Source organism: Muscardinus avellanarius (assembly GCF_963383645.1).
Source record: "Muscardinus avellanarius genome assembly, chromosome: 3".
In the NCBI taxonomy this organism is placed as follows: Eukaryota; Metazoa; Chordata; class Mammalia; order Rodentia; family Gliridae; genus Muscardinus; species Muscardinus avellanarius.
In genome coordinates this window covers 1350755-1411702 of record NC_137788.1, presented here as the reverse complement: position 1 = coordinate 1411702, position 60948 = coordinate 1350755, and the positions used below count along the sequence as shown (strand labels likewise).

Below are 60948 nucleotides of genomic sequence, written 5' to 3'. Positions count from 1 at the left end.
CCCAGGGCTCCCCCCACATTCCAGACCTGCTGGGACACCTTCAAGGCCAAAGGGTGGTCACCTGGCCCACACCACACCCAGGAGCCATCTCTGTCCTGGGGTGGGGCAAGAGCTGCAGGTGACCTGTGGGTCCCTGCCAGATCTGAGAGGTAACCAGAGTGGGGCGGGCAGGATCCGAAGCCCTCCTCTGCCCTCACCCAGCCCCTGCCAGCTGAGGCCAGGCCTGGAGCAGACCTCTTGGCACTGAACTTATCATAGTAGCTAATTAATAAAGTGGGTACTTGTTGCTCTGCTGGGCCGGGCACCCCAAGCTCAAGGCCCCGGGATCCCAGAGCTGGCTGGGCCTCCAATTCCCTCCCTGCACTCGTCGAAGCCTGGTCCCAGGAGCCCCCACTGTGGCTACACGGAGTGGCCGGGCCATGGGTGTGGGTCTTCGCTACGGGCCACTGCCAAGCATCTCTCTGATGTGGCCCTTACGCTGGGCCGGAAAGCCCCTGCCCCCTAAAACCTGCCTGTGACTATCAGCGATAAGGCGGTGGGGGCTGCAGGGGGTGCCATGCCCAAGGAGAGTGTTAATGGGGGTGGAGCACCCCATGTTGGAGCTTGATGGGGTCCCAGGCCTGGGGGGCACTGGGGACAGGCTAGGAGACCAGGGAGGAGTGCTCTCTGGGGCATAAGGCCTGAGCCCGCACAGAAGCTCTCTGGGGTTCCCCAACACCCAGATGGCAGAGGCTCACAGGCAGAGGGTCCCCCCATCCTGGTCACGGAGCCGGAGTTGTTCCTGCTCAGCTACTGCCAGATGGAGGCGGGTGGGGCGGGACCAGTCCTCGAGGTCCACAGCGTGGCCGCAGGCCCCAACACTCTGTAGGCCGTTCGGATGAGGAAAGGATCTCCAGCTGCTGCCTCCACTATCTGATCCATGGCAGGAGGGCCCCAGGCATGGCCTAGTGCCCCAGCACCCCAGGGTCCTTGGTCCTCTCCCGCCCCATGTTCAGAAGCCATCAGATGCCAGCCCCGAAGCCTTCACTGCTACCTCCAAGCTGCTGCCTGTCCTGTACTCTGCCCCCACAAGGCATGATGCCCCCACACCTGTTTGTTTAGGGGTCGCCCCCAGTGACCTAACCAGGCTGGGGTCGGTCAAGCCGGCTATCTAGATTTGAGAGCTGAGTAAGTGACACAGGACCACCCAGGATCCCACCCTTCGTCCTCGCTGCAGGGCTGATGAGGCCGGGCCACTGCCCCAGCCCAGGCTGCTGGCCACTCCCTCTGGGCCTACTGCCCCTTCCCGATGGCCATGATGCTGCTGAGCCTCAGGACTGAGTCCCCCGACTGAAGCGCCCATGCCAGCCCAGAGGCAAGAAAGGGGACGGGCCAGCCCAGGGCGGGCAGCGAGGTCAGCAAGGGACACAGCTGACCGTGAGGTAGGGCCATGGGGCAGCTCGTAGGCCGGGTGGCTAGGGAATGCCTGGCTGCACCCAGCTGCTTTATTTATGCTCACAGACATTTGAATTTCATCTCACTTTACATGTTCAAAAATGTTCTTCTGCCGGGCGTGGTGACGCACGCTTGTAATCCCTGAGCTTGGGTGGCGGAGAATTGCGCAGGTTCAAAAGCCAGCCTCGCTGGTTTAAGAGATCCTGTTTCAAAAAAAAAAAAAAAAAAAGTATAAAATAGGTCTGGGAGTGTAGCCCAGAGGTAGAAGGGTTCCCAGTACCACCAATAAAATAAAATAAAATAAAATGTTCTTCTTTGAATGGTCATTATTTAAAAGCCGCCAGGTGTGGTAGCATGCACTTGTAATCCCAGCACTTGGGAGGCTGAGACAGGAGGATCGCACAGGTTCAAGGCCAGACTACTGAGTGAGGCTCTCAGCAACTTAGTGAGACCCTGTTTCCAAATAAATTATAAAATAGGGCTGGGAGTATAGCCCGGAGGTAGAAAAGCCCCTGGGCTCCACCCCCAGTACCACCAAAAAAAAGTAAAAGGCATTCCTGGGGGGCTGGGTACAAAGATAGGGAGGCCCTGCCCTCACTCCTGCTCCGATGCTTTATATGTCCCACAGGTCTGGGTCCCCCAAAACCTACTGAGGAGCCTTACCATTATCCCCAGCGTACCTGTAAGGAAACTGAGGCAGGAGTTAAACGCCCTGGCTTAGGTCACACGGCTGGGAGGTACCGGGAGAGATGGCCCTTCGGCCGGCCCGGGTGGAGGGCGGCATGCGTGCTACTGACGCCATGCGTGTGCGGATGCGCTGCTGCTCTGCGGGCGCTGGCGGTTCCCACACCACGGCGGCCGCAGCGCGGGAAGCGTGCCTGGGCCCCCGCGGCATTAGTGCCGGGGCCTGCCTATGAATGAATGGGGGTGGTGGCGGGGGGCGCAGGGGGGCAACTCCCAAAAGACCATCTGGCTCCGCGTTATAATAGAGCAATAAAGGGCTCGTCTGCCTTTCAGGGGGTGGGAACGAGCTGCTCTCTGACACCGCGGGGTTTTTAACCAGCTTGGGACGGCGACCCGGCCCTGCCCTGGCGCGCAGGGGGGCGGGCGGCAGAGGCGCAGCCACGTGGGCTCCGGCAGCGCTAATCCCCGAGCTGTGAGAGCCCGCGCCCGGGCTTTCCCACCGCCCACCTCCGCTGGCCGCCAGCCCTCCCCGCTGGGCCCGCGTGTCCCGCGCTCACCGCAGTAGCCCGCCTGTGCACAGAGGATGCCGAGGCCCGGTGGGTCTGGAGCCCAGCCCCTTGGGAAATTGGCGGCAAAAAGCTGACTATTCCAAGTGCAGCCTGGGACTGGAGCTCTGCAGGGCACGGGACACCCCCAGGGGCTGCAGACAACTCCTGGGCTTCAGGGCCCAGCCTCAAGCTGCCCAAGTGCTCCTGAAATGGATGGAGCACCCCAGGTAGGCCTGTGGCCCATGTGTGTGGGGGTGCCAGTCCCATCCCAGCAGAACTGGAGGCTCCAGGCCCAGGCCAGAGGGGCCAAACGGCTGTAGCGGGTGGCCTCGATGTTGTCACTGAGTCCAGAAAGTACCTCGCATGCTTGGCTGTTCCGGGAATCTCGCCTTAATCAGATGAGAGAAGCAGCTTTGGGACAGAACACCCTCCAGGCTGTAACTGTCCCGGCCACTCACCACATCCACCAGGGAGGACCACTGGCCCCTTCTGTCCCTGGGCAAGTGGCAGCTGACCCTGGAATTCAAAGCTGGGCAGCCACCCAAGTGTAGTTTCCAGAGCAGGGTGCAAGGTCCTGTCTGTGTGCCACAGCTGCCGCAGCACCTGGACCCCACCGCGGTGCGCCTGGAGGGGCTGCCCTGCTCGGGGCCCTGAGCCTCACAGGTCGGCTGGCGTGAGAGCAGGCCCAGGGCCCTGCCCCTGACTCCGTGGCCCTGCCCCGGTGCTGCGTGCCCTGCAGGGACTGTGACAGGCCCATTGGGGTAAGCATGCCGGCAGCGTGAGCAGCCAGCCTCAGCTGCAGTGCTCCTGGCTGGGGCCAAGCGGGGTCACACTGCTCTTCTCACTGATACCCAGCTCTTCCCAGCACTTCCCCCGGGGTGCACCTCGCAACCAGCAACCCAAACCAGTCCCTCAAGGCCCAGGTGAGCCTTGGCTGGAAACGCCCATCTTATAGGCAGGTAAACGGAGGCTCACAAGGGCCCAGAATGTGTTCACCAGTCTGCAGGAGAAAACCCACGACACAGCCAAGTCTTGGTCTGACCCATCTCTCCACCAGCCCACGCTGGGCCTGCCCCTGGGCCCTCTGAAAAGATGGCTATGGGGGAAGGTGGCAGGCCCAAGGTGCTCCCAGGCGCTGCGCCCAGCTCCAGGCCTGTCATGCTCTGAAATGCCCTGGGGAAGGAGGTCCGTGCCCGCACAGGTGACATCAGCACAGAACCGGGGAACTGCGGGGCCACGCTGCGTGTGCAGTCTGGCCAACCAGCAGCACGTCAGATCCCCCACGCGGCCCAGCAGAGTGAGGCGGCTGCCTGCATTGCTGTGGCCCCGAAGAGTGCTCTGGAGACCTGAGGCAAGCCACGAAGGGGAGGTAGAGGCCCAAGGTGGGTGGTTCTAGCAGGCGGCTGGCTTTCCAGCCTGGAAAATTCAGAGTGTGGGGAGCAGCTGCCAGGTAGGAACTGAGGGCTGGCCCAGGGGAGGGTCCCAGAGGCAGCCCAGTTCATAGACTCAGTTTCCTCTTCTGCATCGTGGGTCTGAGGATAACTGTCTTAAATCACAGAGCTGAGGTGCAGGTGCAAAGCCCTTCCTGCCCCCAGGGTTCTGTGTGGTATGGGGACGTAGGAGCCACTGGCTTCATAGCGGCCTATTGTGAAAAGGACCCCCCAGCCAGGTGGGTGTCCCACAGCCAGTCCCTGATAGAGGATGTCACTCCACCTCAGAGGTGTGAGAGACCCAACAGCAGCCCCCGTGGATCTGGACCCCTACCCAAATCACCCCCTGAAGCCTGCATTCTGTCCTGGGGCATAGGCGTCCCAAGGACCTGACTGTGGTTACCTCCAGTAACGCCCGGCCAGACTGAGCCCCCCCAGGCCAGTTGCTCCACCATCGGGGGTTCTGTTTTCTCACCAGCCAAAAGGGCCAAACTTGTGCCCGGCGTGGTGGCGCACACTTGTAATCCCCGCGCTTGGGAGGCGGAGACAGGAGGATAGCGCAGGTTCAAAGGCAGCCTTGCTGGCTTAAGAAACCCTGTTTCCAAATAAAATATAAAATAGGTCTGGGAGTGTAGCCTGGAGGTAAAGGGTACCATCCCCAGTACTACCAAAAAAAAAAAAAAGGGGGGGGGCAAACTTTCCTGCCTCTAGCTGGGTGCGCTGGTGCAAGCCAGCAATCACCACTTGGGAGGCTGAGGCAGGAAGGTTCAAGGCCGGTGGGGGCAATTTAAGGAGACCCTGTCTTAAAAGAAAACAAATAGGCCCATGAACGTAGCCCGATGGTAGAGCACTTGCAAGTCCCCAGGTGCAAACCTGGCTCACACGGGCACGCACAGGCTCATACATGACAGGACACAGGTCACATATATACCCGTGCACACCCAGGACCCTCCTTCCATCCAGACTGCAGACTTGGGTCCCGGCCCAGCTTACGGCTGCTCTCAATCCCAGCATCCAACCTGCCACTCTCCCAGCCTGGACGGTGCTTCCCGGAATCCCCATCTGGTCTGCACTGACCCACGAAGAACCTCCTCAGGTGCCACCCGTCCAGGGGCCCTTCTTCCCCATCCCAGGAATTCTTTTTTCTTCTTTTGTACGGGGATTGGCCCAGGGGCATTCCATCTGCAGTCCCCCGGCTCCATGCTCTGGTGGCTTCCCCAGGTCGCCAAGGCTGGCACGTATCCTCGCTGGCCACCTTTGAGCTGCGGCCACCTCTTATCCATCTGGAACGCAGGTCCCCAGCAGTGCCCCCCAGCAGCTCTCCCTCCCGCCTACCACCTCCTTCAGCTCAGGAAGGGAAAAAGGCAAGCCGTAGGGATTCAGAGCCCAGCCCCAGCCCGGCATGCCCTCAGCCACCTCTCTGGCCAGCAGGACCGGGGAAAAGGGCTGATGCCCTCGTGTCCTGTGGTCCAGTGTCAATCGGGAACTATGCACAGAGTGCATAGTAAGTGCTCACCCAGTAGCTGACCCACAGGACGTGTGGCCTCCGCCAGCCGCTTGACCTCTGAGCCCTCAAGCCCCTGAGCTGCGTGTGACCCAAGGACACCACTCCCCTCGAGGGCTCTAGGAAGTCATGATCCTGCTACCCACACGTCGCGCTTGCTAGGTGTACAGTAACTAGGACCCTCCCCCCGTCCACTGCAGCCCTGCCTGGCACCACGGTGCACACCCCTGAGGCAGACACTCCTCCAGTGCCCCATGGCTGCACCACGACGTGTCTTTGCAGCAGGTGGGCTGGCCGAGCCCAGGAAGGGCCACGGCACTGAGCAGCTCTAGGTAGGTCTCCGCCTGGGGTCCATGTGGTGACCCTGGGCATGGGGGACACTGTCCTAGCAGCCAGTTCCCTGTCCCCGCCTCCCAGGTGGCGTGGGCTTCTGCTGATTCCAGGTACTTTCCACCCATCGGGCTTCAAGCCAGGGCTTCTGGGATCACAGGAGTCAGAAGCCAGGAGCTACAGATTGTCCCTCCTTTCCCTGAAGGCCAGTCGGGTTCCTGGTCCTCCCCAGCCTGCCTGCTCCCTACTCTCCCCCTGGAAACCCTCTGGGGACCAAGGGTGGCAGGCTGGGGAAGCCTGGTGCTCCCTGAGCCCAGCAGGCCAGCCTGCCCTGCAGACTTCAACGCCCAGGCTGGCAGGGCAGGCCTGGGGCTCTCAGCAGGAGGCAGGGTGGCCGAGGCAGCGGCCCCTCCTATGGAGGACCCTGCCCGGTCCTGGGACGGGGTGGCGCCAGAGAAAATTGAGACTCCTCTCCTAACGGAAGTCCTTTTCTTTATCTAGTCGTGGCGAAAAAACACATAAAGCCCAGCCATCTTACTCCTTTTTAAGTGCTGTCTAGTAGCGTCAAGTACACTCACAGCAGTGTACAACCATCCCCACCACCCGTTTTCACCTTGCGAAGCTAAGCTCTGTCCCCGCTGAACACTCTATCCCCACCCCGGCCCCCGGCAGCCACCCTTCTACTTCCTGTCTGTGAATCCATGGACACATACAGGACTCTTCCTCTGGCCTGGTTTATTTCACCTGGCCTGATGCCCTCGAGGTCCTGCCTGTTGTATCAGGTGTCAGAATTTCCTCCTTTTTAAAGGTTAAGTAATATTCCATTGTATGGCTGTAACACGTTTTCTTTTTCCCCTTGTTCACCAGCGGACACATGGCTTGCTTCTACCGTGTGGCCATTGTGAATAACGCCGCTATGAACCTGGGTATAAAAATACCTATTTGAGTCCTTGCTTTCAGTCCTTTCGGAGAGACACCCAGAGTGGGATTTCTGGATGGCACGGTACGCCCGTGTTGGACTTTTTGAGCGGCCACCCCACAGCTGGCGACAGCACTCCACAGTCTCATTCCCATCAACACCAAGCGCTCTGCTCCCAGGGCCGCTCCATGCCTCCCCAAGGTCCCCTCCCTCCCAGAGCTCTCTGCTCTGCAGCCAGCGGGGAGAAGGGCGGTCTTGTAGTGCCGGTTATGTACACGTTTCAGGTCCTAGGTCTGCGAATTCTAGCCTAAGCCACGGCAAACTAGTAGGTTTTGCCAGGAGACCCCTACCACCACCCACCTATAGCAAAGTGTGCCGTCTGGGTGCCCACTGCACCCCAACTGCCAGACCCCTCCAACTTACTGAGGTCTCTAGGGTGTGGGGGAGCTCTGGGGGTGCAGGCAGGACAGACTCCCTCCCTCCTCAAAGCCCAGCTGGGGGAAGGAAGCCCACTCCACCCTAAGCTGCTAGGAGCCACAGAGCAGAGGAGCCCAGCCTCCCCCTCCTGAAGTGCCTCTGCCGCAAAGCCCGCCAGTCTGCAGCAGCCTCCCCTCCCCCTCCACAGCTACTCACAAGGACAGTGTGAGCCAGGAGCTCAGCCGGTTTCCCACACTTTGGCCCCATTCACAGTGTTAAACTGCCCACAAAGGCCAGGCGTGTGCCTCGGAGGCCGCCGCGCTGCCATCTGGCCCGCACTCAGGGAGGGAGCCAGCCTTTCATCCGGCTGGGACCCAACACCATTCATTTCATATTTCCCACACTGAAAATTGGATCAAAGCAGCTCCCGACCAGGGAGGAGGAGGGGAGAGGAGGCAGCCCCCATGGCCCACCCACCACCCTCACCTCTGGTAGGCAGGCCGCTGTCCTGGCCCACTGCGGGTGGGCGGCCAGTTGGGGTGGGTGAGGGCTGGACCACATCTCCCGGCACGCGTCTCCTGCGCCTGGCTCGGGGGAGGGGACTGGGGCAGAACACAAGTCCCAGCAGCCAAGTGCCCCCCAAAGCTTAGGGGAGCGCAGGTCTGGCCTGGATGCCCCCACATCCGGGTGCAGTCCTGGGTCCCTGCTGCCAACAGCCAGGCGGTTGGTCAGACCCAGCTTCCAGCTGGTGGAGGCTGTGGCCAGGATGAGCCTGGGCTCAGGGCTGACCCTACCCCCACCCCACTTCTCCCACCTCCCTCAGCCCTTGGCTAAGCACCTCCTTGGTGCAGGACACAGGCGACAAGCACACAGCTGACCAAGTCTTCCTGTCTGCCCCACAGTGCCAGCTGGTGCCACGCCAGGGCTCAGGGCTGCAGAAGCCAAGGTGTGGGCAGGCCTGGAGACTCCCTCCTGGGCCCGCAGGGTGCCCTCTCAAACAAGGGCCAGAGTGGTGGTGGCCCCATCTGCTCAGAGAGGAAGCCCAGCTCAGGGTGAGGCGTGTGATGGGAAGTCCAGGGAGACAGGCGAGAGTGGGCACCCATCCCAAAGACAGCTGGCTGGCTGTGGGCGGGCTCTCCCGTGCTGCCCTCGATGGGTCCACCTGTGGGCAGCCACTGACCTCTGTGCTGAAGGACACCTGGAGGCAGGCCCACCAAACATGACACTCACAGCTGTGGGTTGCTGCTGAGACAGGGCGGGGGTTCCGGTCTGGACCCTTGTTAAGGCCTCTGATGCCCAGCCGTGCTCAGATATAGGATGAAGAGCCTAAAGCTGCCATTGACTCAGGCTCCCAGGTTAAACTCTGGCCAGAGAGCCCTCACACCAGCCTCTGGCTCCTGGGGCTAAAACCCTGCCTTGGGCTTGGACCTGGCCGGTCCCAATCTGCCTCCCTTGGTCCCTGCAGGACAACTGGACTCCTCCCTGTTGCACAGAGCGGGAGGGAGGAATGGAGGCTGGCCCAGCCCCTGGGCGGCCAGTGTTCCTCCTTGGGGCCCAGAGCAGGACTGGTCATCCCAAAGCTGCCTCTGTCCTTCAGCTCAGCTGGCCAGGAACCAGGGTTACTAGATCATCCCAAGGGGCCCTGGAGGGCCCATCTGAGCGGCCACAGCATCCATGGGGCTCCAGGCCTGCCTCCTCATGTCTGCTATCTGGCACCCCCAGCCTGCCCACTGAGAAAACCCGGGAGGAAAGAGGATCCTACAAGTGCCCTCCTCCCGGGCTGTTCAGAGGGACCAAGGACGCCCATCACAGTGACCACACCAAGCAGGCCAAGAGCCCTGGGCCGTCCAAGCCCAAGAGGTGCTGTGTCCAGCTTCTGGCCAGATGGGGTGGGGAGAGGGCCGAGTGCTGTGTGCATGCGTGCGTGCTTGTGTAAGAGCTTCTCGGGTTGACCTAGGAGCTGGCATCATGCTGGGCATTCATTGAAACTGCCTGGAACCAGCCAGAGAGGTGTGCCACCTCTCCAGCTCTGGAGAAGGCAGAAGTCCCAGGTGAGGCCCCGCTCAATCTCAATCTCCAGGAAAGTGGCCTGCTAGGTTCCTCTTGGGCAGAGGCAGCAGGTTTCTGTGCGTGCGTGCGTGCGTGCGTGCGTGCGTGCGTGCGTGCGTGCGTGCCTGCGGGTAAGCCGTTGCACTTGCTAATTCCAAAGCTTTCCCCTTATCCGCGCCTGTGGCCCTGGCCAGCCAGGGGGAGCCCGGGCGCAGGGGAGGGGGCCGCTCCTTCCTGCCCCTTCCCCCTCTCCGCGGCCTGGGAAAAGACAGCATATTGAGGCGCGGGGCTCCCAGCATCAGGCCCCGGGATGCTAATGAGGACGAGCGCGTTCCCACAGCCTGGACATTGTGCCGCGCGGCCCACCTGCTCCTCGGGGAGCGCCCATTGTGCCCGCGCCAATTCACAGGCAATTTAGCGTGCGCTAATGGGCCGGCGCCTTTGTGCGGCCTGCGCCGCCATTGGCCGCCGAGTGTGGGAACGGCCGCGGCGCCCGGGCCCCAGGCGCCAGCCCGCCGCCCCGGCCTATAAAGGGCGAGCGCGCGGGCCGAGCCGCGCCAGCCCGGGACGCCTGGCCCTGCCCGCGCCGCTCGCTCGCCCCTGGCATGGCCCCCAGCACCGTGGCGGTGGAGCTGCTCAGCCCCAAGGAGAAGAACCGAGTAAGTGCCGCGCCCCGCGCCCCCGCCCCGCCGCCCGCCGCCGCCGCCGCCGCTGACCCCCTCTCCCGCAGCTGCGGAAGCCCGTGGTGGAGAAGATGCGCCGCGACCGCATCAACAGCAGCATCGAGCAGCTGAAGCTGCTGCTGGGGCAGGAGTTCGCGCGGCACCAGCCCAACTCCAAGCTGGAGAAGGCGGACATCCTGGAGATGGCCGTCAGCTACCTGAAGCACAGCAAAGGTGAGCCGCGCCCCCCGCGCCCCGCGCCCGCGCCCCGCGCCCAGCCCGCGCCCCCCGCTCACGCCGCCCTCCCCGCAGCCTTCGCCGCCGCCGCCGGCCCCAAGAGCCTGCACCAGGACTACAGCGAGGGCTACTCGTGGTGCCTGCAGGAGGCCGTGCAGTTCCTGACCCTGCACGCCGCCGGCGACACGCAGATGAAGCTGCTCTACCACTTCCAGCGGCCCCCGGCCGCGCCCTCCGCGCCCGCCAAGGAGCCCCCGGCCCCGGGCGCCGCGCCCCCGCCCGCGCGCGCCGCGCCCAAGGCCACCGCCGCGCCGCGCCAGCCCGCCTGCGGCCTCTGGCGGCCCTGGTGACCCGCGGGCGGCGCCGGCGAGGGCGAGTCGGGAGGACCTTCCCGCCGCAGGTGGGGCGCACCCTTCCCGGAAGGCTCCCTCCCCGGGCTGGCCGGCCCAGCGGGGGCCATTCTCAGAGAATGTGCGGCGGAGCCCTCGTCTTAGGACAATCAGGGGCCCACCCTCTGCCGGGCGCCTGACCCCGCGGGGTGGTTCTCTGTTTGCATGTCAGCAAGTGACTTCTGCGAAGTCCCCGGCCCTCGGGGTTCTATGACAGTTGTAGGGTCAGGGGCTCGGGCTCGCCCGAGGGTGCCCCGGCCGGGAGAGGACTTTCTTCGGGCCGCGGCTGCTGGGCAGGCACCCTGCAGGCGGGCCGTGCCCTGGGCACGCTTGCCTTTTGTGAAGGCGGAACTCTTGGTGTTTCCTCATAGGAAAGTATCCAGCCTGCGTGGGCTGCAGGGGCCGAATGGGCTTGGTTGTCTGCGGGGCTCACAGTGGGCTGTCTGGGGAGGGCGGGTCTCCACTATGGTCCTTACAGGATTCCTCTGTGTGGGTGGGTGCACACGGGCACGACTTTGTACTTAGAATTTGAACTCTGAGCTATGTGGAAGCCCCTCGGCTGCTCTGAAGGCTTCTAATAAAATCTGACTGTCAGATTCTCCACCGCCTCGCATCTGTCTTTGGCAGCACTGGGGGGGCGGGTCTGCACCGGCAGGTGAAGGGGAGTGGGCCCTGCCTGCCGGGGCACGCAATCACAAGTGGGGAGGGGGCTTGCTGGCTGAGAAGAGAAGGGAGGGAGGGGGCCTGGGAGGAGGAGAGGCAGAGGGGAGGCCGGCAGCCAGGAGTGGCCAAGGCAGCACAACTGCTGGGGGCTGGGTGGGACCTGGGTGTCTGCCTGGCCCTCCACTAGCTCCCTGCCGGTGTGTGTGGAGGGCGGGGCCAAGTGACAGCTGCCGGACCTTTGGCTCTGTCCACTGAGAGGGAACTGAGGGTCACGGTGGGCCTCCTGCTGCAGCATAAAGGGGCTTGGCTGGGCCAAACAGGAGAAAATATTTGCCCCAGTCGCTACCTGCTGCCCCCCACCCCAACCCACAGCATCCATGCCTGGGTGTACTCCCAAGGCCCCTGCTTGGTGGTTTGTACACGGGGATCCTCCCCTACCAGCCGGCCAACTACAGAACCAGGCAGTGCCGGCTATGAACCTGCCAGGGGGATCCCTGTGTCAGAAAGGGCACCTATTTTTAGGCAGGCTACCACATGTTGTTGAGTCCAAGAGAATCTACCGCAGCTCCCAGAAGCCTGGCTCCCCAGGGGCAAAATCCATCCAGCAGGGAGGGGAAGGAGCAGGGTGTGTCTGCATGTTGTCTGAATGATAAGTTCTTGCCTCCTCCTGGTAGCCTGCCTGACACAGTGAGCTCCATCCAAGCCTAAGCCTTGCCCCCAGACCTGTGCCCCTGGCTCCTGCCCAGCAGCCAGTGACGGAGGCTTGCAGACGGAGGCTGAGGCCAGAGACACACGGAGACAGACGCCCAGGGTCCCCAGAGGGGCAGCTCCTTCCAACAACTGGGCTCTTTCCCAAAGGTCCCAGGGCCTCTGGAGAACACACCCCTCAAGGGGCTCCATGCCAGCGGGAAGGGGGGTCCCAGTGACTCACCCGCCCTGCCCCCGCCTGTATCTCTCTCCCCCATGGGGTCTTCCTCAGCGTGCCCAGGCAAGCTCCCTTGCGTCCTCCCTGGATTTTCACTTAGGTGTACGTCCATCTTGGCTGGGGGATCCTTGAGAGTAGGGTCCTCGATGGTCCTATGCCCCGGTGAACCTGTTTGGTAGGTCACTCTGGCCAAGAAAACGTAGACATTCACCACAGAGGTGCAGGACCTGGCTCACAGCTGGTAGGGACCAGACCCAGGTGGCCTCCTGGAAGCCGAGAGGCCAGGCTCTAACACTAGAGTGTCCATCTGGCCAGCTCGGCGAAAGACCAAGAATATTCCAGATGCTCTGTGTTGCTGCCACGCCCGTCCCTCCGCAGCCTGGGCCTCTGGGACCCCTGCTCAAGGAGAACTGGCCAGAGCCGGCCCTCCTGGGTAGACCGCCCGAGCGGGGCGGGGCCTGGCTCATTAACATAATGTATGCACGGGGCGGTTAGCAGTCAAATATATGCGCATATATCTCCATGGCTGATGAGGCTGGCCGGGCACTTTCAAAATGGCGCAGTGTGGAGCGAGCGGCGGCGGCGGCAGCAGCGGGGACAGCCTGGACAAGAGCATCACGCTGCCCCCCGACGAAATCTTCCGCAACCTGGAGAATGCCAAGCGCTTCGCCATCGACATAGGTAGGCGCGGGCCGGCGGCGCGGGCGGGGGGCGCGGGCGGCCAGCGGGGGCGGCGGGAAGGACGAAGGGCGGGGGCGCGGGCCGCGCGCACAGCCTCACGGGCCGCCGCGGAGCCTCATGGGCCTTGTAGTCCGCGGGGCGCTGGTGCCCCGGCCGGGGACGGCGGCCGGACTGCAGCTCCCAGCAGGCGCCGCGCGGCCGCGCGGGGCATGCCGGGCCTCGTAGTCCCTGGCGGAACCCCGGGCCAGGCGGTCGCCCGCGCTGCCCCAGGCCGCGCTGCCCGGACAGTTGACAGCCAGCGTGAGCCCGAGGTGGACGTGCGCACCGGGCGAGGAAGCTCCTCCGGGCCGGGTCCCATATCCCCGGCCAGCCCCAAAGGAGGTTAGGGCATCTCCTTGCAGACGAGGAGACTGAGGCGCAGGAAGGACGGACCCCCGCAGGGCCACCCGGTTAGCTAGTGGCAGAGCCAGGAATAGAACCCGCCAACCCTCACCCTCTCTAGTTTCTCTGCCTGTTTCGGACCGGGCCGGGGCTTCCTGGAGGACTCTGCACCGATCCGCTGCAAGCTCTTTGCCTGTGTGTCTGTTGGTGTCCGCAGGGGACCTTGAAGCCCCACCGGAGCAGGGTCGCTTTGCTCGCCGCTGGCCAGCCCCTTAGCCCTCGAGGTGACCCAGTCAATACATCCTTGAATGAATGAGTGTCCACTGACTCCTTTTTCTCCCCTTGGAAAAGTTGGACTGTCAGAGATAGACACAGATCTGTGCCCTCAGAGCTGTTTGCTCCTGACCATCGAATGTGTGCTCTGCCCTCCTGCTCTCTGGGATCTTGAGCCCCGGCCTCGGCACAGCGCTGGTCCTGGGAGGTTCTGGGAGGAGGGTGACCTCCAGGGAATTCAGGAGCAATGAGAATGGACATATGGCCCTTGTGGGCGCTCCAGGGCCAGTGCTTTAGGAGGGCTTGGCCTGGTGGCAGGCAGGAGCGTCCTGAGAAGCGTTTTGAGGGACACCTGATAGAACTTGGTGACTGGCTGGATACTGGGCTGGAAGTAACAAGCTTGAGGTCCCCCAGAGGGGCTCGTCCACAACCAGACCTCTCCGGAGGCGCTGAGGCTCTGAGTCCTCACCCGAGCAGGGCCAGCCCTGAAAGGTTCTGTGCTTCCTCCTGCGGCCTTCCACTTGGGGGTTCTGTTTAGTGTGAACAAGTCAGAGAGAAACATCTGAAAGACAATGGAAATTAAACGCATGTGTCATTTGGGGGACAGGCAAAAAGTGGGGCTTACCTCAGCTGTGGGAGGAGCACCGCCCCAGCCTTAGAGGGGCCTGGAGCCAGGCCTGCTCCCTGCGGTCGGGCTGAGGGGGCTTCTTGGTCGGACACTGCACAAGCTATTTTTAGTGTTTGGTATATATTTCTTCTCGTTCAAAGTTCCTCCTGGGGCTGGGTCCTGTGTCTGCTGGTCTTAAAAGGACATACTAGTAACGCGTGCCCGGGACAGACCTTTAGTGATGGCAGCTGGTGGGCAGTCACAGCTCAGGGCGCGTCGTCCTCAGCCCAAGCACCCACAAAGCCAGTGTGCTTGTCAGCTCTGTTTAAAAACACTTCTCCCCTTTCCTCTTTCCTTGCCTGAGTTTCCGCATCCAGGAAACCTCAGCTGCTCGTGTTCTTGGCTGGTCCTGTAGCCTCTCTGGAAGGGGAACACCAGTCTCAGCCGAGCTCATTCACCTCTTGGGAAGCACCAAGGGCATTTTATTTATCAAATCGTACCCAAAGCTCTGACCTGACTAAAGGTTTCTGCAGGCAGTGGGGACGGTCCCAGGGGGGCACGTGGGGCAGGAAGGGGACCAGAAGAGTGGTGTGTGCCTGGCTGTCCTCCCCTTCCTTGGTGCCCAAAGCAGAAAGATGTGGCAGGAGAATGGTTCTGGGCCTGGATGAAGGAGGAGGTAGGGCCCAGGTGCTGAAGGGGGTCAACTAGGTGACTGCGTCTCTGGGAAGCTCCCACCCAGGCGTCAGGCCCTGCTGCCAGCCTGGGGCAGAGGGGTCTGGACTGGAGAGCCCCATGGAGCAGAGGGACTGCTGGGCACTGTCAGGTCCAATCTGCAGCATTGGACATCGGGTGCATGCTGATTCCAGGGGGTCCCTGAGGAGCAGACCAGAGTGCTGGCCCCACTGCTCTTGGGTCTGACTGGTTCTGGTTGGGACTAACCTGCCTGTGTGGTGTCCCCGTGGGCACCCTAATCCCTTCTGTTTTGTCTTGGGCTGGGAGTACACCTTGACGGGCTTCCCTGGGCGGGGACTGCAGGCCCAGCGCCCACAAACCCCAGCACGTCCTGTTTTGGCCATTAAAACTAACACCTGGGACAGGTCTGTGATCTTGGAGTTGGCAGTAACTTATTTTTATTTACTTATCTATTGTGGTACTGGGATTGAACCCAGGGACATTCTACCTCACAGCTACACCCGCAGCCCTATTTTTTATTCTTTATTTTAAAACAGGGTCTGCCGGGCGTGGTGGCGCACGCTTGTAATCCCCGCGCTTGGGAGGCGGAGACAGGAGGATTGCGCAGGTTCGAAGCCAGCCGCGCTGGCTGGCTTAGGAGACCCTGTTTCTAAATAAAAATATAAAAATAGGTCTGGGAGTGTAGCCCGGAGGTAGAAGGGCTTCCAGGAACCCCAGTACCACCAAAAAAAAAAAAAAAAAAAGAAAACAGGGTCTCACTAAGTTGCAAAGGGCCTCACTAAGTAGCTGCGGCTGTCTGCGAACCGTGGTCCTCCTGAGTCTCAGCCTCCCAAATGCTGGGATGACAAGCGTGTGTTACCACACCTGGCCTTTTTAAGTTTTTGTTTTAAAACAAGGTTATGCTAGGTTGCTAAGGGTCTTGCTAAGTTGCCAAGACTCGCCTCCAGTGTGCGATCCTCCTGTCTCTGCCTGAAGAGCTGGGATCACAAGCATGTCCCACCATACCCGGCTTGTAGTAACTTTTGACGAGTCTCTTAAAGTGTGTCTGCACCCCTCTGGACCATCTGTGTTTTTAGGCAGCGATTCATCCACAGAGGTGAAGCAGCGTCAGGTATTGTGGTGTCTCTGAGGCCCAGGCGAGGATTGGGGCCAGGCAGGAGGGGGCAGGAGGCTTAGGGCCGTGAGCCTAAGGGATGAGATTAGCCCGTGCCTGTTCACTAAAGCAGACATGGCTGCCCATGGCCGTGGGACGCCGGTGTGGGCAGGGCAGGCCGTGGTGGGAGAAGCGGCATGAGATTTGGTGAGTGGAGAGCATTGGCTTTCGGGTATTCCTGTCTCCAGATCTGCGTGCTGACACGAGTGCTTGTTCTCATCTGTTCCGTGGTGTTTCCTCACAGGACGACCATTGAGGAATAGCGCCAGCCCTCTCGCCCTCCCCCCCGAGAGCGCCCCCACTCCTGTCAGGCCCCACAAGGAGGGCCATTTTCTGGACTTGGGCGGTGGTGCTGAGCTCTTCTTCCCCTGCTTGTTGCCCGGGACCTGGGGTCTGAGCGCCGTCAACGGCGCCCTTGAGAGCATCTTCTCTTTCTGGAAGGGCGGCCGGGGCTCGCCGTGACGGTGCCGTCTCTGGGACCCTTCAGAGCTGCCCCTGAAGTGTGCCTTGGGTGGACAGAGGCCTCTTCCATTTCCAGGTGGAGAGCTGTGTCCAATTGTGTGGAGTCTCCCAAGGGCCGCAGGGCCCCTCAGTGGCCTTGAGGGCAGGCCCTCGGAGGCCCCTGTCTGGCTTCCTCTGGCCGCTTCTGGGGCTGGGCTGCCTCTGCCAACTCAGAGCGACCGAGGCCGGGAGCTCTGGGGCGCTGCTCCTCGCCTTGGGGAAACCCACCTGCTGCGCACCTGACCACGCGCTCTGTGCTGCCTGCCCCGCATGTTCAGGTGGACGGCCAAACGCATACTTCTTCAAACGAAAACCTACACGAGCCGTCGCCTTAGGCCCGTGGGTCAAAACCAGAGCATGACACTGAATTTTCTTAAAGGACAGGGGCCAGGGCTGGTGGTTCCCTCCCTGCCCTAGGGCCTCGTGCAGGGAGAGGTCTTGAACACGGTTGGTGAGGGAGCTGATGGGAATGACTTCTGGAGGAGGCCTGCCCCATTAGATAGCTCCTTTTCCCTTCCTCCGTTTGGTGCCCGCGGGGATTTAAGGTCGCAGAGCACCAAGAGCCTTTCCACAGACCCTGGTCCCTGAGGCGGGCGTTTGCAGGGCCGTGCAGAGCCGCGCAGAGGAGGGGGGTCTCCGGGCCTCCTCTGCTCCTTCCCGAGCGTCACCGCTTTGTGTCCCTGCAGGTGGATCGCTAACCAAGCTGGCCTACTACTCCACCGTGCAGCACAAAGTGGCCAAAGTGAGGTCCTTTGACCACTCGGGAAAGGTGAGCCCACTGGCCGCGCGGCCGGCATGCGGAGGCCCTCAGCCTCGGGGCGGAGGTTGCTTCCCGTGGTCTCCTGGCGCTGCCTCAGCTGCCCTAGAACTTTCTTTGAACTTTCTTCCTTTTTTTTTTTTCTTCTGGAACTGGGGATGGAACCCAGGGGCCTTCTACGTCAAGGCTATATCCCCAGCCCTGTTTCATTTTTTTATTGTGAAACGGGGTCTCAAGGCCTAGCTAAGTTGCTGAGAGCCTCACTAAGTTACCAAGACAGCCTCACTTCAAACCTGTGATCCCCCGTCTCAGCCTCCCAAGTACGGAGATTTCCAGGCGTGCGCCACCCTGCTCGGTCTGCCCGGGAAGTTTCCAACTCAGCTTTCCTTCCCAACCCTTTGCAACAGGACCTCCCCTGCCCTGCTCCATCAGTGTCCTGGTGGGGGCAGCCCGGGGGCCCCATCAGCCCACCCCTCCTCTCTTCTCGAGGACTCTGCGGCCGTGGCCTCACGCATCTGCCTCCCTAGGGTTGACACAGTCAGCCCTGCTGTGGGTGCTCAGGGGCCACCTGGCTGTGGCCCTGTGCCCCACGCAGACTTCCCGCCTCTCCTCCAGGACACAGAGCAGGACCATGAGTCGCCCTATGAGATCTCGGTGCAGGAGGAGATCACAGCCCGCCTCCATTTTGTGAAGTTCGAGAACACCTACATCGAGGCCTGCCTGGACTTCATCAAAGACCACCTGGTCAACACCGAGACAAAGGTCATCCAGGCGACAGGGGGCGGGGCGTACAAGTTCAAGGACCTCATTGAGGAGAAGCTGCGGCTGAGGTAAGTGGGAGCCGGGGCGGGAAAGGCGGCTGCGTGGGGCTGCACGGGCAGCGGGAGGGCCTGGGCCGCGGGGGGGTTCGGGCGTGGTGTGGGCACCCCTGGCACTGGCTGCTGCCAAGAGGTCTGCCTGTCGGGAGAGAAGCCAGAGTGCGGTGTGCAGGGCAGCGTCTCCAGAGCGGACTTCTCAAATGCAGCCTGCTGGGCTGCTCCGTGGCTAGGCAGGCGTGGCCTGTTCCCTCTGGGCTGGGACGCCCCTTGTGACTGGGCTCTTTCCTTCCCAGGGTGGACAAGGAGGACGTGATGACCTGCCTGATAAAGGGCTGCAACTTCGTGTTGAAGAACATCCCGCACGAGGCCTTCATGTATCAGAAAGACGCCGACCCAGAGTTCCGATTCCAGACAAATCACCCCAATATTTTCCCGTATCTTCTGGTCAACATTGGCTCTGGAGTTTCTATCGTGAAGGTGAGGAGCCACGTCCCAGAGCGCGCCGGTGCTCGGGCGTCCGACAGTGGCACGGCCGGTCCCTGAGCCAGCACTGGCACCAGCAGACCCAGCCCTCAGCGTGTGGTCCTCGTGGCAGCTCTCGGGAGGGGGGAGTGGGGTGGCCCATGCTGCAGGCTGCGGCAGCCAGTCGACCATCGTCCTGCTCTGCCCCAGGTGGAATCGGAGGACCGGTTTGAGTGGATCGGCGGCAGCTCCATCGGAGGCGGCACCTTCTGGGGGCTTGGGGCTCTGCTCACCAAAACAAAGGTATGAGTGGCTGTGGCCGGTGTCCCGGTCTGCAGCGCCTCCCGCAGTCCTCAGCAGGGCTGGCTGCTGGGAAGCGCCCTGCTGGGCCTTTGCTCTCCCTTGCACGAGTCTGTTCATGCCTGCTCTCCCAGGCTGAGCTGTTGCACCTGTCCCCAGCTGGGTGGGTCGCGGCACTCAGCATGCCCCTCCCTGCCTCACGCCACTTGGCGAGGGGGCCGTTGCCCCCCAGCCCGCCATGCCGCCCCATAGGAGCTGGGTTCCTGAGGGTGGGGTCCTGCGGCTGCCGGCACCTCACCACTCTGCTCACCCCTGCAGAAGTTCGACGAGCTGCTGCACCTGGCCTCCAAGGGCCAGCACGCCAACGTGGACATGCTGGTGCAGGACATCTACGGCGGGGCTCATGAGACCCTGGGGCTGAGCGCCAGCCTCATCGCCAGCAGCTTTGGGAAGTCAGCCACCGCCGACAAAGGTACCTGCCAGGCTCTGCCACCTCGCCCGGGGGCGTAGTCGCCTGTTCACAGGGCAGCACCCTCCCCAGACGTGGAGTCAGGCCTTGCAGGTCAGCCCTGGAGCTGCTCCTGCCCACATGATCACGGCTGTGTGCTTGTTAAGATGTCACCAACGAATCCCACCAGCCTTTGTTTCCGAGCTCTAAATTAGGGAAAGTAGTTTGGGTTTTTCCTCTCGAAGACAAAGCCTGCTGCGCCCAGGGCCGCGCCGGAGCCACCTGCCCCTGCCCTCGGGCTGTGGCACCCTCCATCCCCCGTGGCAGCAGCGCCCGCGTCGGCCTGGCTGTCCTGACGCCCACAGCGCTCCGCTGTGCTTCCTTCAGAGTTCTCCAAAGAAGACATGGCCAAGAGCTTGCTGCACATGATCAGCAACGACATCGGGCAGCTGGCCTGCCTCTACGCCAAGCTGCACCGCCTGGACCGGGTGTACTTCGGGGGCTTCTTCATCCGGGGCCACCCCGTGACCATGCGCACCATCACCTACAGTATCAACTTCTTCTCCAAGGTGACCGCGCCTCGCCCCGCCCTGAGCCACGCCGCACTCCTTGCCTCCCGCTCGTTCTCACCCACCCTCAGCATCTCCAGAGATGGCAGGGGCACCTTCACTGCCCCTGGCTGCTGGGCTCCCTGGGAGGGGGGCCGCTGAGGACCCGGTGCCCCTGGGTCAGGCCTTACGGGCTCCTGCCCCTCCCTCTGGTTCGTTCTGAGCACCTTGTGTGTGGAGTGTGAGCACGTGACCAGCGATGGCAGCCACGGGATTGTCCGTCACTGCCAGGGAGCTTCACATAGGCTTGAGGCGTCTGTAAGAACTGCCCGGCAGCGGCAGATCGCACCCCAGAGATTGGGTGATTCAGGCCCCGTTGAGTGCACCAGTTCGGCAGCCTTACGTGAGCAGACTGGATGGACAGGTGTTAGTTTCTAAAGGCTGCTTCCTCCCGGCAGCACCTCAGGCTGGCGACGGGAGGCACGGTCCATGGACAGTGCTCTGGACGGCTCCTGGGCTGGGCCATCAGGGTTGGTTAAAGCAGCCTACCTGTGTGCACACTGACAGCCATACGGGGGTTTGGGCCATGGCAGGGAGAAGTCCAGGCGCTGTTCCTGAGACACGAGGGCTACCTGGGAGCCATTGGAGCGTTTTTGAAAGGCGCCGAGCAAGACAGTGAGTAGCGTCCCCAGGCTCCACCGAGCAGCACTGGCGTGTGGGGGTGTGGCCTGCGCGCTGAGGCGGGCGGTGGGGCCTGGAGGCCTCGGGAAGCCCTGGAGGATGGTTTTTGTTAGCATTGAAGTAGACAGACGATTTTATCCCTTTTCCTTCTCTGCTCTCTCCTTTTGAATCAAGGGCGAGGCTAACACGGCGACCGGCTTCTCGTTTTTCCAGATCCTAACCAGTACAGCTGGGGCGAGAACTACGCAGGCAGCTCGGGGCTGATGAGCACGTCGCCCGAGCTATGCCCGGCGCAGCGGGCGAGGAGCGGCACGGTGAGGAGCCGGGCCCTGGGGCAGCCGGTGCTGGCGCGTCCCCGTCCCACGGTGTGGGCGTTCACGGCACAGACGTGTCCAGCCCAATGCTGCCCTTGGCGTCACTCGGACAGGGAGAAGGCGCTTGAGACGTGTTCTCAAGGCTGCCAGAGGGGGCCTGGCATCTCCTCAGCTGCCTTGCTGTGGAAAATCACAGGAGGCTGAGGGCGGGCCGGGCAGAACCAAGGTGGTTCCTCCCACCCCTGGCCTGTGACCTCTGCTGATGGGTTCTTGTCACAAGTCTGCCCCGCTCAGCTAGTTCCAGGCCCATCCTTCCAGCCCCTACATGGGGCAAGGCCTGCTGTGAGTGGTGCTAGGCCCATGCTGGGCTGAGCAGGTGTGGAGGCACCGGCCATGTTTCCTAGCCAGAGCCCGCTTGGAAAAGGCTTCCGCTGGCCCGTGCCAGCCAGGTGCTGTTGTGGCTGGAGTTGGTTCTTTGCGGTGTCGGGCTGACCACTTAGTCCTGTTGGTGTGGTAATTTGTAACTCAGAACTGTCAGAAACCAGGCCCGTGGGGGCACAGGTTGCCGCAGTGAAGGCCGGTGTGTGTGCGTGGGTTGGCTAGCCGTCTGCTGGGCATGGACGTGGCTTCCCCAGGAGCTAGCACCCTTCAAGGCAGAGAAGCTGTCAGCCTGCAGGGCACCCAGCGCGTCACTGCCCTGCCTCCCCTGGGCTGCTCGGAAGTGGGGCTCAGTGTCTTCCAGCCTGTTTCTACCTCATCACGGCTGCTCAGGTCCCTGCGCCACCCTAAGTGACATGGTGCCGATGCGAGTCGCTACAGAAGCAGCGCCCCCCCCCCCCATGAAGCCGGCGCGCCGCACCTCACAGGCAGACGCCTGACACACTGCCGGACAGGGCGGAACCAAGGCTTGGCCCCTTCTGCCAAGAGGCAGGCCGGGCCCTCAAAGATGGCCGTGCGCACAGCGGCGGGAAAGCACGGCTAGTGGCCAGCGGTGGTAGCTAAGCAGTGGTAGTTAGCGCGGCGATCCTACAACAGTCTGGTCGCTTTGGAAACGTTGCTTCTCTTTCCTCTGCTCTCCTGGGTCTCACCGTCCACCTGCTCGGACTGTGGTCATGCTCCACCCTGGTCGTTGCAGGCCAAAGTGCCCTGGCAGAGGAGGGCTCGTTCCCATAAGTGTGAGGTGCAGGTGGCCCCTCGGGCAGGTGGAGGGGTGCAGGTCCCTCCACGTCTGTGCCGTGGCCTAGGGCGGATGGTTACTGCGGTCAGCTCTTGAGCACCTTGAGCTGCTGTGCCCACGTTGCTGCACCGTCCCCTGCAGGAAGCAAAGTAGCCAGTGGGCAGAGTTGTTCCAAAAGCACCCATGTGCGTGCGCTGGTGGCTGGCCGCCGAAGTGGCCGAGGCCTCCCTGTCTGTCGGGCCAGCGCGGGGGATTGTGACCAGGGGAGTGTGGGCTGGAGCTGCCTGCGTGGGATCCCAGGGAGGGGCGAGACTGCGGGGCAGGTGTGAGGGTACCGGGAAGCCGAGGGCTGGGGGCAGCCAGGGCAGGGCAGGGCAGGGCAGGAGGAAGCGTGTGCGTTGGCACTGCAGTGGAGGCAGCCTGGGAGTTGCAGCCACGGTGAAGGTGGGTGGAGGGGCTCGGGGGGTGAGAGTGAGGATGCCGTCCAGGGGTAAAGCCAAGGAGCTCAGCCGTGACCGCGAGAGAGGAGGCGCAGGGTGTCTGTCACCGCGGTGACAAGGATGGCAGGTGCTCATTCCTGCAGAGGAAGCTGTGTCTGCAGGATGTGTCGTCTCTGAAAGTGTGTGACCCTCTTCCAGTTCGACCTGCTGGAGATGGACCGGCTGGAGAGGCCCCTGGTCAACCTTCCCCTCCTCCTTGACCCATCCTCCTACGTCCCCGACACGGTGGACCTCACGGAGGACGCGCTGGCCCGCAAGTACTGGCTCACCTGCTTCGAGGAGGCCCTGGACGGGGTGAGGCTCAGCCTCAGCAGGAGGTCCTCGTGGGCTGGGGCGTAGCTGGCCTGACCCCACGGTGCCCAGGGGAAGGTGAGGTAGAGGAGAGCCGTGGTATTTCCCAGAAGCCACTCCAAGTGTCTCGAGGATGAGAAGGGAAGTTTCTGTTTCTGGTCAGGTGGTGGGCCAGTGAGGGCCCGGTGGCTTTTGCAAGGACACTGAGTCCTCTCCCAGTTACCACACCAGTTCAGAAAGCAAGCGACTTGGTAGCCTTTCCCGCGCCCGGCGCATGGTGGAGCTGCATACGGCGAGGTGGGCCCTCACTCTCCCTGCGGCTCGCCCGTCCTGACAGCCCCACTCCAGGAGGTGCCGGGGCAGGGCCAGAGCAGCCGTGGCTGAGCTCTGAGTGCAGCCGGGCTGGCCTCCAGCTTGGGGCTGTGGTCGGGAGACCTGCTGCCTCCGCGAAGCCTCGGGATCCTGGGTTTGTCCTGCGCGAGGGGCCCCCGCGCCTGAGCAGCTTTATCTGGGATTGTGTGCCTCACCATTGGCCATTGAGGGTGGGGACCCTGCTCCTGTCTTGGGACAGTGGCAGGACAAATGGCGAGGCAGGGGACTGGGCTTTGCCCATGGGGGTGTGGCCCGCCGAGCGCCCGGTCGCAGGTGGGAAATGTGCACTCCAGCTGCCTGCTCTCGACAGGTGGTGAAGCGTGCTGTGGCCAGCCAGCCTGAGTCCGCAGACGCAGCCGAGCGGGCCGAGAAGTTCCGACAGAAGTACTGGAGCAAGCTCCAGACGCTGCGGCACCAGCCCTTGTAAGCACCCAGGCCCGGGGTGACTGCCCTTCTTGTGCCAGGGGCCCCACGTGGGAGAGGCATGGGCAGGGGACCTGCGGCACCAGCCCTTGTAAGCGCCCAGCGCCCGGGGTGACTGTGAGGCATGGGCAGGGGCCCTGCTGGCCCAGCAGGAGGGTGGCCTCGACGATACTGTCTCCTCGGGCCATTCCTCGTGGCTTGCGCTGTGGGTCCTGCTGGCTGTGGACTCGTGCAGCCTGGCCTGTTGAGCCACATTCTGCCCTGGTTCTGTCCCCAGCGCCTATGGGACGCTGACCGTGCGTAGCCTGCTGGACACGAGGGAGCACTGTCTGAATGAGTTCAGCTTCCCAGACCCCTACTCCAAGGTGAGCCCAGGGCGCGGCTACAGCGTGTGCTCACAGCCTCGGCGTGCTGCCTGCCTGGGCACCGAGGGACTGGCAGGCCTTGAGCCGCAGTGACCACAGGCCTGGGTCGCAGAGCCACCCTGGCCAGAGCCTCAGTGGGCAGCTGTACCAAGGCGCCGTGTGGCCTCTGCCATGGGGGGTGGGCAGGCGTGTGTGAGGAGAGGAGGGAGCGGAGTGCTGAGAGGCACGGCACCGTCTCAAGAGCGCAGCACGTGCGGCCCTCAGCTGCAGGGAGCGTCAGACGCCCCGCGCTCGCCCCACGCTGCCTCCTTCCCCTCCCTGCCATGTTGGGCCTCTGACCCGGGAGGTCCGAGGTCGGCCCAGCGGCAGAACTGGCTTCTCAGCGCCAGGCCTACTCCGTCATTGGTGGCCAGAGCCTGGCCTCGCTGGCTGTCCCTCTGGGCCCCTGGCTAGGAGGCTGGGAACCAGCCCCGCCACTGGTTGGTGTCAGGGATTTCAAGTGCTGGGCAGTGGCACCTGTGAGGGGTGTCCTCTGCCATCTTCCTGGGCAGTGGCACCTGTGAGGGGGGTCCTCTGCCATCTTCCTCCTCCAAGATGCTGCTTGGGACTTAACCTCGCAGTACCAGGCAGCTATGTGCACCGCCCCAAACCAGGCGGTACTTCAGTCTCCGTGTTGGAGCTCGGTGGGCTTTGGGCTTCCGTTGGCCCGCACGGTAGCATCTCCAGCGAGCCCCCTCCTCAGGGCCCTGGTGAGACCTGCCCGGGGCCACATGGAGCGTCTCGGGAAAGCCCGTGGCTAGCTCAGGTCTCCACTCAGCCTCCCGTCTCCCACCTCTGCAGGTGAAGCAGAAGGAGAACGGCGTCGCACTGAGGTGCTTTGAGGCCGTGGTCCGCGCCCTGGACTCGCTGGGCTGGGAGGAGCGGCAGCTTGCCCTGGTGAAGGGTCTGCTGGCGGGGAACGTCTTCGACTGGGGGGCCAAGGCCGTGTCTGAGTAGGTATCTGCGGCCTCCCCAGCCTGGCCTCCGCCGTCTCGGTCTCCAGTAGCTCAGACCCGGTTTATTCTGCAGCGTGCCTCCATCCTGTCCTCAGGCTGCCAGTCCTGCCTTGACGGTGGCGAGGAGGACCTTGGGGGGTCACGGCACGGTGCTGCAGGCTGCCCCCCAGCGTGTGTGCGCTGGGGCCAGGGCTGTGGGTTTAACGTTGGAGCCGACATGTTCGGTGGTCAGAGCCCAAGTGCTTACTCCTGAAGTAAGACACTCTTGGCAGAGGAGCTGAGCAGTCGCCGTGTGCGCGTGTTTGTGGCGTGCGTGTGAGCGTGCGTGCTTCTGAGGCCGGGTCTTGTGAAGTAGTTCCCCTCGTCGCTGCAGAGCCCGCTGGAGCCCCCTGGCTCCCATGGGCCTGCCCGGGCCTGGGCAGCAGGGCAGTGGCCTCCTTGGGCCGCTCCTGGTGTTCTTGTACACGGACACTGAAAAGGGCCGTCCACGACCCGCCTCTCCCTGGCACCGTCATCCCTTTAGGCCCCCGGCCCTCTGGGCGCGGCTGGGTGTTTAGGAGGGGCCGCTCCGCGCGCTTGCCTGGCCGAGTCAGCTCAGCCCTTTGCCACTTTCAGACGCTCGCTGTGGCGTCCGCGGCGGCCCGGCCTCTGGCCCGCCTCGGGAGCCCGCGTTTGTTCAGCTTGGAGCAGTGTGGGCTGAAGTCAGGTTGGCTGTTTTGAAACTTTCTTCTCCTTCATGCAGCGTCCTCGAATCTGACCCCCAGTTTGGGTTTGAAGAAGCAAAGAGGAAGTTGCAAGGTAGGTCCCTCGGGTGCTGTGGCCTCCTGCATGCGGGGCGAGTCTGGGGGCGCCCCGGGCACACTGCACTGCCTGGGCACGTCGCTGCCCGCTGGCTCGGCAGAGGGAGCACGCTCCCCGTGCCTGATGGGTGCCCCCCTCCACACAGAGCGGCCCTGGCTCGTGGACTGCTACAGCAGATGGCTTCAGAGGCTAAAGGTGTGTGGAGATGGCGCTGCCCTCAGCGGGCAGAGCAGTGTCGGGCTGGGAGGCGGGACCCTCAGGCCCGGGAAGGGGTGTGCTGCTCCCCTGGGGGCGCGGACGCAGGCAGCGCAGCCTCCCTGCCCTCGCTCAGCCTGCCAGCCGAGACCCTAAGGCCAGATGTCCCAGCCCGGCTGGCTCGCGTGGCCGCTCCTCGGGCCGGCCGGCCTCAGAGCGAGGGGCCCACGTCTCAGCCTCGTGGGGTGCAGAGGGCAGGGGTCGGGGCATGGGCTGCGCTGCCCCCGCTGAACGTCCTGACGCCCTGGTTTTGTCTTGCAGGGGCCCCCTCATAAATGTGCCTTAATTTTCGCAGATAACAGTGGAATAGACGTCATTTTGGGAGTCTTCCCCTTTGTCAGGGAGCTACTCCTTAGAGGGACAGAGGTGAGTAGAGGCTGGCTGGGTGGGACCCGCCCGGGCTGCTCCGCTCCTGGTGGGTTGGCGCCGTCACGGCCACGCGGCAGGTAGGTGCGGGTGGGGCCAGGAGGGGCCTGGGCCGGTGCTGGGGCAGCCCCCGGGGCTGGGACCCACTACTCTAGCCCAGGGCTGACCCCACACCCGGAAAGGTGTCTGCTGCAAACAGGATGGCGTGGCTTCATCCTGACCAGGGGCGGGGAGGGCTCTGAGCCAGGCCATGGAGCCGCGAGGTTTCTCTGGGGCCGCTTGGCCCTGCCAGGCATGGTGGGTGAACACGCTGGCTCCATGCCGGGCCACAGCCAAGGAGCTAAGGCACGGGGCCTCCCCGCAGGTCATCCTGGCGTGCAACTCTGGCCCCGCCCTGAATGACGTCACCTACAGCGAGTCTCTCATCGTGGCCGAGCGGATCGCGGCCATGGACCCCGTCGTCCAGTAGGTGCTGGCTGGCCATCCTGAGCTGGCCGGGGGTGGGCCTTGTGGGTCATGGGAGCGCACAGGGTGCCGGTGCACCGCCTCGTGGGGCAGCAGCCTCTCTGTGCTCCACAGCTCCGCACTCCAAGAGGAGAGGCTCTTGATGGTACAGACAGGCTCCAGTTCCCCGTGCCTTGACCTCAGGTAACCCCAGGCTCCCCCCCCCTCGCTGCCCAAGCTCTGGGGACAGCAGGAGCCCGTAGACCTAGGCAGCCTCCTTCCCAGGGACCCTGGGGTCAGGGTCGAGGCGTTGAGCAGCACCCAGCAGCCACCCTGGTCTCTGGGCCTTGGCGGTGCGGGGCTACCTAATGGCCTGCAGACTCTGTGCCTGCCAGTCCTGGGGTCAGGGTGCACCGGGGACGGTACTGAGTGGAAATGCTGTGGGCCGTGAGGGCCTCGAGCAGCACCAGCGTGGGGCTCCCCCGGCCTGACGACAGGGCCGCCTGCAGGCGTGCCCCACTGAGCAGGCAGGCACTCGGGGTGGCCAGTGCCGGCCGTGCCAGCCCTTGCCGACCTCCGCTGTCTTCCTCCCCAAAGCCGCCTGGACAAGGGCTTGGCTGTGCTGGTGCGGGAGCGCGGCGCAGACCTGGTGGTCATCGAGGGCATGGGCCGGGCCATCCACACCAACTACTATGCGGCGCTGCGCTGTGAGAGCCTCAAGCTGGCCGTGGTCAAGAACGCCTGGCTGGCTGAGCGCCTGGGCGGCCGGCTCTTCAGTGTCATCTTCAAGTACGAGGTTCCGGCCGAGTGAGGCGCGCCCGTCTCCCGTCACTCATCAGAATGTGTTTTTACTGCAGCAAGGAACCACGTTCTCACCACAGTGTTTATATTGTGCTTCTGTGACTGACAGCCTGTGTGCCCGGCCAGCCGCTGCCGCCTTTGTCCTGTGAGACACTCGTTTTGGAATGTATTTAACTGTTAATACTCTTTTATATATATATATACAGAAATATATATATAAATATATGAACCCATTCACGCAAGCCTAGTGGACCAGCGTGGGGCGTGTCTATGGCATGCTGTGACGTGGGGCCGAGGTGCCGGGAGCCCTGCAGGCCCGTGGCGCGGCCCCGCGTTCACCTCGGAGCCAGGGCGGAGCCTTCCTTCCCGCTAGGCACTGAGCACTCCTACTCCCCGACTCCGTCCCCACGCTCCTGCGCTTCCCAGCCGGAGGGAGCACGCGGGCACGTCTGGAGTGTGCCGCTGCCGTCCTCCTGCTCCCAGGGACAGCGTGAGCTCTGCACAGCCTGCCTCAAGAGCCCGTGGCAGAGGCCCTGCTTCAATGGTCCTTCAGGGCTCTCAGCCGGCACTGCACTGAGCAGCCTATGTGGGTTTTGATGCTTTAGCCCTGGGCCTGCCGTGAGATGCCGGGGGCTCCCAGGGCCCTGGGCGCCTCCCTCTGCCAACATGCCCCTGGGTGGCCATGAGGCCACGTTTGGCCATGATTCATCAAGGGAGCTTACCGGGCTGCTGCAGGCTGGCCGTGTCCTGCACACGCAGAGCAGAGCCCCTGCTCACGGCTGCGGAGGCCCCGGGCTCTGGATTCCACAGTGGGAGCTGCTGGGGCCCCAGCCAGGCCAGCCAGGGACTGCTTGCCCTGGGCGGTGGCTGCCATTCTGCCTACCCCCTCTGCCTGCTGAGAATCCCCAGGGCCAAATTGATGGGGTGGGCTGGACAAGCTTGTGGAGGAACCAGCGGCCACACCTCGGGGCACACCCCAAGGCGAGCCCCAGCCCGGGGTCTTCCGTCCTTACCCGCCCCAGCGCCTGCCTAGGCCAGGGCCCACTCAGGTGCCCAGTGGCTATACCAGGCCCCCACTGTGGTCCTGCCCTGAGAGTCGTCACAGACCCCGCCAGACCTCTGCATGGAGCACTTGCTGTGTGCAGGTGGCTGTGGACCAACCAATCCCAAAGCCTGCGGTCAGCTGGACCAGACCTGGCCTCCCACCGGCGGCCAGTAGGGGGCAGCAGGCACCACGCTGCAGCCAGACAGTGCTGAAGCAGGTCGTGAGATCTGGGACTCTTGCCCCCTCCCTGGGGCTCCAGGACAGAAGCCCTTCCTCCCTCTGCCCCTGCCTGGCTCAAGGCCCGCGTCCTGTGCTCCCCAGACTGCAGGGGAAGCCCCCCGGCCTCCAGTATGTGCCTTCCTGACCTGCCATTGAGCCCACCAAGGTGACCGGCCTGTTGACCACAGGGCTCAACCCAGCTGGTGTAGGAGTACAGCCACAGTGTGCTGACGGCCTTGCAGAGACTCCCAGGCCTGGCTCACGCTGCTCTTGGGGCCCCACCGGCCCAGCCGAGCCCTCTAGAGATGGGTGACGACAGAGGCGGGGGGGGGGGGACGAGGCCTCAGGGCCCTCCATAGCATAGGCTGTGAGTGCCCCAGCCTCCCTCTCCCCGGACCTGCCTGCGGCCACAGCTCCCAACACCCCTGTATGGGGAGGGGGGGTCGGTTTTGAGCCGTGTCCCATGTGCCACGGCGGCCCCTGACTGCTGCTGTCCCACCCATTTCCCAGCGGGAGCACTGTGGCTTCTGCCTCCTTCCTGAGAGCAGCCCCTCCCCGCCTCAGGCAGCCCCACCCTGCACAGCGTACCACCCTCGGTAGGACCTCTGTCACCAAGCCGGCCCTCCCAACAGAGCCGGAGGGATGTGGGAGGTGAGGGGTGCCTGGTGCACCCACCCCACCGTGCCGAGCACAGGGACTGGTTGACAGGCCCCTAAGGCTGCCCTCCATCCCGCTGTGGGGGCACAAGGGCAGGGCACCCACTGGGGATCTGCATGTATAATGTCCCACCGACACCCCCGCCGCTGGCCTCCTGTCCACCTTCCCAGGGTTGCAGATTCCAAAGGGCAGTACTTTCCTGGAGGGGCACAACTGAGCTTCCTTGGTCAGCAGTAGGCGCTCATCCTGTGGACAGCAGAAGCCGAGGCCTCGCACATGGCAGGAATCACCTGCCTTGGCCTCCAGGTGGGCAGAGGACAGGCCCGGCACAGCCCCACAGCCTTTCCAGGGGAGGCACCTACTGTTAGTTCCAGGAGCAGACACCCCACGGCAGGGCTTCTGGCCAGGGGTCCTGCCACCTCGAGTGGGCCCTGGGGACCGTGCTCTTTGGGGACGGCAGGGGTAGCCCTGGGCAGCGGCCACAAGGACACGGGAGCTGGCGAGCAAGCCCCGTGCAGAGCAGGCACGAGCATATTCACTGGAGTTGTGATCTGGTGTACAAAGTCTACAGTGTCTGGAGGACGGCTAGCTCAGCACAGCCACAGGCCAGCATGGGCAGATGTCCCAGCATTCCCAGGAACGTGCACAGTGGACTGACAGCCCAGGTGCAACGGCACTCTCCCCACCCCGAGCCGACGCCGGAGAACAGCAGGAAAGGGCTCCATATTGTTTTAATGTATAAGTTTTGCCTCTAAAAATGTAAATATCTATGTATATATCTTAAAACATCGTGAAAATGGCCTGTCAGGGCCAGCCTTGAGGCTGTCTTCTGTGGGCAGAGGGGCAGGGGCCGCTAGGCCCCTTCTTTTGGGAGCAGGATCAGGAGATGCCAGGGCCGGAGGGCAGGCTGCCAGGCACTCCAGAGGATGAGTGAGGCGCAGCTTTGGGGACCTGGCCGCCCGTTTCCTGAGCACACACTGGACGCCCCATCCCTCAGGCCTCCAGGCTAACGGTCTGCAGGGAGGGTGGCCGGTCCACGCTGGGAAGGGGTCAGAGCCTTAGTAGGAGCAGGCCATCAGCAGCACCAGACACTTGCTCGGGCTCTCCCTTGGGGAGGGCTGCTGTGTCCGCACAGCCCTCGTGGCCCACAGAGCAGGCGCCCTCAGGGGTACCCCGTTCCTCCTCCGGGGGTCCCCACTGGCCCAGGCCCAGCAGCCGCTGCTGCCGCTCCTGGGCCTGGCGGGCCCGGCTGGCAATGGCGCGCACGCGGCTCTGGCTGCGGGAAGAGGAGCGCCGCAGGAAGCCCGCGGCCCCGTTGGCCCCCTCCCCAGCCGGGCCCAGGCTGGTGGGCGACGTGATGTCCCCAGCCTGCTGGAAACCAGTGAGCCAGCGCAGCTGTTCAGTCAGGGCATCCTGCCGCGCCCCCAGCACCGGAGCCTGCCGCATCGCACCCAGGGGTCGCAGGCCGCGGCTCAGACTACGGGAGCTGCCCTCAAAGCTGGGGGCAAAGTCATCAGCAGTCAGGTCCCCCAGGCTCTTGGACTTAGCAGCCACGGGGCAGTCCCGCAGGCCCACCAGAGCAAGGTGACCCCAGGGCAGCCGGGGGTGGGGGCCAGGGGGCCGAGGGGCCAGAGGCCGCGCCCGCAGCTCATCTGGTGCGGGAGGCAGCTGGCCTGCGGCCCGCAGGTTAGGGTTGGACTTGCTCTTGGTCACAGGAGGCAGGTCTGGGCGAGTGGCCGAGGCGGAGCAGGGCCGTGGGGGCAGGCGCCCCAGCGGATCCCTGGCCAGGCTCTCGCGACTGCGGCCCAGGCCCAGGTTGGGCAGGGAGAGGTCCACGACGGTGTCGCTAGAGGACACGCTGGAGGTGGAGGACACGCTGTCACGCTGGCTGCCTGGCTCCAGCCGCTGCCACCACCGGTCGCTGCCCGTGGCGTCCGAGTATACAGCGGGGCTGGGCGAGGGTCCAGCCAGGGGCTCCGAGGGGACCTGGCCCTCACTCTTGGTCCTTCTGACCAGAGGCAGATGGCCCGGGGCTCGGGGGTGGCTCTTGCTGTCCATCAGGCCTCCGGGAGCCCCGTCTCGCACCCCCCGAGGGCCCCCACCATGGCGTGGCTTTCTGGGGGGCTCTTCATCGTCCCCATGGCCCCCGGTCCTCAGCCGCAGGGGCCCAGAGGTTCCCAGGACTGTCCAGGGTGGACTGGTCTCTTTGGCTCCGGGCCCTGCGAGGCACTGGGGCCCTTCCCGGCGGGGGCTGCCGGGGACGGCCGCCTGAGGCGGGGTGCCGAGGCCCGGGGCCGGCTCCTCGGCGATGGTCTCCAGGCTGCACAGGGGGGAGATGGGCCGCTGCGTGGAGAAGGGACGGGCATCTGGGAGGAAGAGGGGGCAGGTGGGATGGAGACAGAGACAGATAAGGAGATGGAGATGGAGCCTGTGGGAATGGTGTCCCAAAGCCCCCGTGCCAAGGGCCAGGGCACCAGCCCCCACCCCCAGGGCATCCCTAGAGCCAGGCCATGTCCAGCGTGGCACGCTCAGGGCCCCAGGGAGTGGGCAGCAGTGCCCGGGCCAGTCTAGTGTCAGGTCCCCAGCCAGGCTGGCAGGCCAGGCATGGGCACTCCTGGGGCCGGGCAACCCCGGGCACGCTGGGGCGGGCCTGTTACCTGCCTCGTGGCTCTCAGTCCCTAACTACGGAGGCAGCATGGGTGCAGGGACAGAAAGGAGAACACGGTCAGTGTGGGTGGGTCCAGTGGATGGACAGTCCAGCGAGGCTGGGCGGGTGAGGAGGGGTAGGGGCAAGCTCCGTGCAGCCCCCCAGCTGGGGTTCGGCAAAGCAGGCAGGCCAGCCACTGTCCCTTGTGCTGGCCCATGGCTCCTGGGTCGCCCAGTGCCGCCGGCAATGGGCTGACCGCAGGCCCCGGAGCACAGAAAGCCTCCTCTCGGCGCTTCACGGACTCCACAGCCCCCGCAAAGGCTCTGCGCACCCTGCAGGGTCTGTGGGGCACCCGGGGCAGCAGATTTCCTGGGAGGGCCTGCGTGCTAGGCCCAAGGCGGGCGACCCCTGGAGCCTGGCCCTGGAGGGAAGTGGGGGAAGGGCACCAGGGACCCCCAGTCGGCGGGCCAGGTTTGCCAGGGCCAGGGGATTCCTCGCAGAGGCCTGTGGGAGGGCTGGGGCTGGGTTCCACAGCAAGCACCTGCAGGCTCTCGGCCAGGCCATGGCCGCTTGAAGTGCCAGGGCCTCTTGGGCAGAGGGAAGGGGGCTGGGCAAACGGACCTGCAGGACAAGCCGACGGCACAGACCAAAGCCAGGCACACGAGCACAGCGGGGGCAAGGCAGAGGGGACGGGCCCAGGCATGCTGGGATGTGCGGAGGACACGGGGCACAGGGCAGCAGCCGGCCTTACCCGTGGAGAACATGGGGGAATTACTTCTGATCTCCTCCAGCTTTTGAACAAACAAGGCGTTCATCTCACCCTGCAGGGCCCCTGGCTGCCTGCGGGCACCCTCGGGCTGGCCAGGGGCCAGCTTGGGGCTACCCGGGCTGTCCGGGCTGCTGGAGTCCGAGGACACGGAGCCGCTGCTGCCTGGACCCTGCCGCCGGTCCCTGGGGCCCTTGGAGGCCGCTCTGTTTCTCCCCAGGGCAGCTTGAGGGCCCAGGCTGCAGCAGGGCCCCCCTACGAAGTTTGCCCGGGCCTGAGGCTGTTGGCTGATGGCCGGCCGGCCACGCACAGGCCCTGGGCTGGGAGGCCGCTCCCTCTGCAGGCCCTCGGCATCCACGCCGGTGCACGAGCCCACTACGCACTTCATGCAGGAAGCGGCCATCCCTGCGGGCCCGGGGCCCCCGGGGGCAGGCGGAGGCCGCACCTGCGCTGGGCTCCTTTCCACCGCTGCTGAAGGTGCCTTACCTCGAGGGCTGCTGCTGCCAGGCCCCTCACGAGCTGGGGCCTCCAGAGCAGGGCCAGGGCTGGGGGGCACCACGTCATCGGCCGCCCCCTCGGAGCCTGCGTCTTGGCTGCCCAGGGCCAGCTCCGGGAAGCCCTTGCGGCCCGGCTTCTGGCTCTTGGTCGGGGCGCTGGCCGTGCGCCGCAGGAGCCGCTGACTAACGGAGGGCCGGGGCGGGGGCTGCCCAGCAACATGACTGTCCAGTGAGCCTGGCTTTGGGCCTCGGAGGAAGAGGCCTTTTAGGCCCAGAGCCTGCTTGACCTGCAAGAGAAGGAGCCCACATAGCTGGCGCGGACACCGAGTCTGGCCGTAGCCACAGCGCGGGCCAGGAGGTGCAGCCCCTGGGGCCAGCCACCAGGCTGTCCAGCCCGGAGCGTACTCAAGAACATCAGCCACAGAGCAGGGGCTCACAGCAGCTCCACCAGGGACAGGAGGACCTCACCCTCAGGCTAAGAATCTGCCCCTTCTAAACGTGGGGGAGTCCGGAGCTGATGGGGAGGACACTCTTCCCTAGGCCCTCCCTAGGACAGACCTCAAAACCTGGTCCCTGGCCGCCATACCCCGCACCAGAGAGAAAGAGATGTCACAAGCCATTGCAGGTCACGTCCGGCCACAGAGGCGAGCAGGTGTGGCCCGAGGTCTGCTCTCGCGTGGACCCTGCCTACCCTGTCCGCTTCCCGGTGACACTCCTGCCCCCTGGTGGGGCTGCCCCTTCCAGGAAGCCTCCCTGAATTCTCCCAGGCAGCCTTTATAGGCCAAACTTTCTACTCACACAAGCCCCTGGGCCCCGACCGCTGTTCAGATGGGCTCCGGCTCCCAGCCCACCAGAGCTAAGGCCACGGCCAACCCGCCTGGCAGCTGGGTGGAAGGTCCCTACACAGGCCTCTCCTGCAGCCCCCTCCTGGTCACTGCTGGGGAGGGCCAGACAGCTGCATCTCACAAGTGCAGAGCCCAGGGGGCCTTCACATGCCAAACACCCCTGCACCCCGTAGAGACCAGGGCAACGCCCACCACACCGGGATGGGCTGTGCTCCTGCACGCAGAGCAGCCCAGGGCCCGGCAGGGGGCGGGGGCCCTTCCAGCAGAGCGATAAAGTGGCCAGCACTTGAATCAGCTTCCTGATTCAAGATCCCAAATCCAGTGCAATTTGGTGAGTGAGGGCTGGAAGCCATTTAGAAGGAGATCCAGGATTCGGGCTTGGAGCTCCTGGGCAACCCCACCCCAAGCATGGCCTAGATCCAGGAGGGCAACTTAGAAATTACACCATGTGGCGACAGAGAGGGGAAGGGCTAGAAATGGGGAGGGAAAGGGGAGCCCAGGACGCTCCAGACAGAGAAAAGGGAGAAGGTGGCGCAGCCGAATCAGACCCGCGGGTGGGAAGGGGGTCAGGCCAGCGGGCGGAAGCGCAGGTCCTGGCCGAATCCTGGATCGCCTCGTAAATGTCGCTCTCTGGCTGAGGATGGCCCAGGGGACCCCGGAACCATGTCATGATCCACGGCACATGAGCGGACAGTCTCCAAAATGCTACCAGGAATCACGGATGCTAATGGGGCCGCGGCCTGGCATGCAGGTGGGGCGGCGGGCTACACCTCCCACAGCGCAGGGGTACCTTCGAGACTCCTAACAAGGACGCACTTCTATAGACTTTGACATAGAGAAGCCCACTGCAAGACCAAAGAGACAGAGTGAAGGCAGGTGAGACAGCGACGGTGGCCGGGGTGGGCTCCGCGGGCCGTGGATACAGGCAGACACACGACAGACAGACGGACGGCAGCGGCAGAGGAGCGCTGGGTGCCCGCAGAGCCTTTGAGCCCAGGCGAGGCAGAGAGGATGGGCAGCGCTGGCCCCAGGCAGGCCCTGGGTGCTGCGCCTCACAGACCGGGAGCCTGCTGTGGTGGGCAGGACCCCGAGGGCTCTGGGTCCATCAGGACTGCAGCAACCAGGCTCCGAAGATGGAGACCCCGGTCCCGCCCTCTGTGGGCAGAGACTGACATGCTGAGGGGCCAGGGCAAGGGGCACATCCCAGCAGACCCTCCAGCGGCCCCAGAAAGGAGAATGGGAACCACAGGGCGGGCACGGCGCCCCATCCCTGCCCAGGGCTGCCTGCCCTTGGGGCAAGGCCATCTGAGGCTGAGGCCAGCACTGGCCATCCTCAGAGAGCAGGAACCAAGCTGGGGCTTCCCTCCTGGGCAGGGACACCTGGCCACTCCTGCCCTCAGCTGCCTGGGCCCCCAGCACCATGTCCAGCAGCTGACCTCCAAGCCTTAGTGCCCAGGCATCAGGAGTGGCCCTGGGGACCCTGCTGGGGTGGGCAGGGGCGGGGCCGGGGCCGCCCTTCCCATGGCCACAGGTGGCCCGCTGGCAATGCTTACCTTACCACTGATGTCACTGACGGCTACGTGCACAAAGATGGATGCCTCTTCCATGCCCTCCAGGTACACATGCCGGTAGCCTGCGGTGGCCAGGGTCATGGGGTCATCGGGCTCCCACCCGCCCTGCCCACCCGCCTGTACTCTTTTCTCAAAGGTCCCAGCCCTGCGCCAGCTCCTCCAGGAAGCCCACAGGCACTGGCATTGCCTCTTCCTGGGTGGGGATGAGCTGGCTCCCATCATCCCTACCCACTTCTACTCCTGGCACAGGAAACCAGCCTCCCGGCTCCCTGTGCCCCTGGCACCAGGCCCAGGGTGCTGGCCAGGGCTGGACTGCCCCGGCCTGGACCTCTGCCCACCTGGCATCATGCTGCTGAAAGCCAGCGTTCTTTGGCCGATGAAGTCCCTGCCAATGGGGTCGTGGTCCCAGACGAGGAAACGCACCAGCGCGATCTCAGGCATGTGCACCGTGAACACCAGGGTCTCCTCCCACATGGGGTTGAACCCTGGGGGCCGCCAGGAGGAGCGTCACCTGGCAGGGCCGCCTGCCCAGCTCTCACCCCGGCCCAACGGGAGGGAAGAGGCTCCTGTTGCCACAGGCCACCCGCACGAGCCCCAGCCATCACCCTCACCGTTGTCGTCCACCACCCGGGTTCGCTCCTTGCTACAGTCCACGGGCAGCCCAATGACCTCCACCTCCACGAAGGGGTCGATGATCTGGAGACAGGGGTGAGGGGTGGCACCGGGCCCAGGGCCCCCCACGAGGCCCCCATGTGCACGGGCTCACCCCTACCTCCCCGCGGTCTCCCAGCATGGAGTCCCGTGGCTTGGGGAGCTGCTGGCCGCTGATGATTCTCAGGGCCAGCTGCTTCTTGAGCTGCCCCGGCAGGGGGTCCTCAGAGTTGGGGTTGAAGACGCCTGAGAGGATGGGGTGGAGGGGGGTCATGAGGCTTCGCAGAAGACCTCCGGAACCCCGACACTGGCTCCCTAGCCCCACCCAGGTGTGGGCAGTGCTGGGGGCAGGTCCCTCACAGCAGGGCAGCCAGAGGGCTTGCTCAGGCTGACCATGTGGGGTCGCCAGAGGGCAAAATAGTTTGATAGGGCCCAAATGGGTGTGGAGAAGGGAATGGGGTTAGCATGGGAAAACCTGGGGGCATGTCAGAGGGAGCTGAAATGTTGAGATTTGGGGTGCCCCTTAAAAAGCCCACCCCACCTCCAGGTCCAGGACACTGGGCCCTCAGCCCTCCCCAAAAACCTTATGGGGAGCAGGGTGAGGGGAAAGGGTTCCCTACCCCACCCAGGTACCTAGCAGTTGGGGTCCTTCACTGCACCCTAGCACAGAGGCACCCCACTCTCCAGTACAGTGGGGTCCGGCGCTCCCCTCGTCCCCAGGGTCCGCCAGGAGCCCGCCCGGCCGCGTTCCTCACCCTCACACATGCACGGGGGCTTCAGTACATAGCCACAGCTGCCGTTGGCGCTGAACTTGGCCCGGTTCAGCTGCAGCATCCGCCCCTCCGACTGATAGTTCAGGGCAACTGCAGGTGGGGACAGGAGGCCCTCGGATGGGCGGCGTCCCGCATCCTCCAGCATCTCCCACCTGGGGCCCAGGATTGGCAGAGGCACTGGGCCCTCAGCCCGCCCCAGAAACCTTACGGGGAGCAGGGTGAGGGGAAAGGGTTCCCTACCCCACCCAGATACCTAGCAGTTGGGGTCCTTCACTGCACCCTAGCATGAAGGCCCCGCCCAGCTAGCCCACGCCCCCTGGGTGTGAGGGGCAGGGGCAGGCGCTCCCACGCTGTCCCAGTTCTTCATGACCCACCCCAGTGACAGCCCCAAAGCCACAGCCTCGCGACCTCGCTCCCAGGCGGCCGGGCCTCCTCGCCACCCGCCTGCACACCGTGCCCAGCACCCACCCATCTGGCAGCCCGCGTTCCAGAAGGGCTGCGGGTTGTAGTTGCTGGAGTCCACGCGGTAGGAGGAGGGGTAGATGCGGGAGAGCTGGTGCTGGTTGAAGCGCAGGTACTGCTCCGGCTTCTGCTGCAGGATCTGGTAGGCCTTGGTCTCGCTGAAGGACGACACCTGCCAGCTGGACACCACTGCGGTGCAAGCGGCTGACGTGAGCCGGGGCCCCAGGGTGCCACTGCCCGATCCCTGGGCCGCCCTCCCGGCGCCCCGCCCCACCCCGCGGCCTCACCCTCGGTCTCCACGTCGTGGGTGCCCACAGACTTGGTGTATTTCACCAGGTCCGAGAGGGCCCGGGACAGCTTCATGGTTTTCTTTTGCTGAGCTGTCCTGTGGGGGTGTGCAGAGGTCGTTGGGACCCTGAGGCTGGTGCCCTCCCAGCCAGGGCCAGCTGGGTGCCAGCTTCCGGAGCCAGGCTCAGGTTGGGGGTGAGTGCCCATTAGGCCAGGGACAGAACCCCAGACCATGCTTGGAGGGGCAGGGGTGCTCTGAAGGACATGGGACTTCTAGAGGGTCCCAGGCAGGGGTGTCTGCCCTGGAAGCGGGGGAGCTGCTCTCATGGGGGGTCATGAGGCTGGAGGCCCTCAGGACGAGCAGGTGGGAATTGAGCCCGGGCCACTCAGGGTCACACTGCCCGCCAGGCCCCCGCCCTGGCACTCAACCCCTGCCTGCTGTCTGGGATGCTGGTGTGCAGATCTGCTCCTGCCGCTGCCTAGGCAACGGCTTCCTGCCGACCACTGCCTCCTCCTGGCCCCAGGTTGGGGAGGAGGCTGATACCCCCACCTGCCCCGTACCTCCCAGCCCCCAGGGGACAGCCTCCAGGGATCGCCCTTAGAGAAGGCGTGTGGCCCACAGCCGCAGACCCTCGGGACCGTCAGGGACCCCCCACCCAGCAGAGCACTGACCCTCTGCCTCCACTTCCCGGGGAGTCCAGGTCCTTGTCCCCCTCTTCCACGCTGGCCGCTTTCTGTAGCTTGCTGCCCTTTTTCTGTGCAGGAGGACAGGGCCATGTCCAGCGGAGCCCTGGGCCAGGCCAGGCCATGAGCACAGGGTACAGGAAGGAGGCCTGCCCTGCCGGGTTCCCGGGCACAGACTGGTCCACACAGGCTGCTAGTCTCTGTGCCCTGCCTGGCTGGGCCCTCTGAGGGTCCTGCAGTGCCCTGTTCTTCCCAGGCCCGGTGAACTTTCAGGGCAGCCCTGGGGTAACTGAGCCCCGGACAGAGGCCAGCAGAGGGCACTGACCAAAGGCCCCTGCTCCCAATCAGCCCCTGGCCTGAGCTTCTGACCCCAGCCAGCAGCTAGCCCCTGGTGCAGGGAGGACAGTGGGCCCAGACAGAGCAGCCCTACAGGAACCCCTGGCGGGATCCTCCATGCAGGGCCCCTACCAGGACCTACAATGGCCCCACAGCCCCCCACGGGGCCCTGCTCCCTGGACCTTGCGTCTGGAGAAGCTGCTCATGAGAAGGCGGCTGTTTCGCCTGCTGACTCCGCCGTCCTCTCCAGGCTCCATGTCCTCCTCCGCCTTACTCTGACCCCCAGGGAGAGACAGAGGGAGACAAGGTGAGCCCCAGCCTCCGAGGAGGCAGGAAGGCCAGGCAGCTCCCCTGCAGGCTCAGGAGAGCTTCCTGGAGGAGGTGAAATGGAGGCAGGCCTGGGAGGAAGGCTGGAGGGTGGGGAGCCGGTCCAGCCTGGAGCCCAGGACCACACAGATGTGCCCGGTCACCTCAGAGCGGATGGTTTTAAGCTAAAATTCCCAGGGCTGAGTGTTTTCCATGGACAGTGACTGCATAATAAATTCAGTCTGTGTCTGGAATATTCTCCAGCCGTGCCTGCTTATGTAATCCTTTTTTGAGGATCCCTGCAGCCCTAATGTCCTGGCCTGCTTCTTTACTTAATAAGAGAAATAATTCCAGGAACTCATGAAGAAGTTGGAACCTCAGCCCATGAATCCCAGAAGCCCAGGACGAGCCTTCCTTCCCGCAGGGCCGAGGGCAGGGCCGAGGGCAGCACCTGCAGGACCCCCCTGCCTGGCCTCCGCCCCAGGGCACCTCAGGCTGTCCTGGAAGGACCCTGCCCCACCCGACCTCCCAAAGCTCTGCTGATGCAGCCCCCCTCCCAGCAGCCCTTTGCAGAGGCCCCGCCCAACGCTACTCAGGAGATGCCCGCCCCCAACCCCCTCCCACCTTGGGTGGGGCTGTTTCTAGTTGACACACAGAGCCATGTCCAGGGGTCCCTGCACCAGAGGCTTCTGCCAGAAGCAAATACCGCACAGCTTTACACCATACACAGAGAACTCCTATATGCCCAGCTGTGTGTACGCCTGCATACGTCATGGACACCCCCGTGCACGCCATGTACACCTGAGCAGACCAAGGACACACTTGCACATGCCATGAGCACCTTTGAACATACCACAAACACCCCTGCACATGCCCATGAATGTTCCTGCACACACCATGTACATCCCTGCACACGCCATGCGCACCTCTGCACATGCACACGGACATCTCTACACATACTATGCATACCTCTGAATGTGTCCTGCCCAGCCCTGTACATGCCATGGACACCCCTGCACAAGGCATGGACACACACACACACACCCCATGAACACACACACACACACACACACACACACACACACACACACATGAACACAGCGCTGCACACATAGCCTTGCACACGCCCATAGATGCTCCAGAGTCGGGGCGAGGAGCTTGTTTGGGTGTGCAATTACAAAGAACCTCCCTCTATCCACCCTCATCACAAACACCTGGCGCCAGCCCCTCTGTCTGCATCAGGCGCTCCAGAGAGCAGAGCCATCTCCTGGGCAGGCCCTGGGCCAGGCACGTCTGTCCAGGCCCACAGCTGCTGCCGGAAGCTCCGCATGGCGCTGCCGGGGGCGCACCCGGCCCTCCTTCACTCTCACAGCGATTGGAGCTGGGTCTGGCCGGCCCTTCCTGAGACCCAAGCAGCCAAAGGGGCCTCGCTGGCAGATGCTCTGGTGCCTGGGCTTCCGCCTTGGGCTCTGGATCCCAAGTGACTTTTGGAGATAATTGTGTCTCTCCAGCCCCCAGCAATGCCAGCCTATTCCCTCTTCATTTGCGGATGATCCTGCAGCATGCTGGGGAGGCTGGCGTCCCTCAAGGCTCTATAAACACGGCATAAACACTGCCACCATTGAGCCACGAGCGCCCCTAAATCTGGTCCTAAGGAGAGGCCCACGCTGACCGCGGAGAACGGGCTGGCCACAGCCCACGCAGCAAGGCCGACATCTACTGATGCTGCCAGCATGTCCACACAGAGAAGACAGACCAACCGGCCACACTCAGAGGGACTGCGGGCAGCTGAAGGCCAGGCCCAGCCCTTCCCAGCCCCAGGAGACAGGCAACCTGGACAGCCTCAGAGGGCCCATGCCACGGACGTAGCCAGCCGCAGAGCCTGGCCGCCCATCCCCAGGGAGGAAGGTCCTGCACTGGGCTTTGCTGGGGTGGGGGCGGGTCCCAAGCAGAAGGCGAGGCCTGTCATTGGCCAGCATCCTCTGGACTTGTGCCCAGAACAGTGGGTAGGGTCCTCTTTCCTCCCCCAAGCATCTATTTTGCTGCCCCAGGCCTTCTGCTCTCTAGCAGGGCCCCTGAGTAGGACCTCGTGTCCCCACGGTTCCCATGCAGAGGGGGTGATGCCCGGCCCAGGAGACAGAGAGGCCCAGGTGGCTCATAAAGAGACCTGCCGCCGGGCATGGTGGCGCACGCTTGTAATCCCCGCGCTTGGGAGGCAGAGACAGGAGGATCGCGCAGGTTCGAAGCCAGCCGCGCGCGCTGGCTTAGGAGACTCTGTTTCCAAATAAAAATGTAAAAATAGGTCTGGGAGTATAGCCCGGAGGTAGAAGGGCTTCCAGGAACCCCAGTACCACCAAAAAAAAAAAAAGAGAGACCTGCCATGTCCACGGCCCCCCACAGACCCCTCTCCCTGGCCGGACCACCCGCTGTGGGCACACTGGCTCTGCGTCCCTGCTTGCAGCCCAGCCATCTCCCCCACATGTGGCCTCTCTGCCTGTCCCTGTGGGCTCTTGGGCCCTTCTGGTGCGGTGCTCTGGGTGGGATTTACAATCTTCCTCCCAGCTCAGCTGCTCAGCCCAGCCCCTCTCCTCCTCCAGGAAGCCCTCCCTGAGCACTTGGCCATGAGGTGCTAGGAGCCAGGCTGTGCTCGTGTGTCCCCAGGTATCCTCCCAAGTGTTGCTTGGCCAAGAAAGCAGAGACACAGAATCAGCCCCCACCTGGCTGGGCAGAGACTCAGGTGGGGGCTAAAAATAGAGGAAGGCCTATGTGCATGGGACCCGCGGGCGCCACCTGCAAGAACGCTCCTGCGGCTCCCGTGAGTCTGCTGTGCCGAGCACGACCGTGGGTGGAAACACAAACACCCATCTCTAAAAATACAGGCCCTGGCAGGGGGCACAGCCCCAGCCACGGAGAAGCCCCTCCCTTCCCATACTCCCAGGACCTGGCGCCCCAGGCATCCGTGATGCCTCCAGCCCGGCCCACCCTGCAGACATCCTGCCCAGCTCTGAGGCCAGCGACCTGGCCAGCACAGCTGCCCTGGGACTTGCCAGCAGCTGCGTGGCTTCGTCATCTGGGCCATTTGGCTGTTGTACTCAAACCTCAAGGTCTGCTGCCCCTCAAAGAGGCACCTCGCCACTTGGCCGGGCAACTCCCACAGACACGCCGCGTCGTGTGTATCTCCCCTCGCGGCCTGAGAGCTCCAGGCAGAGCCAGCCACACCCACCAGAGGACAGCGCCCTTCCTGTCCTCGTGATCCCACACCGAGGCGGACAATGCTCAAATCCCTTCTGTGAGGAGGTGCAGGCCCCCAGGGCCACCTGCCCAGGCTGGCCCACAAGCTTCCCTGGGAACCCAGCAGGAGCAGAGAGGAGGATGGGCCCAGGCACTGCTGCCTGTTCCTGGACACGGTCAGTGCTGTGGGTTCTTCATGATGAACTCCTGGGGACCCCCATGACGGGGAGCTGCCCTGCAGATGGGGCTCTGAATCATGAACATGGCACATATGTGCACAGCTATCCTGAGGGGTGCATGTGCACCTATGCGTGCTGTAGCTTACACACGTGAAGGTATGTGTTCAGGTACATGCATGCAGGTGTGTATGCAAGTGTGCGTAAAGGTGGACTTGGGTGCAGGTATGCAGGGCGTACACCAGGCTGCATGTGTGCAGGTGTGTTCAGGCACACACATGTTTAGGCATGTGCACAGGTGCACTGTGTGCCCATGTGTGTAAGCGGCTAGGTGCATTGTGCAGGCACATCCTCGTGTGTACACAGGTCGCACGGTCTGGGCCCCGCCCGGCCTGCAGGCGACAGCTGGTAGAGCATCCGTCAATGGGCACAGGGTGCTCACCCTTTTGGCCTCTGCCTTGTGGCCAGGCTTCCCCGATGGAGGCAGCGTAGAGACCGTGAAGTCGTTGGGGTCTTCACAGTCGCGGATCTTCGACTCCTTGATCAGGGAATCCAGTTTCCTCTTAGCGATGTTTTCCACACGCTTCCGATTGGTGGAGGCCTGTGAGGGCCAGAGACCAGCCATCGGCATCTATCCTCAGCCCTGCGAGCAGGCGACAGCCTCCAGCTTCCCCGCATCCATGCTACCCGTGCCTGCTCCAGGGCTGTTTCGCCCTGGGACTGCCTGCAGGCAGCGAGGAAAGGACTTTCACGGGCACGTCTGACTCCTTCAGCAGCCAGCTTCCCGGTGCCCTGCCCAGTGGGCTTCTGGCGCCCGGCAGGCAGCTCAGTATCTGGAACCCCACACCGGCCACGATGCACCTCAAGGAGACAGACTGGGTTGGAGGCAGACTTAGCGAGATCTCCAGTCTGGCCCTGATGCCCCAGGACCCCTCAAGGGAGGGGTGGGCCTTGGGCACCTGGCTACCCCTGGTGCAGGCTGAAGTGGGCACTGAGTGGGCTTCATGGACACAGGTGTGGTGCGCCGCTCAAGACACGGGCTGGGCAGACAGGCTGGCTGCGCCCAAAGCAAGAAGAATTCTGCTGCCTCAGAGTTTTCGAAAACAATTAGCCAACCATGGCCAGGAAGCCTCTACACAATTATTTTCCCATCCAACGGCCCCTCGGGGAGAAATAAAGTATCTGCTGCCTTGCAGCAGCAGCAGCAGCAGCAGCTCAGAGCAGTGATGGAGGGGAAAAGATGCCACTCCTGGAGCCCCAGCCCTGCAGAGGCCAGGCCCTCGGATGCCCCAGCTCTCTCTGGAGCCCCAGCCCTGGGGACCCAGCGAGCTGAGCTTAGAGGAGCGGGAGCACTCTATAGGAGCACCAGCGGGAGCACTCTGTGGGAGCATCAGCGGGCCCACCCTGCAGGAGTCTCAGCACTGAGACCGGCCTCGGGTTGGTACTGCTGGGAGGTGGGGCCAGTGCTGGCTACCAGGAGGGCCCGGCAGCCAGTCTGAGCACAGCTGGGGTCGGCTGGGGGAGGCCAGGAAGCTGGGAGGTGCTGGCTCAGAGCCCAGCAGAGGTAGGCAGGTGCAGATGGGGGTGGCGTGGAATCTGGGATGGGAACCTTGCTCTCCACGTCGCACCCACTTGCTGAGAGTTCAAGAGGACTGGGCCGGGGTAATGGGCACTGCCCCATGTCGACTCAGAAACAGTAAGTGAAGCCGGGCATGGCAGCGCACGCTCATAATCCCAGCGCTTAGGAGGCTGAGACAGGAGGATCGCACAGGTTCAAAGCCAGCCTCAGCTACTAAGTGAGGCTCTCAGCAACTTAGTGAGACCCTGTTTCCAAATAAAGTATAAAATAGGTGTGGGAGTGTAACCCGGAGGTAGAAAGCCTCTGAGCTACACCCCCAGTACCACCAAAAAAAAAAAAAAAAAAAAAAGAGAGAAAGAAAGAGTAAGTGAAAGTAGACACCAGCCAGGATGTCCCGGCTGGGGGCAGGAGGCAGGGGCTCGTGTGGCTCCTATTGGGCATGGACAGGCAGATAGACAGGCTCAGCCCCGCGCATCCCCAGTGGCTGGGCAGCCCGCACACCCGGCTCAGCATCGGCCCCATGGCCCTCGCTCAGCGCCTCCCGTGCCCTCACAGCCAGGAGAGAGGCTGTGCTTGGGCTGCGGCTACCCGGCCCCGGCCCCGGCCCGGCCACTCACATCGCCATTCAGGAGCTTGCAGTCATCGTCAATCTCGTCGGCACTGTCCTCGTCAGACACCTCGCCTTCCTCTGCGTCCTCACTGATGTTGGCTGGGAGCTTCTTCCCCTGGGGGCAAGGTGGACAAAGGGAGTGTCCCTGGGGGAGGACGGAGCCCAGGGCCTGGTACCCACGGGGAGCTTGCTCTCAGAATCACAGGCCACGGGGCGGGGCCAGGCCATCATTTTCTTGTAGCAGCACAGAAGGGGATATGGTGGCCCCACGCTGACAGGGAGACTGAGGCCAAGCTAGGGGTGTGGCTGGACTGGGCCCTGGCCCCAAACCTGCCCGCAGATGGCGTGGCATCCCAGCCCGACCCCAGGCCCGAGGCAGGTGTGAGGGTGGCCCCAGGGCTCACCTTCACCAGCACCTTGCCCCTGAGCATCTGTGGGGAAGGAAGTGTGGCCGCATCTTCACTGCTCACTGACGACAAGTCCAGCTTGTCCCCAAGGATGTCCGTCAGATACTGGGCCATCTTCTTCTGCTGGACAACACTACAGTGATTCTCGATGGACAGGATCACCGGGTACCTATGGCCCCAAGACAAGAGGAGCAGGATGAGGCCAGGCCTCCAGGAGAGGGTTGGGCCCCACATCTATCGGAACCCAGGGCACCCACACCACGGAATGAGAAAGGGTCTTTCCCAGGCTGTTTCTGCCAGCCGCTTCAGAAGGCAGCCCAACAGAGGCTTTGAAAAGCGTGTGCGTGGGTAGAAAAGGAGCTGGGAGCTCTCAGGGACAAGTAAAGACGGCATCAGCTTCTTTCCAGTAAGAAGAAAACAAAGGCAATTAGAAACTCCAGGAAAACAAAAAGGAACATTTGAAGAAGGCATGATTTTAAAAAGATGTGGGCTAAATGCTGTGGCCGAGCAATGGAGAGACTCTGAGAACTGTAATTCCTCAATACTGTAGTGACCTCAATACTGGAGACGGCAGGCCTGTCCTGTGAATGCCCCTGGAGTCCCGACCTTGGCTCCACGAAGGAGACGGCAGCCCGGACACACCACCTGATGGACATGGCTATCACCAGCACGGGACTTTGCAGTATGAGCTCTTCTGCCTGGCTTATTTTTAACCACGTGAGCATGTACTTGGATTTTTGCTAAAGGCGAGCAATTTAGGAAATATAGACCCAGACCAAGAAGGCACGCGCCAGAGCGAGAGACGGGCGGTCGGGGACTGCGCGAAAGTACTCAGCTCCCTACTTTTCAGGCAAGAGACGGAAGCCAGGAGCCCAGGGCCTGGAAGAACACTGAGCTGCAACAATTTGGCCGGCCTATGGAAGGCCCCGGAAGACCCCACCCCCACCCCCTCAGCTACAGGAGACCATGTGCCCAGCCACCCTTCCACTGTAACGCCAAGGGCCCAGCCACGCCGCGGAGGCACCGCCGCCTCTGCCCCTGCAGCTGGTGGGGCGCGGGCCGGCTCCCCCAAGAGGGGCCCACCACTGTTTCCTAAGTCAATCAGGCTCCTGCTCCCTTCCTCCCTTCCTTTACTCAATCGGCTCCTTCCTGGCCTGCAAGCCGCGTCTAGCCAAGGCTTGGAGGTATCTCTAACAGCAAGGAGGCGGTCTTATATTTCCAGAAACTAAATTGGATTTTCCTCAACGGTATCTGCAGCCACAGCTGAGTGACAGTAAATTTAGTCCGGACACAGAGTGGCTTCTCCTGGGTAATTAGTGCCGAAGCCACCACTACTGTGGGCGGCAGGGACTAGGGGTTGCCTGTGCGCGTGTGTGAGCGGCTGTGGGCGTGTCCCCCACGTGGCCTTAGCCTGTCCTCCTGTCGTCTGCTCCGGGCACAACTGCCGTCCGTCCCCCTGGACCTGTGGCCCCGCTCCCTCCCATCCCCTTCCTCAGAGACGCTGAGACAAAATCTGCACTTGACTTCTATTAACTGCTGCGCCCCAGGAAGGACATGGGGAGGACCAACGGGCTCCCCCAGACCCAGGCCGGCTACTCACTCGTTCTTCACGAAGGCGTATTTGTTGATGGTTTCCACAACATCTTTGAAGAGGATCTTGGAGGTCAGAGTGTAGCCGTGGTGCACAATGGGCTCCCCGTCGGGCCCGTCCCAGCAGTCCACTGCGGCAGGCAGGCCTCGTCAGCCCAGGCCGGCCGCACAAGTCCTCTTGTTCCGTGATGAACACAGAGGTGCCCTCGCGCCCCTCCCCATTGCCCACGGGAGACACCGCCCAGGGCTGAGGCGGTGTGGGGCCCGAGGGTGCTCACCCTCCACACAGCGGCAGCCGGCTTGCAGGACCCAGGCGTACATGTCCACCCGAGACTGGGACATGAGCTGGTCGCCCACGAGGTAGGTGTTGTGGGACGAGGTGATGAAATAGTGGCTCAGCGGCTGCGTCATGTCCTGGTGCACGCCGTAGTGCTCGGGGTTGAAGATGTCGCCAGCGGGGCTCCGCGTGTAGTTGGTAAAGCCTACAGGTAGCATGGCGGGACGGGTCAGCCCCGTGGCGGGGCTCAGCTCAGGACCCCTTCCCCACCACCTGGAGCCTCCTGTGCAGGCCCGCAGGCTGCCGTCAGCGCAGACCCTCTCCACACCCTTGCACGAGCGCGGCACTCACCGTCGATGCCCAGCACGCCCTTGCTCTTGTTCTCAGCGCAGGGTTCGAACTGTTCGATGATGTCGCGGCAGCTCTCGAGGGTCACGCCCTTCATCTAGGCCAGAGCGGGGCAGGAGCGCGCTAGCCTCGGCTCTGGGACTGCCTCAGGCAGTGTGCCCCGTCCCCACAGCCAGGCCATCGCTACTGCCTCCCGCCCCTGTCCCTGGGGGAGCTGAAGACACCCCCAAGTCACCTTGCCTGGGATTCAGGGGCAGATTATTAGGAGTGGGTCCCACAGCTTGTGGGGGCCAAAGGCTTCTTCCACAATTAAAAATAAAAACAAAACACAAAGGCCGTTAGAAATGCCAGAAAAACAAAAGGAAGCATTTGAAAAAGTCATAGCTTTTTTTGGGGTGTGTGTGTGTGTGTGAGCGCGCGCACATGCGCACGTGCACGCACATATATACGTGTGTGTTTAGTACTGAGGATTGAACCCAGGGACATTCTAACTTTGAGCTATATCCCCAGACCTATTTTATTATTTTATTTTGAAACAGGGTCTCACTAAGTTGCTGAGTCTGGCCACAAACCTGCGATCCTGTCCCAGCCTCCCAAGTACAGGCATTACAAGTGTGAATCACCACGCCAGACTCCTTCCTTTATTTATTTATTTGGGGTGTGGAGTGCTGGGGATTGAACCCAGATACATTCTCCCTCCCATTCTATCCTAGCCCCCCTTTTTTAATGTCTTAAAACGGTCTCAAACCAGGCGTGGTGGTACATGCTTGTAATCCCAGTTGGGAGACTAAGACAGGAGGATTACAGGGCCAGACTCAGCTGCTTAGTGAGGCCCTTTGCAATTTAGTGAGACCCTGTTTTAAAATAAAGAATAAAAAAATAGGGTTGGAGGTATAGCTTGGAGGTAGAATGCCCCTAGGTTCAATCCCTAGTACTACAAAATAAATAAATAAATAAATAAATAAATAAATAAATAAATAAATAAATAAGCAGCGTCTCACTCACTAAGCTCTGAGGCTGGCTGTGAACCTGTGATCCTCCTGTCTCAGCTTCCCAAGTGCTGAGATTACAAGCGTCTCCACCGTGACCAGCTTAGTTTTAGCTTTCTCTGACTGAAGATTCTTCAGTTTAGGAAGGTCTTTGGCCTCACTGGTTAGGTCACCCCTCACTGCCATGGAAGGGATCCCAGAGCGATGCCCGGGGCATAGAATGGAGCTGAGACCTGTCTGTGGGTGGTGCAGGAGAGGGAGCCCCGTATCCCACCTAGAGGGGCCTGGCAGCACAGAGAGTGTCTCACCCTGGCCTCCCGCTCGGTGCCCACGTGGCAAGCTCGCCACAGCCAGCCCAGCCCAGGTCCTGCTGACCACCCAAATCCCTGCTCAGTGGCCCTCCTGGGCAGGCTGAGCACCCGATTCCAGCCCAAGACAGCCCTGAGCTGAGTGGAGCGAGCCGTGCGTCGTGAGGCCGGAGCCCCCAGCCCGAGGCATGCACCCCAGGAACTTCCCAGGTGGAGGAGCAGGCAAGTGGGGTCAGAGGTCAGAGTCAGCCAGGGCCCTGGGGAGCCAGAGTCAGGCTGCTGGGCTGAGCGCTCGCACTGTCTGCCCAGAGCACGTTGTTTGAGCCACACAATGCAGGGAGAAGCTCCAGAAAGCGTGGCACAGGGCCAGGGAGGGAAGGGTCGGTCCTGCCACGTCCCATCAGGGCCTCGTGCCCGCCCTCGGCCTCCACGAGCTGGGGCCAGGACGAAGGGCCTGCTGTCCAGGGTCATGCCCCACAGCCATACCGATGCCAGCCACAGTGGCCAGGCTGGCTGTCTTGCCAGCGGAACGGGAGTGCATGTGGGGGAGCAATGTGGCCTTCGCAAGATAAGGCCCAGAAAACACAGCGAGCGGGAGGGCACTCTAAAACAGGCCTGGAGCAGCCCCACGGCTAGCCTGAGCTTGGGGCTGCCTAGTGGGGGCGCGGGGGTGCTCAGGCTGCCACACAGGCAGAGGTGGAAGAATCCTGGGTGACGCAGCGGGAGCCTGGCCTGCTCCTCCTGCTGTTCGGCCATGTGGTCCCCACACTGCTGTGACGGCACCCTGGGGCCCATCCTGGGACGCTTGTGGCTGAGCAGAGCAAAGGCCCCCTGAGCGGCCCCAGGCAGAGTAGCCGGGCCCCAAGCTTGTCCTTGCATCTGCCCCCTTCCCTGGAGAGGGTATGAGGGTCCCAGGAAGGTGGTCTAGGACACTGGCTCTCAGGGTTCCCGGGGTCAGCCTCGATGTGGGGCTGAAGCTGTTTGAGCTGTCCCAGAGGGTTCTTCCCACAGCAAGCTGGGCCTGCTGGACATCTACCAGGGATTGGCCCCCACCAGGGCCTGGGACAGGTGGCCCGACCCAGGGGCTGCGTCCAGGAAGCACTGGCCTCGGCATGGGCCTCTAGGGGTGGCCATACTTCCTGGGTCAAGGTAAAGGGGTAGCACTGAGAGGGTCTGTGTGTTTGCTGGACAAGCAAGCAGGTGCACGTGGCTGCGGGTCCAGGTGTGGCTGATCCCTGGGGTAAGGCGCAGTTCCCAAAGGCTGGGGTAATGCTCGCCACAAGGCAGGTGCCACGGGACAGCTGTGGGCACGCTCTGGAGGCTTGGGGTGTCAACAGTCAGGACAGAGCTGTGCTGAGGAACCACAAACATCGCCCACCCTCATAGCGGCCCTGGAGCAATACCCCAGAAAGTAGGAACCGAAGCCAATCCGAGGCCTCGGCTGAGCCCCAGGTGGCGCACACCGCACACGGGAGCTGCACCAGGCTGCGCCCGACCCTCACCTTCTGCTCCACCTCCAGGAAGCGCTGCAGGTCGGCCGCGTCCAGGTGGTCCTTGTGGTTGCTGTAGGTGAGCATGAGCAGGTAGAGGTCCCGGCGCGTGGACATCATCTTGTAGAAGGCGCAGAACTCCTCAAAGCCCAGCGTTCCCTGGTGGTCATCTGTGTCCGCCTCCTGCAGGGCGAGGCCTCGGTCACCTCCATGCTGCACCCAGGGTCCCACTGATCCAGCCACCACTGCCCAGGCCACGGCCTGTCACATCTCACACATGGCGCTCCTCTCTACCCTCCCAGAAAGGCACCGGTGACCCCGGTAACAGACCTCACCACCCTCCCCTTCTCCGGGCCTCGCAGGATCCACCTGCAACCAGACCCCGCACAGTCAGCCCACACTGGAGTCACCGACACCCCGTCCCAGGAGCTGACACCGCACACTGCAGCTAACCTCCGCCCTGGCTCCATGCCCTTAGGCCTGCGGTTACCAGGTGATTAGAAATGTGCCCCAGGGGCCCAGCCGTGTCCCGGCTCAGGTATCACGGCGGAGGTAAGTGGTCTTAGCGGCCGTCTTTCTTTGGCAGAGAGGCCTTGCAAGTGAACCCTGGGAAACCTGGGGGCTCCCACTAGGGACCCAGTAGAGCCCTGGCCTCCAGCCTGCCTCCATGGGCTCTGGCAAGGTGCTGGAGCCCAGAAAGGCGGTTCCAAGCACCGTACTGCCCCAGGGGCAAGGCCAGGGCTCAAGGGCACCCTGTCACTGGAGGCTGCCCAAGGGGAGCCTGGGGTATGGCAGGGTCCATGGAGGTCCCTGGGAAGCAGCCTTTGAAGACCCTGCAAGGGCTAGGGGTCCTGAGCCAGATGGGGGACAGAGAAGTCAACACCTGCTTGTAGGTACCGGAGCCCTGGCTTGTACCCAGAGCATCCCCACTTAGTGTGGCATGCCTGGCCAGAGGGCCCTGTGTACTGCAGGGTGGCCATACTGCATGTGTTGGTGTATTGGGCTACAGCAACCCAGACACCCGGATGCCACCTATCCAGGTGCTCAGCTGCAGAAGGGCTGCTGGGGCCCCAGACTGCGCTGCAGCCTGGGCTCGGCTTTCTGCCCCAATCCTGACCCTCCACAGACCAAGTGCCTTGAAGGCAGGTTCTGTCCTGGCCTGCCATGCCCAGGCCTGGGCTCTCAGGTGCCAGGCCAGCAGGTGTCCACAGACACGGGTCGAGTCCTCACATTCCTCCCCTGTGAAACGGGAAAGCCCCCAAAGGCTGATGTAGCACACCATGGCCATAGGAGCCCCATGAACTGGCCCCTAAGACACCCCAACTGTTGATGGTATGAGTCCAACAGAGCCGTCCGTGGGCTGGGAGGGCTCCCAGGGAGGCCTGGGGCAGCCTGGACTGAGCACTGGGAGCGGAGCACAGACCAGCCTCGAGCGAGACAGCTCAATGTCCGTGTCACAAGGGAGTCCAGGGTCCACCTCAGCCGAGAGGGACAGGTGCAGGGCCAGAACCACGGGCAGCAGCCCTGGCCATGTGCCAGCCACAGAACAGCTTTCCCCATGTGGTCACACACTCCAGACTGGCTGGAAAGGGGGCCTAACCCCTCCAGGCCAGGAGGACCACCAGGGAGCACGGCTGACCACCCTCACCCAGGAAAACTGGAGCAGCGCACACCGCAGGTCAAAGGGCCCCTCTGCGTGGGGCCAAGCCAGTGGCTCTCACAGAGATGAGCCAGGCCGCCGGGAGCGCGGCCATGAGTCCAGGGAGGGAATCGGCCTGGATATCACCACGCTTGGAGCTCCTGCCCCCGGGCAGCCAGTGTAAACGCAGACAGAGGCTCTCAGGAGGCCTGGTCCCAGCCCCAGAAAAGTTCCTGACCCTCGCACACCGCTGGGCACAGCAGCGGCGGAAGCGCCTCTCCCCGGCCTCTGCCGAGCCAGGCCTTGGCTGCCTGGGTGCTCGGAGGCGATTAGGCCTGAGGGCGAGTGTGCGGTCAGCCTCACATTCCAGTATTCTCGGGTTTAATGAAATTATGTCAAAGCCAGTCCATCCGCCACACAGATCTCTAGTCTGATTGGGCGGTTTCAGGCAATTGGAAGTAATATCAAGAATTTTCTACAACTGAATAGATGTAATTAGGGGGCTCTGAGGCTGGCTGGAGGCCACATCTCCTTCAGAGCCATCTCTGGCCAGTGGGCCACCATGGACGAGGGCCACTGGGCCTGAACCACCTGGGGTCTGGGGTCTGGGGCCTGGGGCCTGGGGCCTGGGGTCTGGGGTCTATGGCTGTAGAGCAACAGCCTCTCGCCAGCCAGGCTACTCCCCAGAGCCCTGCAGCTCTGCCCACCTGCCGGCCCCCGGCTCAGTGGCTCTCCCTCCACCCAGGGCTTTCTCCAGGCCAGACCAGGGCACCACTAGGCCTGAGACTGGACAGCAGGTCCCTGGGAGCCTGTGGACACCAGAGGCCCAGTGTCCTCACAGTGGGGAGGGCCACATGGGCGGCGAGACCTATCAGCAGAGAAGTCAGGGCAAGTTCTTGAGCTGGAAATCTGCTCACACACAGGCACACCCGGGCGATTCAGCAGGGCCTCTGTCCTCCCCACCCATGGGGTCCTCACCTCGAGGGAGGCCTGCCCAGCTGGAGCTCCCCCAGGGGCTGGAGGTGGGGGGACGGCCCGGCCCCAGGCAGGCAGGCAGGGTGCTGCGTGATAGTGAGCTGCCTGCCAGCCCCACTGCCCAGGCGGCCTCTGTCCCGGCTCAGGGGGCCCTGCGAGCCTCTGCTGTGTGCAGTCGGCCAGCGTCCTGCTCCTGGCCCTCACTCGCAGCCCTGCAGCTCCCAGCTCTGCAGGGCTGAGCTCAGGCCTCCTGCGGCCCCCGGGGCCTCAGCATCGTACGCACTGCCGAGGGGCAGCCGCTCAGCGCTGTCTGTTCTCCTCGCTTCAGCCAGCCGTGACCACCTGTCTATCGTGACAGGCAGGAGCTGTCAGGCCAGGAGTGTGTCCATGCGTGCCTGTGAGTGTGTGTGCGTGTGCGCGTGCGTGCAGCGTGTGCCTGCGAGTTCAGCCTCACAGAGCCTGTCTCAAGGCAGCAGGAAGTCAAGGAGTAAGGCCAGGGTGCTGGCTCAGCCCATTCCCACCCCACACAGGACCTGCTGACAGCAGGCTTCTCTCCCCCGCACAGGTTCCGGAAAGAGAACTAATCACAGACAACAGAGGCCTCCGCTCGGCTGAGGGATGTGTTCTCATAACTTCTAACATCAGCGTGGTTGGGGCCAAGGCAGCGTGGGGGGCGGTGGCTGAGAGCTGCTGCCTGGACGGGTACACCCTCATTAAGATCAGTGTCGTGGGGGCCTGAAAGTGGGGTGCAGATGCATTGGGGAGCCTGCCCCAACTGCCCAGTCTGCCCCCCAGCGCAGAGCCCATGCCAGCTCTTCCCCAGAGCTGGCAGGGGGACCCCTGGACGGCTGCCGGGGGGTGCACCCTGGGGTCCCTGGGCCGGGACGGCTGGCCAGGCCACCCCGTGCAGCAACAGGGAGGACCCCCAAGCTCGGGCAGGCCGGCCACAGCGGCGGCCGCCACCCGGCGCTCACCCGGAACATCTGCTTCACCCTCTGCCGGGGCAGGTTCACGTTCAGCTTGTGTAGCAGCTGCAGGACCTCGCCGATGCTCAGGCTGCCGTCCCCGTTCTTGTCGGCCTCGTCGAACGTCTGCTTCAGCCACTTTGGTGCCAAGTTAGGGGCCAATGCCGGTCCCGGGCCTGGCCCTCCTCTGCCCTCCCGCCACGGCAGCAGGGAGCCAGGGACCCAGCCATCGAAGCCCTTCCAGATGGGTGAGCCCGCCCAGGAGGGGTAGGGCCTCGCCCTGAGTCTGCCCCCACCCCGTGCTCAAGGATATTGGTCCCTGGTGCGCTGGCGGCGGGCGAGGCTGTCCTCATCACTGATGCCCGCCATGAGGTAGCGCAGGCCGGTGACCCAGGTGCGGGCCTCGTCTCCACTGGGGGACACCAGGTCCAGCGACTCCCGGTGGCTACCATAGTAGATGCTGAAGCAGCAGTTGGGGTCGAAGGTGCCGTCGGGATAGCGCTGGAAGATCTCGGACTGCCGCCCCTCGCTCACCTCCTGGATGGAGTCGATGGAGACTGCGGGCGGGTGGGAGGGTTCGGGTCACTGCACCTGCTAGGGACCAGGCAGCCTGGGCTCCGTGCTCCAGCCCCTACACAGGAGCTCTCAGTCCTGAGTGCAGTGTGCTCGGCTCCTGAGCCACAGACACACACACACACACACACACACACACACGGGAGGGAGGGAGGGAGGGAGGGAGGGAGGGAGGGAGGGAGGAGGTCCACCTGCCCTGGCTGGCTCAGGACTCTGATTATCAGGGCCCCCAGTGAGGAGGCCTGATTTCCCCACCAAGCTCTGGCCGGCTGACCCCCCAGTTCTAAGAAAAGCAACAGCTGCCCAGGTGTGGCATTCCCGCAGCCACCTCTGTCCCAAGCCACACAGCAGGTGTGTGATCTGGGCGCTGCAGGGAGGCCTCTGGGGCGAGCCGGGCACGCCCAGCTCGGGTGCCACCAGGATTTCATTACCACCTGCAGGTTTCAGCGCCCACAGAACCTCAGCTGGAAAGCTGGGTTTCCAGAAGAAGATGAGCTCAGAGGTACTTCTAGAATCTGTCTCCGTGCCTCTGGCAGGACGCCTCCCAGATGTGCAGGCGTGGGCCGCAGGCCCTCCTGTCCTCGCTGGCCAGCCTGTCTCCACTTCCCCATGTGCGGCAGGGCAGAGGCAGGCCTAGACTTGGTCTAGAGGACCACTACCCCAAGCTGGATGCCCCGGAACCCTTCCACAGTGAGGGTGGGCTCCAAGTGCCTAACTGGACCCCGCAGGTGGGGGCAGGCTGGGAGAGCCGAGCCTGTTTCCACCCCTGGGGCCTCCCTGACCGGCATCTGCCCCTCCCTTGCTCTGTCACTCTCTGCTGCATTTCTTACAGTACTGGGCATGCCAGAGACTGGTCCATCTTGCCACCAGAACGCCAGCTTGGCGACAGAGTCCCGTAGGATGCCCAGTGCTGAGGACAGTGCCCAGCAGAGAGAGATGCCCCTGACCAGGCACTGGGCTCCTTCCGCCTGTGCAGCCCTGACGTGGTGCCACTCCCAGGCCCAGGGCAGTCTGCGTGGCTCCTGGGGGCCAGAGGAAGCCGACAGCCCAGGGCACACCTGTTATGGACCCTCCTGGGGCTCTGGCAGTGTGGTTCTCTCCTGGGGCTCCGGGCAGTGCCCTTGGCAACCACTGGGTGAGGCCATGCCCAGGCACACCTGGGTCCTGCCCAGCAGCAAAGCCAGAGGGGATCCTGGAAACACTTTTCTCCTAGCCTAAGACTCCTGAGTCTCTACCCAGGCTCCCCACCTCTTCCTCTGCAAGTCCTAGCTCTGCCTGTCTGTCCCCTGCATGAAGCCGTCCAGCTCAGACCCACGCCAAGCGGTCCCCAGGCTGCCGGGGCTGACAGCTGGCACCCAAGCCCCACCGCAGGGTACCCGGCTGCGGTCCCCTTCTCTGTTTGGGGAAGCTCCTGTACCACATCGGGCGCTTGACACAGGGTCACACATGGGCCACGCGGTCCTGCTGCATCTCAGACCCACAGTAAGAGGCTGCTGTGGGATTGGACAGGGTAGGCCCGGGGTCTCAGGCCTAGGCATCCCGCGGCCGCCCTGCGAGGCAGCTGCCCTGGCGCCCCGGCCTGGGCCGGTGCCTCCTGCTTGCCGGCTGCTCACTCACTCTTGGCCTTCTCGTTCTTGCGTGAGGGCCGCCAGCGGAGGCAGGAGCGATGCTCGTCCAGGTAGTAGAAGCGCACCAGGCCCTTGGAGCTGCCTCGCAGTTTGACCATCTGGGTCCCCTCCTGCATGGCGTTCATGCAGCGCTCCACTAGACAGACAGACAGACAGGCAGATGATTACAGATGGACAGGGGCTGTGAGAGCTGCAGCCCGCCCCGACCCTGAGTGCCACCACCTCCCGCCCACTGCAGAGCTGACGCCAGGTCCCAGGGTGCCCAGTGGCCTGGGGACCGGGACAGCGGAGGCCCCATGCAGGACTAACATCCTGCCCCGCAACCACCAGGGCCCTAGGTGTTGTCACTCAGACTGGACAAGCATTACAGGCCCACAGCTGGCCAGGGCCAGTGGCTGGCCCAGCTTCCAGGAGTCACTGTACAGAAGAGACCCCTATGCTGGCACCAAATGACCCCCATGCCCAGCCCAGCCTCTGGGTCCAGCCATGGGCCACTCCTGAAAGCCTGTAACCCCTTCCTGTGGCACACCCAGGGAAGCCACCCTCCCCGTGGACAGCAAGGACGGCTCTGGGTGCATCCACTCCCTGAGCCCGTGGAGGGAACCCCGCGTGAAGGCACAGACCTGGGAGGCTGCAGTGCTAGGTTTGAGTCTACTAACCCCCAGCCTGGCCACCTGCCTTCTCTGTCCAGGACCCAGGGCAGGGAGTTCTGAGTGGGCTGGCTGGGCCCAGGGACAGATCAGCCCCCAGGCCCTGTGCACCTGCTTACAGAGCCCAGGACCCTGCAGATGCCAACTGCTGAGGCCCGCCCGGTAAGCCCTGCAGAAGACGGCGGGTTGTGCCAGCTGGAGGACGCAGGTACTCACTACAGGAGAAAGGGGCTGCAGGCATGGGAAACACACAGGAGCAGGGCCTCCCGGGACACACAGATGAGGTGCTGTGGGTGGGGGACACAGGGGCCAGAGAGGTCCTGGAGGCCCAAAAGAGCTCAGCGAGACAGGCGCCCTGAGGGGCCTCTGGGACACACGCTGGGCCTCCCCATCTGCCACCCTCCACCCCACTGAGTCTCAAGGCTCCAGGGCCGTCATCAGCACCAGCTGGCCAGCCCACCCTGTCTGGGCTGAAGGTGCCATTGCTCCCCCTACCCTGCAAGGTGCCAAGGACCCCTTCTGAGAGCACTTCGGAACACCAGAGTGCCCACCCAGCACAAACCTCCTGCCCAGCTCAGCCTCCAGGCCTTAGGGAGTCAAGGACTCTGGGCTTCTCTGCTTGGCTGAGGGTGAAGTGGTCAGTGCAGCTGAGCCCCGGCGGCCCCCAGAGGGAGAAGAGAGTTGGGGTGGGTAAGGATAAAGGGGATCCCAGGCCTTTGGCTCCTCTAAGAGCAGCCCCTACCTTCCCCAGGCCCTTGAACGGCCATGGGGTCTGGCCGGCCCCCACCCCTTCTTACCTAGTGTGCCGAGCTGCCAGTGCGGGGCCACCACCACACTCCCTCCAACCCAGAAGAACACCTCTGCCAGGCAGGCCACTGCTCCTGTGGCCCGGCTGGTGGTCGCTGGCTGGGGGCCAGGCATGCCCAGGTGATGGGGGCTCACGGAGGGCAGAGAGGCCCTCAGCGGCAGGTCAGGCGGAGGCTGGGCTGGGCTCCTCTGCCCCCTCCTCCTCCCCCTTGGAGCCCCTGGAAGCCCCCCCAGGGCTATCCCCAGGCCCTACTGGCATTGGCCCCCAGGCCGGCCCACCCCCCTCCAAGGCCCCCAGGAGCAGCGGAGGAAGCGGCATCCCGGGGGCTGGAGCCGCGGGCCTCGCTGCCCACCCTTGGGCAATCCCTGCTAATCCTGCCTGGAGCCAGCCCAGCTGCACAGAGGATTTAGGCCAGGGAACGCCCAGCTGTAGGAGGGCCCAGAGGAGGCAGCAGGTCATCCCAGGCCCGGGCCCCCAGCCTCAGCTCAGTGGAGGGAGGACAGTAGGCCAGACGGTGCCCTCTCCAGACCCAGAGACACTACCCAGACCTGGGGTGATCTGCCTGCACTCATCCCCACATCCTTCCCGTGCTGGTTGCCCAAGGCTATTTTCTGTCCCTCTCTGGTCTAGCCAAGCTCTCATCCTCATATCTCTTTCACTTTCAGGGAGTGGATCCCCACAGTCCAGAAGCAAGCGGACCCAGAAGTAGCAGCCTGATGCCCCGCAGCCCAGGGCAGTGACCAGCCCTCTGCAGCTGGGGCCAGCACTGAGCCACGGCAGGCCGTTTGCCCAGACCCTTCTGGCCGAGGCTCACGGACCTCTTTTTGCCGCGACTCCCCACATGGGGCAGAGTTTGTGGCTCCTTAAACCTGCGCCTTCAGTTCCCATCTCCTTGCCCAGCTCCAAGCCCCCAGCCCGACCTTTCCCATGCCCACAAGGGCCAAAACTGCAGTGTGAGTCTGAGGCTGGGTACGCCGGGCAGGCCGCCCCCTCAGGACAGCCTCCCGACCTGGGGAAGGGTCCGCTCACCTGCCAGCCAGCCGGCCACGACCCAGTGGGGGCCGCACCAGCCATGGCGGCCTGGGGCAGGCTCACCCAGGATCCGAGGGGGCTAGGGGCAACGGAGGGCTCCGGGCGGCTTCGCTGCCAGGTCTCAGGCATCAGCCCCCCAGCCGGCCCCATACCATGGAGTAGGTCAGCCCAGCAAGGGGCAGCCCAGCCCTGCGAGCTCCTGCGAATGACCACACCACAGCCGCGGCATCCCGTGACAAAGGCCCCTGGTCCTCCCGGCGCAGCCCGTCCCGGCCCTGGCCTGCCCTGAAACAGGAAGCAGGACCTGCCCAGCCGTTCGGAGGTAATCAACTCAGAACCAAGCACAGAACCCAATTAGGAGCCTTGGCCAGGGGCCCCCCCTCTTCATTTGCTTACTGAAGTCAGCCAGTGGCCTGGCCTTTCTGCCTCAAATCAGATTAAGGAGCCATTAGCCACTGGGGTAGGAAGGGGTGATGGTCTATGGAGCCTCCAGGAAGAGAGGTTGTCAGGCCTGTTAGGGGCAGCTTGGGACCCCCAGGGAGCCACGGGCCAGAGCTGGGACCGAGAGGTGGGGCCAAGTATCCAGAGGTGAAGGGGCTTTGGGGACCCAAGGCTGGGCAAGGTGGGGCAGCCGACACCCTGGGTGCCCCACATCCCTCTCTTGCCACCCCTACTTCATCGGCAGCTCTCCACGAGAACAGGCCACTCACTCCTGCTCAGAGCCTCCAGGCTTCCTGTATCCAGGAAGACCCAGCCTCCTCTGCTTCAGGGCTGCCTGTCCCAGGTGGGCATTCTGCCCTTCCTTAAACCTGCCCAGGGCTGGCTAACCCTGCCCTCTGTGAGGTCATGGCCCCAGATCTCGGCCACTCATTGGTCTCCCGCTATTAACCAGGGCTTGGGTGTCTGGGCAGGGGCCCTGGGAGGGGCACAGAGTAAGTGGGCCTGGCCCCAGAGCCCTTGCACCCCAGATTCCCTGACCCCTCCTCAGAGGCCCAGGCCATAATCCTCCCCTGACCAGGCAGACGAAGTCCCAGCTAATCCGCCCCAATGCAGGGCTCTGCCAGTGAGGCCCCCGCCACTGCTGTGGGGACCAAGGTGACCCTCGCCCACCTGTGACACCAGAAGAGTCAGATGGCCAAAGAATTGCAGCCACCGAGAGGGCCGGCACCCCAGACCAGGGGACGTCACCGGGGGCGCTGACCCTGAAGGGCATGTTGCCCCCAAGGCACTGCCACCACGCGCTCTGGGTCACAGGCCCGGCTCTAGCCTGTCCTGCCCCACCCACTCCTGACACATAAGTACATGAGGTGGGGGTGCAGCCCTAGCTCCCAACCCAGCCAGGACCCCCATCCACACAGAGCCCCACCCGCAGCCCCAGAGTCCACTCAGGGGCCAGATCCAGGCCCAGAGAAACCCCAGCCCAGACGTGGCCCGAGAGCAACCTGGCCGGCTCCGGATCCCCCTCCCCATGACATGGTCATAGATTCAATGGCCCCCAGGGTGTCCTTCACACCTGGGCTGCCCCATCCCCGCTAGGCCAGCTCTAGAGCTCACCCTGCCTGCCCTGAACACCTCAGGGAGGTGAGGACAGCTGTCACAGAGCCAGTGGCTCCAACCACGCACCACGCTCCCGCCTCAGCCCAAACCAGGACACCTGAAGCCGCCCACACCACCCTGCAGGGCTCTGGGGAAGGGGCCGCCATGTCTGGCTGGCCTGGCAGAGGGGCAGGGTCTCTGTGTGGGTGACATGGCTCCTTCAGAGCCCTCAAGAGCAGACCTGGCCCTGGGATTGCCTCAGGCAAGGACAGGGACCTGCTCCCCACTCTGCCCCTGTGTGCCACGGCCCAGCCAGGCCCTCCCTGGAGGAATCAAGGATGGACTGAGGAGGGCCCACGGGGAGGGGCTGGGGGCCGGCACTGGAATGGTGGGTCCTTTTCCCCAGGGCTCAGCTGGCTCTAGCTGGTCCCATAGGACTTGTGTGGGCCGTGTGGAACCAGGACAGGGAGGCCTCCGTGGGCCTCAGGCCCCACACTGCCCCGGAGGGCTGGGTGCTGCGACCCTCCTTGGCTGGGCCCTGCACCTGCTGCCCCTATGTATAGCTTGGCCCGGGCAGCTGCCAGGAAACAGGAGCCCCTGCCCCCACCTCTGGGACCCTCCCTGTGGGCCGCAGTTCCCACAAGGTCAAAGGTGTACCCCTGCGGTCCCAGCTCCTTCCTCGCCCAGCTCCACCAGGGCGGAGCAGCAGCTGCTGGAAGGAGGAAAACCTCCGTGTTGGGAGCCAAGGCACCACGGTAGGACTCTTCTTGTGGCAGCGATCGATCTTGTCCT

General features: G+C 63.6%; 3 protein-coding genes across 3 annotated transcripts; 2 read left to right on the top strand and 1 right to left on the bottom strand.

Moving 5' to 3' along the window:
* Positions 1-9920: 9920 nt before the first annotated feature.
* Positions 9921-10564, top strand: HES5 (hes family bHLH transcription factor 5; the record flags this gene model as incomplete). The annotated part of the gene is made up of 3 exons (XM_080690898.1): positions 9921-9974; positions 10046-10211; positions 10290-10564. The coding sequence occupies 3 exons, from the start codon at positions 9921-9923 to the stop codon at positions 10562-10564; spliced, it is 495 nt and encodes a 164-aa protein (XP_080547024.1).
* A 2181-nt stretch (positions 10565-12745) lies between these two features.
* Positions 12746-27608, top strand: PANK4 (pantothenate kinase 4 (inactive); the record flags this gene model as incomplete). Its single annotated transcript, XM_080693255.1, has 19 exons — positions 12746-12872; positions 17167-17249; positions 17853-18067; positions 18349-18532; positions 18728-18820; positions 19136-19289; positions 19653-19834; positions 20407-20488; positions 20708-20808; positions 22624-22779; positions 23459-23571; positions 23849-23936; positions 24777-24928; positions 25674-25729; positions 25878-25927; positions 26249-26353; positions 26718-26818; positions 26933-27001; positions 27395-27608. 19 exons carry the CDS (start codon positions 12746-12748, stop codon positions 27606-27608), a joined length of 2325 nt encoding a protein of 774 aa, XP_080549381.1.
* Positions 27609-30569: 2961 nt separating this feature from the next.
* On the bottom strand, positions 30570-57701 carry PLCH2 (phospholipase C eta 2; the record flags this gene model as incomplete). Its single annotated transcript, XM_080690945.1, has 22 exons — positions 30570-31885; positions 33419-33716; positions 35828-35907; positions 36184-36330; positions 36457-36541; positions 36618-36742; positions 37252-37359; positions 37738-37920; positions 38019-38116; positions 38692-38774; positions 39222-39314; positions 43195-43353; positions 44949-45056; positions 45346-45517; positions 46949-47069; positions 47217-47420; positions 47567-47660; positions 50363-50533; positions 53939-54067; positions 54242-54486; positions 56120-56266; positions 57578-57701. 22 exons carry the CDS (start codon positions 57699-57701, stop codon positions 30570-30572), a joined length of 4290 nt encoding a protein of 1429 aa, XP_080547071.1.
* Between the last annotated feature and the right edge of the window lie 3247 nt (positions 57702-60948).